Raw genomic sequence first — 60,948 nt, 5'->3', positions numbered from 1 at the left:
GTAGAGAGCTGTGTTTTTAGAGCTGAAAGACCAGGATTCTAGTCCTGGCATCCTGTGGGTGTTGCATAATAATTTTGTCTGTTTGCAGCACACAGATTTATTACAAAAGGGACTACGTGCATCGCACACTTAAGCAGTTGTGAGTCCCACCAGTAGAGTGCATTGATTAAACACACACTCAGCAGGAACTTTGGGGGTCAGTGTTACATCTGTACCAGAATTAACAGAGAATTCACTTTTGCATTTGGTTTGTTGCTCCGACCGCTGGATTGGCAAAAACATCCTGACATGAACTGAAATAGCTTCCTGTTGTTTCCTGGAAAATTGGGCAGTCATTTGCCAAATTGCATGTGCTCAGAAGCACGATACTTTCAAGTAATGAAATGAGTAGCATTCCCCTCAACAAGTAGGATTTATACCTATTGTTGTGTGTGCCTGTTTTTTCCCCCCAAAAGGAATAGCTGTGTAAAATATTGTCCTTGAGACAAAAAATTACTCTGATGATGAAATAATGCACTCAGCCTTTGGCTGGCAGTGTTATATCACAACCTCAGGCCATTTTTCATTCCCTCAGGCATTATTTTACAGCTATTGACCTCCAAGCCAGACTCCATTCACTACCTGTATTGATAGTGGAAGCACTCTTTTGGAGATTCTCTATAATATATGAAAATGAGGAAACTGCCACAAAATGGCTTTTGGTTGCTTCTGAGGCTTGCAAAGTGGATGTTAAAAGCCAAAGATTTAAAACAACAATTTTATTAAAAACATATTATTGCTCTTTGTAGCTTTCGGATCTGTTCCTCCCCCTCCTGAAGCTAGCCTGAACTTCAGGTTGAAGTGTGGGACTTAGACATTGCACTCTTTTGCTTTTAACTCTTCCTCCTCCCCCACCCTTGAGGCAACAAGCCTGCTGGCCCAGGTCTAAACCAACTTGCAGCATCTGAGACTCTAGCCCAGTATTTTTAGTATTCTTCAGATTTTTTTAAACCTGTAACTTGGAATCCTCGGCACAGGGACTTGATCTTCCTTCGTCCAGCACCAAGCATACTACTGGCATTTAATAAATAATACAACAAAATTGTAATGGCACATCAGCATTTAAGGAAAGTTTTACTGTGCCCTGGCAGGCCCAGCTTCAGCAAAGCACATTAAAGTCTCCTTTGTCAGGAATAAGAACTTGCAGCTGTGCTTGCCCAGGCTCTGGGCAGCTGAGCCACGGCAGGATGGCCTGATTGACCATTCCACCTGAGTGGCTGAGGAAGTCAGACAGTCTGCTCTTATGCCCAACAGCAGGAACTGAGCTCTGGCTGCTTCATGCTTCTGCTGGCTATAGCTGTGATTGCTCCTGGATCTGCTGTGTCTCCAGACTTGCCCTTACTTTCCTGCTGGCTTCCTGGATCTGATTACTGGCTTCCTGGCAGTTGCTCTTGCTCAGACTACTAGGCATGATTGCCTGCATTCCAGTTTGTGATGCTATTGATTTGGGCTTATCCATCTTAAGTACTTATATGGCCCCTATTGCTGTGGTGTGTGAGTACCTCACAATCTTTTAAGGTAACTTCTCACCACGCTCCTGTGAGGTAGGGGCAGTAAGTGGTATTATCCCCATTTTTAAAGATGGGGAAGAGAGACTAAGTGATTGTCCAAGGTTGTTGACTGAGACTGGCACATCAGGGACTTGCCCAGATCCTAGGCTCGTGCTCTAATGCTGGTGCATCCTCCCTGGCTGTGATGGGATGTGAGTATGTGCCCAAGTGGGCTGCTGAACTGGGCCTGTAATGATTTCTATATTGTGGAATGTTTTTCTGGCCTCATGTAGCTGGCTTTTATCTACATATTTTAAATCTTTCAACAGATCTCAAGTTGCATTTGTGTGGCGTACTGATTTTTTTCATTCGGCTCACTTAAGTGAAAGAATCGTATGTTTATGACTCTAAGAAGAGTGATAAACAGAGTAGACCGAACATTCAGAAAACAACCTGAAAGAGGACTCAAAAAAAGAGCCTAAGTGTCCAAAAGAAACAAGAACCTACACAATGCTGCAAGTAAGATAAATGATAAATGTAGAGTGGTATAGATTCAATGAGTAATAGGAAAAGGATATTTATCAGTCTCTCCTCCCTCTCCCCCCCACCCTTTTTCAAGTGTAGAAAATCCAGTAAATAGCTGAATGCTTTGGTAAAGGCACATATTGCAGCTTGGGAAGTCTTAAGATTTTTGCTCAATGGTGCTTTGTGTGGGTGTGTAGAAATGGCTAAATTGTGCCGTTTAGCCACAGTCCTACTATAGATCTTGAGGTGGAGGGTACAGCTGCTCCCAAATTTCCCTATGGAGCAGGGAATCAACAAGGCAGGCGTACGCCCTACATCCTCTGGGGGTACGTGGAGGGAGTTTCACTGGTGCTTGTGCCCCTCAGCACACCTGGGTGAGAAGTAGGCACAGCTGTCCAAGAGTGGTGGTGTGACAAGTTAGTTGAAAGCCCCTTTATGTAATGTCTAGCTTCACGTTGATTGTTGGCTTTGTTGCTCTTTAAGTATTGAGGGACAGGATAAAAGGCAAGTAAAGCCAAGACTATAATCACTGTATTAAGCTGGCATTTAAACTGCTGCCACTGAAGGAAATTCAACTCTGGCAGAGGGCAATGTGTTCACTGCAGACCTTGCTTGGTAAATATGCCTAGACTGAAAGAAACTGGTCTCTCTACCTTTCTCTCAAAAGCATAAAAATAAAAATTCATTGCTGCTAAATTTTTGGCATCAAGAAATAACACCATAAATTGCTATTCTTACGATTTTAATGACAAGCTATTTTTAAACCTAAGCTTCATAAACAACCCATAATAGAGACATTAAAGCAGACTGCATATATCCGAGAAATGTAGGGCTGGAAGGGACCTTGAGGGGTCACCAAGCCCAGCCCACTATGCTGAGGCGTGACCAAGTAAATTTAGACCATCCCTGACAGGTGTTTATCCAATTGGTTCTTAAAAACCCCAATGGTGGGGATGCCACGGCCTCCGTTAGAGCCTGTTCTAGAACTTAACTACCCTTCTAGTTAGAAAGTTTTTCCTAATATCTAACTTAAATCTCCCTGGCTGCAGATTAAGCTTATTACTTCTTGTCCTAGCTTTGGTGGACACAGGGAACAATTGATCATCCTCTTTATAACAGCCCCTTACATAGCTGAAGACTGTTATCAGGTCCACCTTCAGTCTTCTTTTCTTGTGACTAAACATGCCCAGCTTTTTTATTTGAAGATACTGATTAGATCACTTTTTCCTCTCTTCTGTCTTTATTCTTTACTTCTGATGATACCGCTTTCAAAGTAAGATTTAAAAATGGATTGCATACGGTGTTCTTCAATGCCTGTTATAAAGGAAAAGTGCTGCGTGCTATTTCATTGAAAGCCTCTTGTAAGCAGGGCAATTATAACTTTTGCCTATAGCTTGTCTCATGAGTTTGCTGTGCAGACCAATTAAATCTTTCAAGGATTTGATGTAGCCGACAGGCGTGCTTGAGCAAGATTACAGATGTACAGTGTGTGTTGGCTCCTAAAGCTGAATCCCCTGGAGTCTACATTTATATGATAAAGTCTTCTCCTGTCTCTTCAAAATGTATTTTTTTTTTCTTTTTTAAGAAATCCTCTTCATATCAGCAGCTCATCTGCTAGCGTCCTGGCCAGTGGCGTAGTAATACATGTGGAGGTGCTGTGGCTCTAGGCTCTGCTTGCAAAATAGTGTAAATAAGCCAGAGAAGGGGGTGTAGTGTCTGGTCAAGTAGAGATAAAGAGGCCACTGGTAGCTGGGTTGAAGGGTCTCTATAACTGCTGGCATTTTGAAAGGGACTCTTGTCCAGGTATATCAGGAGTTTGGGGTTGAGGGGAATGTGACGGGGGGGGGGGGAAGACTCATGACCTCAGGTACCATGGGACTTATTTGCATTTTGGTATATTTCACCATATTTTTAAAACCATGAATTCCTTAGGTCCTTTCAAAACTTCTATAGAAAACTAGCCCCTGGGCTGCAAAAATGCATGGAAAGGCCAGTGCTGGGTGAAGCTCAGCATTTGGATGCATAGCTGAACCAACGAGTTGTGTGCAAGACCCCATACGAGGTCCTGTGATCCTGTGCCAATCCCTATTGCCTCCCAAGAGGTCCTGCTATTCACATGTAATCTTTGGCCTATTGCCCCTTTCCGAGCAGAAGCTTTTCCATTTTCAGTCTGCTGGGGGTAGCAAGAGGTTTCCCTCAGGTGTCTTTTGGGGGTTTGGATGTCAGAGCTGGCCTCTACTCTGCTGTCTTCAGGTAGTATCTTACCCTTCTGTTTCTCCTCCAATATCCCAAGTCTTCATCCCATTTCAATCTCTCATGATACCCTACTCTTTACTCTGTAAAAAGAAAAGGAGGACTTGTGGCACATTAGACTAACAAATTTATTTGAGCATAAGCTTTCGTGAGCTACAGCTCACTTCATCGGATGTCCATCCTAACTGCCTGTGTTCTGTACCCTGTCCTTTTCCTATAGGTACATGTACAATATGTGAGCTTGGACTCAAACCAGGTGCAAGATTACTTTGCACATCATGCAGAACTCCAGAGGAGATACAGCAAGCAAGGTGAGGAAGCATCTCTTTAGCAGAAATCTGGCTGTCCTTCAGGAATAAATCCTTTGCCCATTTTGCAAAAAGAGAGTGGAGATTTTGTTACATGTTTTATGGGAACACTTGACTATTTTCACCTTCCACAGAACACTAACCTTGATCCACAAATAAAAATTCACCATAAATGTCCTTTGAAGCTATATTTTATTCTCATAGTTATCCCAGTCTTGATTGCTGGAAGTGGTCAGTAAACATTAGGTTTGCAGGGGAACGTGGCCCCTTGAGACTTTTGCCCTCAATTCCTGCTCTCCTGCAAGACTGCTCATATACCAGCTGCTCAGTGCCCATGTGTGTCAACATAGTTTGTGATAGCATACCAGCTTCAGCAGGAAATAGGTGCTAGGAAATGATGGGTTAGATGGACAGCTTGCCTAATGTTGTGTCTGTCTGTAAATTTAGTTTGCAGAGTTGCTTGAGGCCTAAACTCCAGACCCTTCTGGATTTATTTTAGGAGGCAATCAGAAAAATGGGAGGGGAAGCAAATCCTCCAGCATGATGTTATGGAGGGTAATTCACAAGAATTGCATTATTTCCCTTCAGGTGAAATAACCCTAACTCTTTGAGGCCTGCACTCTTGAAAAATAAGTCCTGGACAACCATCTGTTTGTCCTGTGATGCTAACATAATGGACGTATTGTGTGAGCAATAAAGGGAACGGGGACTGATTTACATATAAAAATATTTTTGTGTTGTAACCTGTTTAATGAAAAACACAAAGGAATAAAATGCCTTGGTTTGGCTGCAGAAGTGAGGTTTGAACTTTGCAATGTGGGAGCCAGGGAACCTTGACGCTTGTGGTTTATTAAGGTATTGCTTTACCTGTGCTGAGGGGTGGAACCTCTCTGGGATTTTGATAGCGTATGGAATTTGACAGCTCACTTGTTTGACAGGAGTGACAATTGGAATGAATGTGTCATCTGTGATATAAATGTTGTTTCATGAACTCTGAAGCTGGATTTCTCATTCATCAGTGACTTTTATCTTCTGACTCCCCCCAGAGCATGGTAACTTACTTAATGTATTATGAGGTAGTCCATTTTAATGTTGAAGATGTGAGGGTGGTTAGATGGGGAAGTGTGGACAACAGACCTATCATAAAATGAATTGATATATGAACTAGGGAATATAGTCATTATGATTCAGCATCTGAAGGACGCATGTTTTGTGTAGATTTTTACTGCCAAGGGATGATTGCTAGATTGGCAGAGAATATTGGATACACTTTTTATTAAGGACTGTAGCCACATCATCCTTAAGGTTGCCAGGTGTCCGGTTTTTGACCGGAACACTTGGTCAAAAAGGGACCTGGTCAGCGCCACTGACTGGGCTTTAAAAGTCTGGTTGGTGCAAGGCTGGTGGCTCCCTACCTGGCTCTGTGCGGTGACATATCCCTCCACCTCATAGGCATAAGGGGGATCACGGGGGCTGTGTGCACTGCCGCTGCTCCAAGCACCAGCTCTCGTTGGCCAGGAACTGTGGCCAATGGGAGCTGCGGGGGTAGTGCCTGCAGGCAGGGTAGTGCATGGAGCCATGGTGGCTATGCTTCCTCCTAGGAGCCAGAGGGACATGTTGCTCCTTCCTGGCAGCCACCTGAAGTAAGTGCTGCCTGGAGTCTGCACCCTTGCCCTAGCTTGGAAACCCCCTCCCATACTCTGAACCCCTTGGCCCCAGCCCAGAGCCCTGCACCCAAACCCCTCATCCTCACCCCAGCTGGAGCCTTCACCTCCTCCTGGACCCCAAGCCCCTGCCCCAGCCTGGTAAAAGTGAGTGCTCACTCTTTTCCCCCAACCTCAGTGGAGTGAGTGGGGCCTAGGGGGGCAGGCAGTTTTGTGTGATTAGAAAGTTGGTAACTCTAATCACCCTGTGTTGTGATCTGATTACATTTGGAAAGCTAAGAAGTCAGAATGGGTCAGTATATGGATGGGAGGCCTCAAAGACAGGAGGTATCAAGAATTGTGAACCAACGTCCTAGCATGGTGTTATGTAGCACCGTGCTGCTGGAGGTGGCATCCTTCAGATGGGATTTAAAACAAACATCTTGGTCGCTAAATATTTTTGTAAGAATATGGCTGTGAAGCCTTGTATTCTGAACAAATTCTAGATCAGGCCAAGTCACTTCAAACTCTAACAGCATACAGCAACACAAATCACCTAAAGCAAGTGTGTTGCATAACACTATAATGATTGACCATGGGGGATGCATGAGTTGTATGCTGAATACAGGATTTCCATAAAGTGCCTGCCAGTGTGGGGGGGTGGGAGGGGGGGGAGTGATAAAGATATTGGTGAATTCTGATCCAGCTGATCAGGAAATGAGGCAGGCCTGGAAAACATCAAATGCAGCAGAGAATCTGGTGAGGTCAGAGAAGATTGGGAAAGGCAGAACCCAAGGCAACAGGGAGCTGGGAAGAACAGTTTCTTTCTTGAAGGAAGCGGGTATTGGTGGCTGGATCCTGTACAAATTCTCACCGATATCAGTGGTAATTCAAGGAATGTAGAATAGGGTCTCAATCTACCTTTTGACTCCATATAATAAAACAAAGACTTGAGGACTGTAGAGAAATGGGCATGCTATTGTCTCTTTAAAATGTGTAAAGGTAGCAGATGGAGTATGTGGTTATCATGGCATCAGTTTACTTAAATGGCCTGCATTTAGGCTAAACAACCAATATTGAGAAGTTATTAATGAGCAATGTGAATACGCTAAAAGAATGGCTTTAATAGGCTTCCTCTGTGGTGCTGTTATTACAGAAAGACCAATTATTTTGTAGGCTCTGGATGTGAATATACTGAAGCAAGATTTTAGGGATTAAATCTGCCTCCAAAATGTTTGTGTAGGTGGTCTTCATAGCTTACAATGCTGAAGATGGAGATCATGTAGTCAGTCAATTTATTATTTGATTTAAATTATCAGTTTTGCCTGTTAGGCATGCTTAATTAGCACTTTGACATTTTATTGGGCTGGTCCATTTACTAGCTTCTCCTTACTGGATTTAAAGGAAACATTCCTCTTTAGAATTCCACTAATATCCTCATCTGTCTGGTCTTTTCTGCTGGAGTTTCAGTAGAACAGAAAAAATATAAATTCTGTTTACAAATAAAAGAAGGTAACCTACAGTGTGAAGGCCAAATTGGATTTTCTCTCGTGTGTAGCACTCCATACTTAATAAATACTATTAGGATAACAGTAGGAGCTGAAATAGCCTATTAAGTTTTAATAAACAGATTATCTCTCCACTGGCAAACTATAGTAGTGTGTTTACATTGCTGCTGTTTTAGTTTTAGCTACTTCTGTCACTGGCCTGGCTGAGCTTCCCCCCTCTTGGATGTTTGCCAGACAGCTATGTTGGGACCTATGTGCTTATAAGCTCCCCTGGGTCTGGGCAGGCTTCAGCCGCTGTCTCTGGCTTCTCAGGTATGCTTCCTGGGTACAGACTCTCTGGTAACTCTAGGGAATGCGACCTTGTGGCCCAGCTGCCCTAGATCCCGAGTCCAGTGCTGAACGGTTTCCCCAATAGCTTAGCCCTGCCCTCCTGGGTATTGTGGTTTATAGTTGAACCCTTCATGGACATCTGACAGTTGAAGCAAGTAACAGCAAGCTTTGCAGAGGAGTATCTAAATTAATCCCTCCTTTACTCATGGATCAATCACAAGAGATACTGTGTACAATTTCCTCCCCTACCTCAGCTTTCTCCCCTTCATCATAGAGCCATCTGATTCCTGCCACAAGCTCCCCTTGACATGTTTGGATCCAGCAGACCAAAGACACCCCTCACTCAGAGAGCGTGTCCCCTGAACCCACCGGCATCTGTGTTCTTTAAAAAGCAACTTCTAAAGCCACGTCTCCAAGTTTTGTTGGCGTCGCTATGTGGGTCAGGGGTGTGCACAACCATACCCCTGAGCTGACACAGCTTGCCGGGAAAACCCCAGTGTAGACGCAGCTACGTGGACAGAGGGCTTCGGTCAGCCTGGCTAACTGTTGGAGGAGGTGGTGCTACTAGACTGACAGGAAATACTCCTTCTGTCAGCGTAAGCTGCATCTGCAGGCATGTCTATGCTGCCGCTGCCACTACGCTGCTGGAGGGCTGTAGTGTAGTCACTACAGCGACAGCAGGGAGCTTTGAAACCAAGGAAGGAAGAGTGTAGTGAAAGGAGGCTAACAAGCAGGCAAGCTGTGACACTGAGGGAAAATTTAGCCTGAACAGCCACAGGAGAGACCCCTCCACAGGAAGTGGTGGAAACCCCATTTCTAGGAACATTTGAAACCAAATGGGATGATACACTAGTAAATGCCCAACAGGGAACCATGCTGTTTTTCAGGGAGATGACTAGGAGATCAGAGTTTTCTTAACTGTAGCTCTTTTGGCTACCAGTATAACATAAAACCCATTCCTAGCTTTAGTCTAGGAGGACATCCTGGATAAAAAATGATCATTAATTGTTTGTGGGAAATTTTGAAAAATTTTAATTTTTGTTGAAACTTTCAAATATTTTCATTTTTTTCCCCCCCAGTTCTGATTTTTCCTCAAACTGCTTTTGTTCTAAAAAAAGTTTTGGATACACTTTTTTGTTTTGGTTTTGAAAATCAAACCCAGAAATCTGTTACTAAGAAACTTTGCTGTTATGCCAAGAAACTAGAAACAGTTTTTTGAAAATGAATATTTTTGCAGGAAGTTCTCATTTTTCAACAAAAGAATTTTGACAAATATTTTGACCCCCCCCTCCCCTACTGAAAATAAGTTCCCTCTCCTTTAGCTTTTACTCCTTCTAATGGGAATAACGCAACACATGACATCATTAATGAACCAGGAAGGGATGTAATAACAGGTCTTGGTTTCCTACAAGTGAGTATTTTGATTAAAGCTTTTTAATTGCATCCTTTAACATTAATTTCATTTGTTTCCTTGCAGTCCAGTCATGCAGACTTTATGGTTTTGTAGCGTCACAATTTCATATGCTGCAAGTCCATTGGAATGGATTCAGTAAGGATACAATTTTTGAACTAATGGTGCATGTATCCAACCACTAGCACTCAGTGTCTCATTTCTCTTGTTAGTAAATGATTATGTAAAAAAAAATCCAGGGACTTGCAATCAGCACCATCTTCCTCTCCCCTCTTCTATGTACGTCACTTTCATTCATTTTGTACTGACCTTATTGCTGGACTATGTGGGAGAGAAGCTCTGAAAAACAGCTTTCATTGTGACCAGATACAAGGCATCTGACCAAAAACAAAATAAAAACCTGCATTGTGACTTTTCTCTAAGACCTGCTTTGGCTTAATGTTTGTATTGTAAAAAGAGACCTGAAACCAGCACAATACTCTGAAGAATATCATTTTGACTGAATACACAATATGAAATGTTTGGTTACTTTTTGTAAGAAGCACTGCTTAACTACTAGTGAAAAGTCAGCCAGCCAATGTGCTTGAAACTAGACTATAATCTTAAATGTTAAATTTGTTCTTCTCCTGTGCTCCAGGATTTCACCAGTGACTAGGATTTTACAGACAGGGTTATTTAGATCTTCAGCCCTATCCTTGAGGGAATCTAAGGATGTGCTTGGCTTTCCAGTTTATCTACTATAGTGATGGGCACAGTATAAGAACCTAACCAGACTACAGTGGAACAAAATCTCACCGAAACTATCCTGTCTTCCTACATTTCCTTTACAGTTATCTCAGACCGAATCTGGTAAGGCCATAGGGGTTAACAGCATCAAAAGTGCATCCCAATCACTTACATTTGCTTGCAAATGGAGCTTTATAGTCAGTACACTTTACAGAACCCAAGTTAATAAAAACAGGAGTATCTAGACAACCTGTAGTACTACCACAGGCTGCAGGATTAAGGCATCTAGGAGACAGACATTTCAATGTGGCTTTCTGAAATAAAAAAAACTAGTCTTGATGCTAGCTAACCTAATTGTAGCTGGCTTTGAGGTTACTTTATCTAGTAAGAAAAGTCCAAATTGCTGGAAGATTTCTATTTCTAGGTCTAATCAATGATCATAAAACTGCAATCAAGCACCATTACAGAGCAGCTAGCATTGTATGTGAGAAGAAAAGCTGGCAAGAGTATTTTCTGCTTGCATTAGCCAGGAAATTTAATTCTCTCTCAATTAAGAGATTATGGTAATAACCCTCCTCCCCAAACTACTAGCAAGCAAGAAAAAGTGCTAAAACTAGGGTATGAGAACTGCATTTCTAGTACTAAGAGAAGGAGGACTTGTGGCACCTTAGAGACTAACAAATTTATTTGAGCATAAGCTTTCGTGAGCTACAGCTCACTTCATCGGATGCATTCAGTGGAAAGCTTATACTCAAATAAATTTGTTAGTCTTTAAGGTGCCACAAGTACTCCTTTTCTTTCTGCGAATACAGACTAACACGGCTGCTACTCTGAAACATTTCTAGTACTCTGGGCTTCCTCTAATGAAGTGAGCATTCACAAAGTTTCTGAGCTTCTGAAGTTTGACTTCAATGGACACCTAAAGCTCTAAGCACATCATAGCATCAGGCCTCCAATGACTAGCGGTCTTCATCCTGTTTCTCCATTCTCTCCCCTGCCCCCTTTAGGTGGCCTTTACAGCGGGTTATTAATGCCTAGGCCGACAAATCTGCAGGGGCAGCAAATTTATAAAAGCAGCCAGAGGCTGCTTCCCTTGGTGCTGGTTCACACCCCTGTCCCCGCCCCAACTCCACCCCTTCCCCACCCCCTCCCTGCCCCTATTGGTCCCGTCCCCTTCCCCAAATCCCCACCCCAGCCCCACCTCCTCTCCTGAGTGCGCCATGTTCTCCCCCCCCCACCCCCGTTTGCAAATCTGTTTTGTGCACAAGCACTGGCAGGGAGTGGGGAGAAGCAGGACCCAGCGGCGCGCTCTGAGGTGGAGGTGGAGTCAGAGTCAGAGGTGAGCTGGGGGGCGGCAATTATTTCTGGGCCTAGGGGTGGCAAAATCATTAATCCACCACTGGGCCTTCATGCTTGTGTCTTTGAAGTTTTGACATTGCTTCAAGGTTCTGCAGAGCAGAATTTGCTGTCTGTGATATGAAATGAATCCACTTACACCTGTGGCCATTTTAATTCCCTTCCAAAACTATAACCGTCACTGACAGAGTCTGTTTCTCTACCATGACCAGAACCAGAATGGTTTTTTTTCCTGCTGTACATGGTAGGAATCCCCTCTGGGGAACATTGAAGAGACTGCAGCAATGGGAGTTCCAGATCTCTTTAGGGAAGCAAATCTCTTCATTTTAAATTGTCTTGATCATACTGTCCCTTTAAGGCTGGCTGTGGGAAGAAGTGTGACAGAGCGAATCTCCCAGATAATCCAAACTCATAGTGGGTGGATGCTGTGTGTGTGTGTGTGTGTGTGTGTGTGTGTGTGTGTACATGTACACCCCATCCCCCCTCCCCAAAGTGAGTAGGCAATTGCTGGTATGTAAGACCTGGTTGAGCTTTGGTGCCCTTTCAAGAATTGTAAGTTAACAAGGGTGAATGTCTCTATGATGCATGGATCATCCCAAGTCGTGGACTGAAATGGCAAAATGAAGGGTGGTGAAACGACAGAGGACCTGGTAGTGATGAGGAGACATAGCTGTAGAACAATAATAATAAAAAAAAAAATAGATAAAGGTCTTTGGAGGCCCAGAGAGGGACAGAATGGGCAGACTTGGGTGTGGCCCTAGAAGCCAGTAGAGATTGGTGGCCTCTGAAAGTTCAGGCAAAACTGGCACGTGCAGGGGAACGCAGGTCAATTTTGGAGCTGTTGGTAAAGAACACAATAGATCTAATGCAAAACAGCATAGGCACTGCCTACCCAGGGGTAACTCGTCTACTAGGAAATACTATCTAATGAGAGATGGAGAATGAGTTGTCTCACAGCAGTAGAATGAGATGGATCTTTGGAAGCCGAGAGAGGAGGCTTTGGCTGTAAAAAGGAATCTGAGCAAAACCACAAAGCATTGATCACATATCTAACTTTGAGATGTGCATTTGTATATCTAATTTTTTTAAATGCTACAGGACAATTGCATGAACCTGTAACTGCCATTCAACAGAGCTTGTGGGCAAGATGTGGCTGTATACCATCTGAGTTATTAAGTTTGAACCTTTTTTTTCCCCTCGGTGGTCTCCATTAACAGTATAATAAGCCCTGCTATCAATGGGGAGTAATATGATCTGCAAGGTATTTTCTTTGAATAGCTCTATCAGGGAGCAAACTTCACCTGTAGGAATGGAAGTTCCATTGGTGTTTAAGGATCAGCCCATGCACTTACCTCATTTGGAGTTCTGTGTGTTTGTCACTTATTTCCTAATGAAACAAATGTACTTCAGATAAATCAAAATGTAACTGAGGTAGCAGTACTAATATCTTGAATTATGGATCTCCTCCTGCAGTTAATACTGAATAATAGTTCTAGCAAATATGATAATGGCATAATTCAAATGTCACACCGGAACTTCCATATTTTAAAAAATTTGAATTGGGTACATCTACTTCTGAGTGCAAGTAATGTTCTTGCCGTTCCAAAGGAGAGCTGGGTGCATTGGTCTGCATTCCAGAGAGATTCTTTTTCCCAAGACGTGACTGTAGATGTCAGTGTTTAACTAGCACAGTTTTACTGACTGGGCCCCTGCATTAATTTAAGTCACCATTTGATTCTTTCCTTTCCACAGCAATGGGAGAAGGTGTGTTTCTGAAACAAGGATTCAGCATCTTGACAAGAACACTTCCCTTCCCTTCAGGAAAACCATAGAATGTTTGTTGGATTTTAAAATCCTCCTTTTTTTATTAAAGCAGTCCTTTTCTCTGAGGTTTTCATCCTGCCACAATAGGTTGGTTATATACACTTGTAAATATACGCATTGGATCTGAAGCTCTAACTATTGTTTTTCATCTGAAAAGGATAGCTTTTTCAAAACCGCTTCTATTCTGTGCAATGTAAAGTAGCCCTACATTTATGTCTTAATATTTTGGAGTTCATGCCAGAGATTTTTATTTGCTTTTAGCCAGGATTTGTTCAGTTTAAAGCCTAAATAGTAATATATGTTAATGGACTCCAAGGGGTTTTGGGTCAGGCCCAAAAACATAACTATGAAGCATAGTAATTTTTGCACAAAATGTATAGTTCTGTAGCATTTTAGTTGTATAATATGTCTCTTTAAATAACCTCTGATTTGGGGGAAATAAGCAATTTAGGCTCCAGTTTTCTCTTTGATAACCCCAAATATCTTTTCATCTTCAAAAAAAAAAATTTTGGTTAAACAGGATTCTTATCAAATTTGGGATCAACTACCTAAATGTACAGTTGACATTCCTATTTTGTGAAGGTCTTAGACAAAAGTGAATTAAAGAAGTTTATATTTTTCATATTAAACATGCTGCATGGATTAACAATCTGGAACATGGTTAATTGATGGTTGTGTTTATGGAGTTTTACATAGATATCTTCTATTATAACCGGCTCTGACCTAGACAATTGGATCTCTGTCTAGTTAAACCCTTTAAATGCTTTTTGCATTGTACTGTAGTAACTGAAGTATTTATAGCAGTCAGCATGCTGACTGCATATATTGCTAAAAGTGAGGTTCACAAAATGTACAGTACTCATTTTTAGAGGATTATTGTTTTTGTAAGTGAATAAAATCTCTTCCAGTTGCAATGGCAAAAGATGAGTGCCAGTTGAAAAAAATATGATGCAGGGAAGAGATAAATGAAATATTTCTTTCTGTGTGATAATTCCCTGAATCATTATAGGCAGGGCTGGTAGTGCTGCCTATTAAGGCTGCTCAATATTTCCCCCTCTTAGACTCTATCAGTTGCTTATGATTTTGCCACCCTCTCTATCTGTTCAGGATGAAAATTTTCATGCCAAGTTTGTCTCAGGATGAATTGTTTGGGAAAATTTCTGCCAAAATGGTTCAGCCCATGTGAAAACAATGGGTAGGGGAAAAATACATTGTTTTGCCCATATTAAAGTCTGGCCATCTTTTATCTGAAAAGCTTTCCTGTCCCCCACCGTTGGGAGCAAATGCTTGAAATGTGGAAGGATGAACTATGGATGTGCCATCAAATTCCACCCACATTTGGGCAAGTTATGAGCCTTGTAGCTCATATGAGATTGTAGCTTGCATGTGCTGTGTAGAGAGACTTAAATTTTAGTAGCTAAATTCCCCTTGGGCTGAGCAGGGCTTTCCCCTGCAATTGCTGCTATGGGCTGCTATAAGCCATGCCAGGCTAGGTCCAGGCACTTGAACTGAGACCAGGAAGCCTGAAGTGGATCCCCCTGATGGCTACAGGCAGTCTGGAGGGTTGATTTAAATGCAGAGGGACAAAAGCTGTGCTGGGACCAGGATGGGGGGAGCAGACTGGGATAAGGAACCTGATGGGGAGGCTGGAACTGGGGGTGGGAGAGGAAGGAAGGGGCCTGGGAGTTTGCGGCTACCTGAGTAAGGAGGCTGGAACTAGAAGGAACTATTAGGTATTGGGGGCAGGCCTGACTGGCTGGGCAAAGAGACTGGGAGGAGAAGCCTGAGATGTGGAGACTGGCCTGGCGAGGTGAGGAGAATGGATGAAAAGTCAGATTGGAGGAGACAAGACAGAAAGGGTAACACTTGAGGGAAATAGGCAGAAGAATCTGTGCTCAACTAGAGAACACTGACCTCCAGAGCCTGGAATAGAACCCAAGATTCCTGAGTCTCACGTCTCCTCTGTCAGCAAATATCTGTGAAACCACTCATTGGAGGAATCTTTCATATCAAATGAAAGAATAAGAAAAGGTTTCCCTTTGGGGGGTTTTTCCTAGCTCCTATCCAAGCCTGGGATCACTCTACTTTCCTGTAGTGAACACAGTGTACCCATCCAGTTCCTATGCTGCATTGCTGTTTTAGCCTTAATCAGGTTGTGTTGGAAGCTTTTTTGCCTTTCAAAATTGTTGTTAACATATATTTTAATATCCTAGAGCTGTTAAGGGGTTTTCAAATGGGAGTTGTGACCTCTCAGGGGTTCACGAGGTTGTTACATCAGGGGTCACAAGCTGTCAGCATCCATCCCCAAACTCCATTTCACCTCCAGCATTTATAATGTTTTAAAAGTTTTTAATTTATAGGCGGCGGGGGTCGCATTCAGAGGCTTGCTGTGTGAAAGGGGTCCCCAGTACAAAAATTTGAGAACTACTTTTATACAGTATGGTGGCTGCACTGGCTCAGCATCTCTTGGGATTGGGCCCCTTGGCCTGGTTAGGCCTCTCTACTCAAGCAGTCTTCCTGGTTGTCACCCACCCAAGGGGTAATCTCGCCCTGCTGGGGCTGTAGGGAGACGGTTTCCTCTCTTACCTAGGATGTCTCTGACCATCTGATCTGCTGCTCAGGTGGAAGGCAGTCACACACTGTGCCTCTGAGCAAAATTTCAGGTTCAGTAACCATATGGCTAATAAATGCTTATGCTCAAATAAATTTGTTAGTCTCTAAGGTGCCACAACTACTCCTAGTCTGTATCCACAAAAAGAACAACACTGCTGCTATTTTGAAACCCGTCATATGGCTACTAGAGCTTGCCCCCCATCATAATTAAAATTGGGTTCCAAAATTCACCCAGCTAGAGGCTTAATATAGATTGAAATTTGAAAACGTCCTTGATGAACAAGTAGGATGTACATAATGCTTTATACTACACGTAGACATGGTTATTTGCTTAATTCTTTTTTCCAAGGCACCCGCCCACCCGGGCTTAGTCAGATATTTTGTTCATACCACTTTCCTAGCATGACAGAATGCTCCCCCTCCTTAACTACAGTTCTCAGAAACTGATTATATAATACTTGTGCGAGACGTCACACTATACCCTTAGCCTAAATAGTACACTCTCACTCTGGCAGTGGGTGTAGAGCAGAATTTTTGACTCATCAGTGAGTGTCTAAGTGGCAGCTGCAGATTTATGGGTATCTTAACAGTCTTTATAAATGGTTTGGGGTTGCACTGGGCAGAGCATCTTTTGTCTTGATAAAAGGATGTTAAAACCCTAGACTTTGGAGGGTAGAGGATGGATATTCCCCAGCATTTAGAATCCTAAAATAAATGAGCTCAGAATATGAGAACTAAATGACTTTGGAGTGCTGCTGAAACATGGCAGTTTTTCATATCCATACACGATGCAGTTCAAGAATGACCTCTTCGGTTTACAGCTTGCCTCCTCTTAGTTAGCCTAAACTAGGGGTGCTCAGACTTGCTCCAGGGAGCCAGGCGGCTGGTGTTTCCCTGCACTTTTAACACAGCAGCACAGCCCATGCAGACTACAGATCCTAGTGTGCAATCTGTCCTCTTGATCAGAGCTGGTCTGTACAGCTTCTGGCTGCTCAGATCAAGATGCTTGCTAGGACTTGCTTCTCTGAGCTGCAGCTCTGTGTTGGAAATGAGAATGGCCATGTGTTCCATTGTAGAACTGTGGGCTGTGCTGAACACTGGGCATGCTCTTTAGCTACTCTCAGTTGGAACACATTCTGGTTTTGAAGCCTCTTTGTGGCACTGATGTTTTTGTTGCTCGAAGCCTCTCAAATATGTTCTAGGCAGGTTTTCCAGCGTTAGAATTAAAAATTTAGAAATCTAGAGCAAACAGGACTAGGCATTGGGGTTCATAAAGGGAGGGAGTAGTATATTCAGTGCTCTTCCAATGGAAAGGGATGGAGGAAGCATGGTCTACCAGGTGGGGACATTGGATTGGGGGTTAGGAGGCCTGGTTACAATCCCACCTCTGCCACTGACATGCTGTGTGACCTTGGCCAACTTGCATCCCCTCTCTGTGCCTCAGGTTATCCTCTGACCCTTTGTCTATCTTGACTCTTTTAAGACTGTAATCTCTTCTGGAAAGGACTCTCTCTCTCTCTGTCTGTCTGTACAGTGCCTAGCACAATTTTTTGGGGGGCCCATCTAGGTTTGGACCTCTAGGTGCTACTGTAATGTAAATACTGTAAAAGCTTTGTTATCCAGCATGTTGGGGGAATGGAGGATGCCGGTTAGTCGAACATTGCGGTTAACTAAGTTATACTTACCAATGGAGGGAGGGAGTTTAGATGTGGGAGGGGGTGTGGGGCATGAGCTCTGGGAGGGAGCTCAGGGCAGGGGGTTGGGGCACAGATGGGGTTTCGGGGTGCTGGATCTGGGCAGCGCTCACCTCAGGCGGCTTCCTGCAAGCAGCGACGTGTCCCTGCTGCTCCTAGGTGGAGGCATGGCTAGGCAGTTCTGCATGCTGCCTCTGCCCACAGGTGCCATCCCCACAGCTCCCATTGGCTGCCATCCCTGTGGAGCCAGCACTCAGGGTGGGGCAGGGGCAGCGCATGGAGCCCCTGTGGCCATTCCTCCGCCTAGGAGCAGCAGTGACGTGTCGCTGCTTGCGGGAAGCCACCTGAGGTGAGCACCACCTGAATCTGGCACCTCAAAATGCCAGTTTCTAGCGCTTTCTGGTTGGTAAAGTGCCAGATAACACAGCTTTTACTGTAACAGCTCTTACAGAGTAGCGTAATTATTATCTTTCTCAATATCTAGCTAGGGATTCTTATGGTGCATTCAAACCATGCTCCTAAGAGCCTCCAGCAGGGCAGAGATAGGACATTGGCAAGTTTAGGAGAGCACAACAAATGTAAAAGGCAGTAAATTCCTACCCCAGTGAATTGGTGTTGGGAGCTAACCAATGTACAGTCCATTGGGAGTGATAAGAAAACTTAGTCCTTGCAAAGTGAAGGAAATTTCCATTGGCCCTTTCAGTTTAACTGAAGCACAGAGCTGGTGTAAGGAGGTACAACTCCATAAACATGCCTGCAAAAATGCATCCATTTACACCCAGTCTGAATTTGGGTCATAGTGCATGGAGACCAGTAGGTACTGTGTACTGGACAATGTTAGCTTGTAGGACAAACCTTTTTTTGGGGGGCTGCTTGCTTTTCAGCACCAGCTTTGTATGTTAAACACAGCCATGTTCCACGGCAGTGATGAAGGAAGAGATCCCTGCATATCTCCTGGGGGTTGAGAGGAAAAAGTGTTTGCCAGGTGCGTTGAGATCCTTATCTGAAGGACATCTGAGGTGGTCTGAGTGCAATATACAGTCAGGATCACTTCACCCTGGTGGTTCAGATTGTACCACACTATAAAAGAGAGTCCAGGAGTGACAATAGCAGAATGACTGTGAGCAATTCTTTCTTGTTATATACATCTTGAGTTTTTTCCAGTCAGATTCAACCTGTCTCCCTCTACGTTCCCCAGACCTGAAGGAGAGCTCTGTGTAAGCTCGAAAGTGTGTGTCTCGCAGCAACAGAAGTTGGCCCAATAAAAGATATTTCCTCACCCACCTTCTCTCTAACCTGTCCCATTGGCAGCTGGAAGCACCTGTGAACTCCGGTTTATTTCACTATCCAGGTACTTTATGAGGTAACAGACACATTGAAATGTCCCAAGACCCATGGTGCCAGTGCTTAAGTACTGATACTGAGAGAAGATAGCTGCTTATTTAAACCAGTCCTTTCCAGTTACCTCTGTCCTGCAGGTGTGTAAATGGAATATATCTTGAGTTTACTCACTGACAGTGTAGTAGCTAAGGGCCCCATCCTGCTACTCTTGTTGATGTAAGGAGACCTTGCTCATATAAGTAGTCTCTCTGAAACCCACAGGGCTGCTTACATGAGTAAATGTTGCAGGATTGGCCTCTGTTAATGCATGAATCCCTCCCCTAATGGCAAGACTAACTCAGAATCTGAGCAATGTTAAACACCAAGAGAGGAGTGAGTTAATGATACCTGACAAACATCCATTTCAAACATATGCAAAGTCAAAGGTGTGGTGTTAATCACACTGTATTAATGAAGGATTACATGAAGATCATGGAAACATTTGTATGGAGCTTTTGAAGTATTCCCAGGGAATCTCCCCATCATTCTAAAGAATGAAGACAATAAGTGAGAGATGAAAACAATAGCAGATTTTACTGATAACTTTAGGGTTAACATGCTGGTTCCCATAAGATAACCATAAAATGTGGTGTTATTGAAGTAGCACAAATGTGCCTATTCTTAACTAAGAGATATAGTGAGTAAAAGTAGGCTTGGAAGGATTATATTTTTTTATCAGTAAATGTAGGTAAACATTGATTTCACTATACATGCACAAACAATCACAGTATATTTCCATCAATAATTGAAATTTACATGTTTCAGAGTAACAGCCGTGTTAGTCTGTATTCGCAAAAAGAAAAGGAGTACTTGTGGCACCTTAGAGACTAACCGATTTATTTGAGCATAAGCTTTCGTGAGCTACAGCTCACTTCATCGGATGCATACTGTGGAAACTGCAGAAGACATTATATACACAGAGACCATGAAACAATACCTCCTCCCACCACACTCTCCTGCTGGTAATAGCTTATCTAAAGTGATCACTCTCCTTACAATGTGTATGATAATCAAGTTGGGCCATTTAACTTTAGATAAGCTATTACCAGCAGGAGAGTGTGGTGGGAGGAGGTATTGTTTCATGGTCTCTGTGTATATAATGTCTTCTGCAGTTTCCACAGTATGCATCCGATGAAGTGAGCTGTAGCTCACGAAAGCTTATGCTCAAATAAATCGGTTAGTCTCTAAGGTGCCACAAGTACTCCTTTTCTTTTTTTTGAAATTTATATGTAGGCAAAGTAAGAAAAATGCTGCTCGAGAATGTAATAGTCAGAATCCAGTGATTTAGACTTTTGAATTAGGCTTGTTGCAAATGAATAGTAAAAACATGTATAATATGTTGATTTAAGGATATTTACTTTGTGTGTTTTTCTGTCATGTTGATAATTTGTGCTTTAATGGTTTATAAAGCTTTAAGTTTTTGAATTGCAACGTCTGTCATTACATAATTCTGACATTTCCCCCTCCTCCCCATGATGATGATAATGATGCAGTGAGAAAACTGACGGGTTATTCTTTTTCACACTAAATAACTTCAGCTAGTCTTCAGAGGGATTAGCAAATGTTAGTTCTGCTTTGAATACATCTTCTCATTTAAATACATTTGCATACATTTTAGAAAAAAGCTTTTGGTGCTTTGATTTTCTGCACAGCTTGTGTTAATATTTGTCCTTAACCAAAGAGCTGCTTACATTTTTTGTGTGTGCTCAGGGCCCAGATTCTGATTTTTGGGCTGCACCCAGCACTCACTGGGCCAGAGCCTGGCTCCTCCTGCAGATGCTTTACGTTGGCTTGCTGGAGTAAAGCAGCTGCAAAGCTGGTTGAGCTGTCTGCCTGGGAGTTCCTCAAGCATAAGATTATCTGTGAGTGCTATAAGGGCAGCATAACTGAATATATACCATCTCTGCTGGGGCCTGTCCGCCCGCTGCAGCTGTGTCAGGGGCAAGATCAGGGAAAGTGGGCATGACTGGAGTGCTGCTGTGCCCTGGTGACCTCCAGCTGCTGGAATGGTCCCTTGGTGGTCTTTGCAGCTGCCACTTAGAACAGCCTTGAGGGTGCTCTATCTTGCTACCCTTTCTCTAACATCGTGGTTTTTCTCTGTTATACCTTTTTATATAGCTGAACTTGGCTTTTTTCCTCTGAGAAATAGGTTTGGTCCTATTTATCCCCAGTCATAGAATCCAGATTCTGTTAAAAGTTAGACCTAATACTTTTAGCTGTAATAAAGATGAACATTTTTAAGAAGCTAGGCCCATAATGTCTGATAGACTTTGGCTGTGAACAGGCATCAATGATATTTCATCTGCCATATTTCTCCTTCAGCTGGTGACAGGGCAGGTTTCGGGTAGTGTTTGAGCGCTGGCCAGAGCAAAGAGGAAAGAGTCCTGCCCTCATGAGCTTAGCACTGAACAGCCAGATGATACACTTAGCCACTTTCCTTAGCAGGAAGTAGTGTGGAACTGATTGGGTGGGAATGACCTAAAAGAAGGATGCTGCAGCCTGCTGCCTATGATGTACCTGACCTGTTCTTCTGGGGTCTCCTGCCCACCTTTCTCCATCCTCCTTTGGGGCACAGAAGGACTCCAGTTGTAGCTGGCCCTTACATCATCTAATCTTATCTATATTTTCTCTTCTCCATGCATTGGCATAAGAATCAGCTAAATAATTGTGATTCCCAAATAAACAAAGATACATACATGCCATTCTCACTCCCACTAACTAGTACCTTGCTCTTGGAGAACTTCCAGATAGCTCTGTTTCTCCTTGTACCTACATATCTGCTTCCTAGGTATGTGACCTCAAATGTACCCACAAATCATTGCAAGTGCAAACAAGCAGGCCCTACTAGTGGCAAACTAGAGAGTGGGCCCTTAAATGTGAAATGAAGTAACCAACCTAAAACATCTCTAGTAACTTTCACTTTTTATAGTTGTCGCCTTTGTTTACAGTCCCTTTTTCCTTCTGTGCCATCTTGCTGCTTGAGTGTTTAGTAAAATACTAGGCCTGACTGTCTCCATGGAGATAAGGATAGATTCTGTAATGTGCTAGCTATTCCAAGTGACTAACTGGAGCAGACAGTTCATCCAACCCTTCCTTTCTTGTTACAGTTCATATGTCATAAAGACTTCTATGCTGTGAGATCTGTATGCGATTCACTTTATATTTATCTGCAGTTAGAGCCCTCATGAAGGCAGACCATTTTGCTATGGGGGGGGAGGGGTGGAAAGATGTTGAGCAGAGTCACAGCTTACACAAAGTACCCTTTTGCAAGAGACCATAATTAGCTAGTTTTGGACTGGCGCAAAGGGTGATTTACACACGTGCCCAGGCTTTGCAGCATTTCTCTGGGGAGCAGCATTGACTCACTAGAAGATGCGCCATGAACAGAGAGCGCCTGAGGGGGTGAGGCTCTTGAACTGGGTGAGAGCACCTGCGTCGTCTTGCATATGATCATCCCAAAGTGACAGACTGGCGTGGGCTATTGAAGCAAACCCGCAGCTGGGATTTCTCTTTTCAGACCATTTTCAAGAAGAACAAGATGCTGGTGCCCATCAAGTCTTTGGCTTGGAAATATCTATGACTCTTGGCGGGGAGGGGGTTATCGCTGGTCACCGTAGGAGTCTGCTAGCTCTGGGGGAAACCAGGTGTCTTGGTGGCATGCACTGTACAACCTTCCTATGCTGCTTTAAAAAAGCTCAAAATTGAAATGAAATGTTTGACCCCAATACTATTTTTTGAACTTACTGGTTTGCTGAAAAATTGTTTTTGGGTCAACCTGAAACGAATTTCTTTTCTTTTCTTTGGAATTGCCTGTGAACCAAAAAATCAGTTATTTGCACAGCTCTAGCGAACACATTTTTGAACAACCTCTTTGTCTACACTAGGTGCTGAGTGGTGCTTAAAAAATATGCTCGTGTCTTAGCTAACATTTTTTAATGCTGCCCATTTTCCTAGTTTAAGCTCTGTCTCAATTTTCCTCTGTATAACATTGGGATTAAAATATTTACTGAATGGGGTTGTAGTGAGAGTTAATATTTGAAGTGCACTGAAATCATTTAATTGTAAACATTTGTAGTTTACTAGTTATTAAAGTATGGGATGGGGTATATAAACTGCACTAGCATGGAAGGGGTTAAGGAGCTGCTCTGGACTGTAGTGGCCCCGACCTGCCACATCTGGGAATCATGCCAAGACTGAAGGAGGAGTTCAAAAGAGGGAACGCCACTCAGATAGGGGCAACCCTGGTAAGGGAACAGGCTGCCGAGCTTCTCCAGCCCTGATGAGAGCACTGACAGAGCCCCTGCCCTCACAGAAGGAGGGTGCAGAACCCCTGAGTTGAATGGGGAAAAGAACTGAGACTTGTACTTGAACCCCAGTGGACTCTGAAGTGGGCAGAGATACTCTCAGAGCCCCTCTGAAGTAAGATAGGCCCACATCCTGAAAGGAGCTGCTTACAGCCTTTTCTTTACCTTGCTTTTGTTCAACCCTTTTTGCTGACTATGGGCTGTTTGGTGGCATAACCAGGAGTAGGGAGAGAGATGAGACAGCCAAGAGTGTAAATGCTGGCCTGGTAGTCAGAGGCCCCACAGTACCCACTGGTGTGGGGGTGGAGTGATGGACTCGCATGCATGCACTCCCCATGTAGCCTAAAGAGGGCATTCTACCACAGACAGCTTTGTGACACAGTATTAATAACAATTTACTCTTTAATGGAAGTAAATATAGAAATATGGCCCTTGGAATATTTCCAGCTGCATGTCTTGACCTCTGAATATCTTTGACCTTTTGGTTTGTTAAGTTTAGATATCATGTGTCTCCTGCATTGTCTGAAATGGCCACTCTCACATTAGCTAAGACTCCTAGAACTTCACTTGTTAAGGAAACTGACGGAACTCTTCCAGTGACATTAATCACAGCCTGCAGCTTCTTGGAAAGGGCAGAGAGGAACTGGCATGTCACTGAAACATCATTGTTGCAGATCAATTTCTGTGAAACGAACAAAAGGGGAAATATTTTTGCATTTTTACTATAGGATTGACCTGACCAATCTTAATTAAACCCAGTTTGGAAGGTTCCTGCTAAACAAGTTTATTTGCAGTTAAATTATCTATTTTAATTTTTTTAATTCTTAAATGGTTTTAACTTTCCTGTGATTTTTTTTTTCCCCATATCCATTTTAAATTTGACATGCTCATTCCAAATGGAAATAATGCAGCACTGGTATATGCTAGTGTTTTTATATTGGTGGAATGAAACTTGTGGCAATATTCTGCAAGCCAAGCTAGTCTTTTGGATGAGTCTTTTAGAACCCCACAGTCTTCCAGGCCCCTTTACATTTTATAGTAGGAGGATTTTTATCCAGGGGTGCTGTGGCTACAATTTCTTCTCCCCTGCCACAGTGTGCTGATTGACTATGCCCCACCAATCTGGTGCCAGCATTGAACTTAACAGCATTGCTCACATCTTTAAAGAAAGTACATATTTAAGTGTCTGAAGGATCAGGGCCTAACACTTACATTGGAGATGATCCTTCCAAAGTATGTAGCTCTTAAAATATACTGTTTCTCTTTATTTTTAATCGACATAATATAGCATATTTGGGGCACAAATGCCCTACTGTCCAGTTAAATCTAATGAGGTTGACATACATGTTACGTTCCAGGATAATGGAGGGTTGAAAGCTTTCTGCTGGTTTCCAGCACTCTGGTGAAGTCCTTTGGCAGCTCCTCACTGAGTGAAGGAAATCCACAGCTTTGTTCCAAGATCCCCAGGTAGCAATTCAGGAACGCAGAAGCTAAGCTTCTGAAAATACAGTATTATTCCTTGGCCCTTTTGTGCGTTTGATAGTGTTGTATTTTGGCAACCTTTGACTTGTTTGGTTGATTATCAGAGGATCTGTTCGGCAGAAATATTAGCCAGGCCCTGTGCCTGACCAGGTACGCAGAATGGAATCTTTTTTGCTCTTTGCTGTACTGTACTCAGTAGATATAGGTCCTATATGTGCTCACACGCTTCGCTGGTGGTTTCACACAAAGAGCCCAAAAGAGAGGAAGAACTTGTTTTATTTCCTCTTCACCCCCTGTTACATTATTCCTGATTGAATGAAGTCCTAAACTCCTCTTCAGCAATTATTGTGATAGTTAATCTGTGCTGAGGCAGCAATATTGAGGGCCTGACTTTCAAAACCTCGTAAACCCAGGTCTGCTGGCAAAAGAGCCAGTGCCATTGATGTCTAATTTGCATTAATAAGTTTAATAAGTAACTACATCTCTGCACAAATTTCTGGCCCTGATCCTGCAAAATCATCATACTTGATGTATAAGATGAAGACACCTGATGTGGAGGACTCTTGATTAAGGAGGTTTGAATGAGGACTTGAGGAAGTTTGCAGGGTTACCCAATGTTTTATACGTCTACACTGCAGTTAGGCACCTGGGGCTGGCCCATGCCAGCTAACTTGGACTCATGTTGCAGGGCTGTTTAACTGTGGTGTGGATGTAACCCACACATCTCCTTGGTGTGGTGTTCGGTCTCCTCTAGTGGCACCGAGACCACTTAAAAAGAGAGATTAATGAGTCTGTGCTACAGCCTTAACTAATAGCCATATGGCTTTTAGCTCATGCAGTAGAAGCTCATGCATTTAGCTCCAGAGGTTCCCAGGTTCGATCCTGCCTGCTGACGAACTGGGTCTGTCAGTGTTACAGGACATCTGGGCTTGTGTGGGAGGCCAGGCTCTAGGACCCTGCAAGGTGGGAGGGTCCCAGAGCAGGGGCTGCAGCCCAAACCTGAATGTCTACACTGCACATAAACAGCCCTGCCCCATGAGCCCAAGTCAACTGGCAGCGTCCAGCCACGAGTGTCTAATTGCAGTGTAGACATACCCTTTGTAGTGTGTGATGGTTTTTTGGCCTGATCTTCAGCTACACTGTAGCTTGTACTGTTGCTTCCCTCATGGAGCTGCACTAGCAGTGAATTACAGACCCTGGTTCTCCTGCTGCAATCCAAGCCTAGCAGTGAAATAGTGATTTGATGAATTCCTGTATATGTTTTCAGTACATCCGGCAGCGTAAATGTGGAAGTGTGGGTGACCTGTCTAAGGAGATAGATTCTCTTATAAAACTAACAATAGGTGAAACACTAACCATATAAATATCTTTTATTAACCACAATCAAGCCGCATATGCAACTAAAATGACAATGTGTGTAAAGCACTAACAATTAAGACATAAAACATACTCTGAGGACTACTGGTAGGACAGTTACTCTACACCTGAAATAAACCTCTCCATGGAGATTCCAAATCACTAAATTTGGCACAGTGATGATGATACTTTTCATGTTTGAAGTGCAAAACAAACATTAACTAATTAATCCTCACAACAGCCCAGCAAGGGAAATAAGTACTATTACCTATTACAGTGATAGCCCTGGCAAATAATGTAATACCCAGCCAATGTTAGTCAGCTTGCCATTTTTAAGCATAGAACCAACCACGTAGAACCAAACTGCCATTTTATTCTCACCAGAACGTCAGGACTGTATTTAATATCTCCTGTTAAATCCCCCAGTCACGTGTTTTATCACAGGGCGATTTGTGTGTGGATGACTTCAGGACTGTAAACTAGATAATATCCCTCTTCTGCTAGTGCTGTCTTGACAGGTGCAGCCAGATATAACCCTATTCCCCTCCCTCCCACAAAAAAAAAAAAATCTAAAGAGAAAATAAAACTAATTCTGCTATAAAGCTACAGCTGGCTCCTCAGCAATGAAGTTCAGATTTTGAGATTCTGCTTTGGGCCCGCCTCTAGTTTAAAATTAACAGATTATGTGCATCTATGGATTTTGTGAACATTTCCCCTGACCGATGTGTGAATGAATCAGCAATGCCATGGTCCATTGTACCCCACCATATTTCATCAATCTTCGACCAATTCAGTTTTTTTTTCTCAAGAACCCTGTCATATGTCCTTTCTGTGGTATATGTGGTGATGATGACTGGGTGTTTTCTATGTACCAGACCTTTTATATTTCTGAGAACTCTCCCCGTGAGCAGAATTCAACAGCCAATTTGTTAGCAGTGCTACTGGTTTGTTTGTACTAGATGTCCACACTGCACCGTCTCATGGATACTTTACTTTTGTTCTTTCTTATTGTTTTCCTTACTCTAATCCAGGGGTTACCATCTGTGCAGCATGTACAACTGGCGATATGCAACCTTGACCGTCCATCAATTCATTTTACAACAATTTTTTTAAGAAGATGGTACATGAACCAATACAACTTGGGAATTGCTTGCTCTAAAGTCAGTCCTCTTATACTGGGAGTATCCAGGGTTGCCAACTTTTATCATGAGTCTCATGCTACTTAGTATTTTATTTAAATCCTCTGTTCTTGGGGTATTGGATTAGGTGAGAATCTGTTTCCATTAAATAAAAGGACATTCTAGCACTTGTGGTTGCAGAGAATCTTGAAAATGTGACTTGAGTGCAGTCTAAAATCTCAGAAAGCAAATAAAAAGAACCACAATGCATTATTTTGTTTTAGCCTCATGATTTTTAAGCTAGTTTCATGATTTTCTGGAAGGCTGACTTATGATTTTCACTGCTTGGGGTTGGTAGTTTTGAGTACCTGTAGTGCTCTTAACCTAGGGAAGCATAACATTACTGTGTTCCACATGTGAGAATGTGGCTGGTTTCCATTATGAGGAGCATCCTGTCATTAGGGAACTTGATTCCATAATACCTGGCTCTCATGTGGGAGTGTGGGCCATTGTTTCTCATTTGCTTTTGACAGGGACACCAGGATGCTTATAGCATATTTACAGACACAGCACTCTGGTCTACGTCACAAGACAGTTTAGAGGCATATTTGGAGCTGGGAGAAGGCTCTATCCCCTGCATTCCCCAAAGACTTCAGTGGGAATTTCTGCTGCACAGCAGCACGGGATCAGATTCTTGGTGTGTACTTTATACTTGGAACTGTCAAACAGACAATAGGAAAAATCTCACGATATGGCTATTTTACTATGACAGGAGCTCCCCCATTATCAATTGTGTTGATTTACATACGTGGACACATTGGGCCATATTATCTCACTGAGGAATGTGCAAAATGCCCCTTAGTTCCAGTTTGCATGTGGTAGTGTAACCCACACATCTCCTGAGTGTGGTGTTCTGTCCCCTCAAGTGGAACCGAGACCATTTAGGGTATGTCTATACTACCCGCTGGATCGGTGGGCAGCGATCAATCCAGCGGTGGTCGATTTATTGCGTTTAGTCTAGATGTGATAAATCGACCCCCAAGCACACTCCCGTTGACCCTGGTACTCCACCAGGGTGAGAGGTGCAGGCGGAGTCGACGGGGGAGCGTCAACGGTTGACTCACCGCAGTGAAGACACCGCGGTGAGTAGCTCTAAGTACGTCGACTTCAGCTACATTATTCATGTAGCTGAAGTTGCATAACTTAGATTGATTTCCCCCCTCCAGTGTAGACCAGGCCTTAGAGATTAATGAGTCTGCTCTACAGCCTTAGCTAAGGGCCAGTTGGCTTTTAGCTCATGCACTAAGCTCCAGAGTTCCCAGGTTTGATCCCTCCTGGCGACGACCGGGTCTGTTAGCATTACAAGTGGGAGCTTGGCCAAGATTTCAGCTGGTAAGTGTCTGGAGCGCAGGACACGCTTCCTCAGATAGGGGAAGTATGTAACCCACACATCACCTGAGTATGGTGTTCTGTCCCCTCTAGTGGCACTGAGACCACTTAGAGATTAATGAGTCTGCTCTACAGCCTTAGCTAAGGGCCAGTTGGCTTTTGGCTCATGCACTAAGCTCCAGAGCTCTCAGGTTTGATCCCACCTGCTAATGATCAGGGTCTATCAACGTTACAGTAGGATATGATTTAAGACAATGCTAAGTCCAACTGAACATTGTTTCTATTGATACACCCTGCGGTAAGGTATTCTTAGAACGTTCGTGGCTTTAATCTTGTCTTTGTAGCAGCTCCTTGGCTAGCTGCTTACATCCTGGAAATTGGATTTTAAAGTGCCACATAAGGAACATTTTAAAAGACAGAAACCGATCGCAAGTGCAAGAAAGTTCATACCATTAGTACAGGTTTATTCCAATGTTCAGACTGGACAGTTCCATGCTGAAAAGGGTGTTTAGATCCTTAACTATTTGCATGTGCAGTTGTTGTAGAAATGTATACATTTTTGCACATCTGCCTTCCATTTTTCAAAATACAGACTTTGAAGGTTGAGATTTTCAGTCACCAAGGGGGCTGGATACTCACTTTTCATTGATTTGGGTGGGAATTGGAATAGGTCCCCTAGGCAGCTTTGGAAATCTCAGCCTAAATTAGGAGGAAATGCCAGCCAGTGGGACCAGGGCCTGGGAAGTTGTTTGGAAGGATCCTTTTCTTTTCTCAAGTACAGTAAATGAGAGAGTTGAACTGGAAAAAAAAATGGCTAGAGGTAGAAGGAAAAACATTTGCCCAAGTAAAGAAGAGTAAAACTAACTAAAATATTTATTTCTACTTGCTTGGAAAACAGCCAGGTGTTAGGCAGACTTTTGACTTTTTCCAAGCATAAACTTTACTATGTCATGCGCTGCTACACACGGTGACAGATAATCCCTACAGCAGAACATCAGCTGGCGCATTCTGTGTGTGCAGGGTTATGGACGTGGAGTGCTGTTTGTTTAAGGGGACGTTGGCATTTGTGAAAAGCAATGGAAAATATGCCATTTTTATTTTCTACACAACTTGTGAGGTATCAGACATGCTCTAATGAGATTCCGAAACACTAGGCTTATAAATATTAATAGGCAAAGCTTTTTCTCTCCTGCACAGAGAGAGATTTCATTTTGCAATTACAAAGTTTCAGTCATGTGAACTGTACTGCAATTTGTTCTTCTGTCTCTTTCACAGGAGAAACAAAATTCAAAGTTATGGTGGAATCTCTGTTCTCGTCAGCCTTGTTCTGCCACCTGTATATTGTACCTGATAAGGTATTTAAAATCACCCCATATTCAGAAAAATAAAAGGAGTACTTTGTGGTACCTTAGACTAACCAATTTATTTGAGCATAAGCTTTTGTGAGCTACAGCTCACTTCATCGGATGCATAAAGTGGAAAATGCAGTGAGGATGTTTTATACACACAGACCATGAAAAAATGGGTGTTATCACTTCAAAAGGTTTTCTCTCCCCCCACCCCACTTTCCTGCTGGTAATAGCTTATCTAAGATGGCTGCTACTCTGAAACCCATGTTCAGAGGCTGCCAAACAGTGAGAGAGTTTACAAAGTCTTACAAATGCACAGCATGAGGAAACTGTAGCCCGTTTCTGTCAAAAAGAGAGAAGAATGTTAGGGCTAGTCAAAAGATTTCTGTCGAAACTGTCTTTCTGACAAAATGGTGTGTGTATGTCTGTGTGCGTGCGTGCAAGAGAGAAGTCTGTTTTCCACAGAAAATTTTGACTTTTCATAAAAGACTGATTGGGGGAGGGGGGGAAAATCAGTTTTTTTTGTTTTTTGTTTTTATGAAAAGCCAGTTTTCTTCAGGAAAACAATGAACCAGCTTTCTGACCAGCTCTTGAGTCTTCACTGGCGTGAAATGCTGCAGTTTCCAGACATTTTATGCTCCCATGCAACTCACTGAAGTCCTTAACCAGACAGCATTGGTGATTTTAATTTTCACAAACTACAATGGTTGTGTAGTAGTTTGCCACCAAACTATGCCACACCAGTCTTCATTAAACCTGTCAGAATAAAAGCAGTTTGGAGTTTCCGGGCCCAACCCTTTTCAGATATGACGGAACAGAAAACTGTAGAAAATTTCCCAAGAAGGGAATCAGTTATTTCTTTTTCTGGAATGCTCCTATTTTATGATTGCCTTGTCCAGTTGCCTCATACTTAAAAAACAAAAACAAAAAACACTACCCTGGCAGGACCCTGCTTGTGGATTTTCAGGCAGATTATCTTAATTTTTTGAAGAAGTTGTTTCAATATGGGTGTCAAAATTGGGCTTTCTGGGGAAAGTAGCTACAGCCGTTTCTTGTGGAGATAGGAGCCTCTCTCCATACATCTGAACAGTGAATTGTTCTGAGGGCAGCCTATAACCAGACTGATTCACCTGGAACCTTCTTTCCTGTCTTTCAGCCTGGGATAAGAAGTTCTCCTTATTTGTACAGAAGATAATGTTCACTGAGGATGGCAGATTGGTGGTTAAAATAGTAACTGTCTCAAATTGCAGAAGTGTATTGCAATGTGACCAGGTGCTGTTTAGTTACAGTATCTCCCAAGCCCAAGATAAGATACATGATTTGGGAGCTTAAAATCAGAGGTATTTAAACCAAAGGCTTTCCTTACTTTCCATCTGTTACAGAACTTGGATGGAACTGAGAATTAAAGAAATGGTAGAAGGCAGAATAAAATGCAGTCAGTAAATGGTGGTGATTGAACAGCTCACAGACCTTGGATACTGGGACAGGGCGGACTGGCCCCACACTGGGAATGAGAGGGTCAACCCTTCCCTGCTGGCAGAGGAAGCCACACCCCTGAGGCTCTGCTGGGCATGCTCCAACAGAGAGTCAAGTATAAAAGCCTGCAGAGCTGCTCAGTCAGGGTGGGCAGCTGAGGAAGGAGGACACTCAGCGGAGGCTCCAGCCGAGGAGCAGTGGCGACTCGTACAGGAGGAAGCAGAGGGGCCAGGAAGTGGGACCAGAGACTGGGAGCTGGGGAACCTGAAGATCCTGATGCCACAGGAACTGCTACGTTTGGTGAACTGGTTGGAAGTGACCCAGGAAAGAGAAGGGAGTGGTATCTCCCACCACTCTGAGGGCAGCGTGTTGCAGTAGGATTCCCTGCTGGGCCGGGGCAGATCACACCATCAATGACAGGGCCCTGGGTTGGAGCCCAGTGAAGGCAGGTGGACCCAGGCTCCCCTACTGGGGGTCTCTAAACCACCACCCCTTTTTTTTGGTGACGACATAGTTCACCGACCCCTCTCTTACCTCAGAAGAGATAGATGAACTCCGGCTGCTGGGCTGCACTATCCTATGAGGGGAAGAAGACTTAGAGGGACTCTGGCCCTCAGGCCACACTGCTTTAGGAGTGCACTAGAGAGACTCCGGACGCTAGGCCGCGCTATCACACCAGAGGAAGAGAGTTTTGGGAGACTCTGGCCATTGGGCCACGCTGCTTTAGGAGCACACTATAGGGACTCTGACTGCTAGGCCGCACTATCCCATCCGGGGAAGATGATTTGGAGGGACTCTGGCCATTGGGCCATACAGCCCTGACTACCAGGGAGGGTGTAGAAGCCGGGAGGCGGGGTTAACCTTGCCCCCCCGGAATCAAAATCCAGGGTTGAGGAGGTACAAAACCCACCACAGATACCTAGTCAACCCTCATACAATCTGTTAAAGTCAGGGAAACTGTGCCCAGAGATACATTAGGTATCAGATCAGGTCCCTGATCTGGAGGTTCACAGGCTCTCCAAAAATCTGTCACAGTTGACATCAACTACCAATATATAGTCCAGAGAAAGGGAGATGGATCCTCATTGTGTTCTCCGTTTCGAAGGGTGTATAATGAAATGGTGACTCAAGTTTTCAGTGGGCGATGCTGCAAGTTGGCAGTGGCTGAGAGCCATTACCATCGTCTGTTGGTGTTGGTTCTCAGGGAACAGATATCCAGGTGACAAAAAATTGCTATTACTATGAGCACTCCTTGGTGCCTGGAGGCAAAAAGGCTTGAACAGGCCTGGAGAGCAAACAATCCTCTCACCCCTAGACAGGTCTCTCTGGGTGACATCTGAGGCACAGGGCAAAGGGAATAACCTTCCCTGCTGCCGTGCTGTACCTGCTGGAACTTGGCACCTTTCATGGGCTCCTTGGCTGAGCGTTTAATCTTGTGCATGACTCTTCCCTTCTGTTTTCTGCCCCATTTCACTTGGCTGAGTGAAGTAACTTGTTGTTCCTTCTTTCTCCACCTGAAGGTGCTGTTTGTCTGGTAGGGCCCTTGTGAGGGTTGTGCTCTTCCTCTTGTGGTCGGGGGAGTAAATTCATTCTCAAGAAAAAAAACAAATGGAGAATTGAGTGACTGCTGGGAAGCCAGTCTTTCCCTCAGGCTGCCACAGGCATCGGGCCTCACATTTTGAACTCCTGCAGTAATAATTTTCCATGATTACTGTCCATTCCAGTCTGTGTGTCCTGTAAATAGATCAGAGAGAGATGATTTTCAGCTAATGGATCAAAGAGGTTTTAACAATGCTTTTTTGTTCAGTCTCCGGTTCTGCAGCAGTATTGATACAGATTATACAATATTACGCTTTCACTGGTAGCCAGTGAGTACATGTGAATGCATAAAGTGTTGCAGCCAAATTACCTTCAAGACCTGGCCCACAGAAGTATGCAGGCATTGATTTTCAGGATAATCAGCGCTGTAATGCAAAACTCTATTGCACGTACTCTAGCTAGCTATTGAAGGGATATCGGAATTACCTGGCTTTGAGCACGTAAACCCATGTCAACAACAAGAAGAAATCAAACAAGCGAGTAGAGAATGGCTGAAAAGTCTTCAAACATAAAATCCTTTAAGTGCCTGCAGCTGTAGCACTTTGGGCTGTGCTCCTGCCATATACCACCAAGCAGGCAAGGTCAGCCTAGGCTTGTGCTTGGATTAGAGCCATCCTAAGAGCACCTAGTCTTGCGGTGGCATCCTTCCCTCTGATTCACTGTATGGTGTGGTTAGAACATTCATCCCCAGAGATATAATAAACCTTTCTTCCCCTCCTCCATCTCGGGCTGAAACTAAAATCCTTATTCCCTGACCTGCTCTTCTGAAAGGTGGGGCCCTGCAGGCTGCCTGGAGTATTTGAATTTGGTCAACAGGTCTGCTGAAGAATGCATGGAGACAATGGGCCTGAAGGTATCTTGTGCAGTCAACTACACTTGAGCAACATAGAGTTAAATGTTACCAGCTCAGAATTTATCATTTTACATCCACTTTGCATAGGTGTAAATGTATACACAGGGTGCAAGGCAGTGGAAAATCACCCCACAGCATCAAGTCTACTAGAGAGCCTGCCACACGACCAAGTCAAAGCAAAATGAACAGGGAAAAATTTTATGAAAACAAATGCGTATCCATATTCCATCTGTCGTAGATGTTGTCCCAAGCTGTGCCATATCAGCGCAAGAGGTACCCCATGGCACATAGTACATCCAGTATACCCCAGCATGGTGCAAGAGGGTGTTTATTTTGGAAGTGCTATCTTGAGAAAGATAAACTGAGTATATATCCTGCCCACTTGAGCACCTAACCAGAGATTGATCCAGGTGGTACTTGATTTTCAAGGAAGCCATGTTCCTTTGGAATTTGCCATGATGATGATCTTTAGCAAGAGGTCCTAATCACTTGTGTCCATTTAAAGATTGATGACATTTTTCATAGGAGCAGGAGCTTTAACCCTGATGTCTTACTCAAACCTCAATTTGGATAAATGCATTTTGCCTACTGTTCCCCCTGCAGTTCTAACTGGATTCAGTATTCTTTATTTCTTATCCTCAGTTGTGCTGTCAATCGCACGCCACACTTATGCACTAGACATGGCTGCATTTCAGGGGTGGAGGAAGTGATCTTTATGTGTAAATGCAGGTTTCACCTTAAAGGGTATGACAAAGCTCTGTCCTTGCCTCCGTGGGTCCCGCATTTCCTTGCAGATTTCACTAGCCTCAGAGGCTCACTGTGACCCTCCATGTAACCCTTCTCTCTCTAGAGACAAGGGTCACAGTCTACTGAGCCATTTTTATCATACGCCAGCGAGGGAGGTGAGGAGAAGTTATCCTTGCACAGTCTCTGTCTCCCAGTCTCCGTGATTGATCAGGGGGCAAAGAGGGTGGGGGGGGGGGGGGAAGAGGGCTCAGGCCCACCCTCTACTCCGGACTGCAGCCCAGGGACCCTAATAGTATCTGCTATGGTAGCTGACCTTTTAGAAACATGACATATACAATTATCTGGGCTACTTCCCCCCACAGCAGCCCTCACTTCATCAAGCTCCACTTCACCCTTACCTCAGGGCCTCCTTCCTTGTGCCTAATATGGTGTGTACTACTCAATCTCTCCAACAGCACAACTTCTTCCCACAGCTCCTGGCATGCACACCCACCTGACTAACTGGGAGGCTTTTAACTAGTTTCAGCCAGCCCCTGATTGGCTTCAGGTGTTCCAATCAACCTAGTGTTCTCCCTGCCTTCTGGAAAGTTCTGATTGGCCCCAGATGTCTTAATTGACCTGGAGCAGCTGCCATTTCACTTATCCAGGTACCAGGGATTTGTTTACCCTGGAGCTAATATATCTATCTCCCACTATTTTTCTGTAGCCATCGGGCCTTGCCCCGTCACAAGGGATTATAGCCAGTGTGAACGACCCTCCAAGTCAATGGGAGTTCTGTGCACAGAGGGAATGGCTACACAGCAAAACAAGACTCTCAGCTGGGCACAAGACCCACAAGGGAGGCGAGGGGGTTTCCTGGACCCGAGAGGGGCCCGGCCTCTAGGAGCATGTGCGGTGACGGGTGAGTGTGCTGCTGGGGGGGGGGGGGGAGAGGAGACCCCCTCCCCCAGAGCTCGCTGTTGCCAGTGGGGAGAGGGATGGGGGGGACTGTGGAGTCCTCTTCTCTGGCCCCAGCCCTGGGGCAGCCTGCCTGCACCCCAAACTTGTCACCCCCCCACACCCTGAGCCCCATCCTGCACTGTGAACTCCTCATCCCTGGCCCGCCCTCACCCCTGCACCCCAACCCTCTGCCCCACACTGAGCGCCCTCCTGCACCTTGAACCCTTCATCTCCGTGCCCCCCACAGCCCAACTCTTTGCCCTAGCCCTGAGCCGCCTCCCACATTCCAAACCCCTCATCTCCAGCCTCACCCCAGAGCTCTCACCCCCAGCCAGAGCCCTCACATTGTGCAATACAGGGAAACTGTTAAATGCTTACTGTTTCCAGTCCATTTTTACATTACTTAAAAAATATATATATTAGCTTACAAGGGGTGTGTGTGTGTGTGTACGTACACCTGGGACCTGTTCTGGGCACCACCAAATATTATACAAATCTGCTGCCCCTGTAGATAAGTGCCAACTGGGAAGTTCAGCCCAGATGTAACCTCTTCCAAAGCTCGGTCCTGTTCTGAGTTGGGGTTTTGTCTTGGATGTATCTCTGCTTTAGAAATCATTTAGTGCAAATAGATATTAAAACAGCTTCCCCAGGAATGGACTGTAATAATGCTGGCAGTGAACTTCTGATGTCCCAATAACATGTAATAAGCTGCATGAAAGAAACACTTGAATATGTAAAACCTTACTTAAATATTTGTTGAATTCTTTGTCTAAGGCAGAATATGCAATAAAAATGCATTATGCTACTTGACCATGAAAGGTTGAAAAAATAGATTTCTCGTTAGAATATCACTTTGCAGTACACAGCAAGGTCATTGGCAGGCATGTTCTCTAGGTATTTACCTGTGCAGACTTTCACAAGCAGATGTATTGGCTACCTTGAATTGGTTCAAGGACATGTGCCTCACAGAAATAGAAAAATTTGAGCGGCCCCAGGCAGCGCTTTTATTACAATCCAAAATTAGAGTGAACATATTTTTCATAATGGGGGATAAAAGCTGGAGTAGCTGCATGACTCTTTAAAAAATTAAAGAATGGTTGAATATTCCTGGCAGAAATGAACACGAATTGTTCTTTGGGACAGCAAATCTTTCCTCTAAATGTACGTGACAGATTTTTCCTAGGACTGTTTGCTTTCATGCAATGCTGTATTTCAGGACAAGGAAAATTAACCACTCTGCATGCCACTCTGTTTTCTCTCCATATTTCTCTTCCCATATTACCACTTGCAAATTCATAACTTCTGACAGATTTTAATTGGACACAGGTGTGCCATACAGAACATCTGCTTATTTTTGGTACAATTATTAACAGTGGAGCTGATGAAGATGAACACAAAGGAATGGAAAATTTAATGTAACAATGAATCAAACTGCAAATTGGGAACTAAAAATAGCCAGCAAAACAGTTTAAGGGGTGAGGGGAGGGGAAAAAATAGAGAAAAGGAAAAATATTAGCATGTGGGTTAAAATTTCTCCTTAAGGGATTGCATGCAATTTCCCCAGAAATAAATCTCTCCCTCCCTTACTCTAAGGAATTATGCCTATATAGTAAGACCATGATCAAGCTGCCATTATTTGTAATTTAAACAGCAGTAATCCCTAATTCCTAAGTATCTCTGAAATATCATCTCCTAAAAAGATGAGCAGGCACATGTTGGACGCAATGTCAGGTATTGCACTAAGAGATTACAGTTCTAAAAGCTAAACCAGTGGAGTTGTAGGATCACAGGGCTAGATTCAAGAGCGGCTCTAACTTTCTCCGCTGATGTAAAATCAGTCAGGGTGCATACTAGTGGTGTATTGGGCATAGTAAAACTCTGCTCTGACATGGCTCTCCCCAGCAAGCACTTGACATGTCTCTTCCTCCCCCTGCCCTGGGCTGGCTTTGCCCCCTCCAAAGCTTTGTTGTCAACAGAAATATGCCTCGCACAAAGGTAATGCTCCCATGGCCATTTCTGGCCACTTTAAATCCACTTTGCACTACTTGAGTGAGTGCCAGAAAGTGAATTTAGCAGATCAGAGAATCCAGCCTTAGCGATTGCAAAGTTTTATTGGATCATGGGGGCCATCCATCTACCAATGCAGAATTGTTCTGTTGACACTTCTAGGGATTTTTTTTTTTTTGGTCCAGTCTATGTTTAAAAGTCCCAGGTGAAGGTTCTTCTATTACTTCCTTCCAGAAACTGTTCCAGGGTCTAATATCTGTCACTGTGAAGAAACTTTTCCTGATATTCAGCATAAATTTTCCCTTTCTTGAGATCATCTCCTCACAGCTAGTTATGGATCCATGTACCATAAAAGAATAGAATCCTTTAAGAAGACTCCTTGTATAGTAAAAGTTTCCACAGAGTTGAATAGAGCAGTGGTTTTAAAACTAGGGTACGCAAGCTCTCATCAGGGTATACCAGAAAAATCCTGTAATGGTGGACAACACATTTATTTAGTAAGACTTGGCAATCTAATCATAGGTATATTATGACCTTATCTCAGAGGGAGGTAGGCAGTAGATTACATTTTTTGGAAAGGGGTATGCAGTCTAAAAAGTTTGAAAACCACTGGAATAGAGTCTCCACTGCTCAAGTGTCAGTTTCTTAATCGTGAAATTTGGTTTTATCCAGTAGAAGCTGTTGTACAGTAAAACTAGATCTTGATATTTACATTCTTGCGCTTGACTTGAATTGTCTTTTTTTTTTTTTAAAAAGAATGAAATGATAGATGTGATTAAGCATAACAAGTGATCGTATCGCAAATCATTGCATGCAATAGCCCCAAATGTGCGCTATTATTGTATTAAACCCTTCTTGTTGTCTGACCTCTCTATCAAACGACAGCTTTGTAAAAGAATAATACAGGTAAGAAAAGAGCATTGCTGTCATAATGGTTCTTGTGGAAAGCTATGAAGCATAATAGGCTGCATAAAACACTGTTTTAATATGCGGAGGACAGAGCAGGTGAAGTGGAAGAATATATGTAGGTCATGCAGGAGTAATAAGGCTGTAATTGTTAGATCACAAAGTTAATTTTCACTACTGCTTTCTGACTGCTGATACTGACATGTTGGTCAAACATAAATTTTTTTTGTACTTTACTGATTCACTGGCATGCTCTTAACTGTCCATTAATACATGGAGTGTGTAAACACAGAGAGCTTTTTCTTGGTTTATGTATTTGGACAACACTCGCAAGGCTGGGCAGCTTTGTGAAAGGCAAGGACTTTTGTAAGTATGATCACTACTGGGATCAGGTGGGGGGAAAATTAGATATGTGGCTTTTCTCAGGAGCAAGGTGCAAAAAAAAAATCAAGGCGGGAAAGGTCACTTTAAAAGATACTGTGGGGGGCAGATTTGCAGTCTGGATTACAATCACTGGAGGCCTGCGAGTGGCCCACGCTGTTGAAGACACCCTGTAGCAGCAAGTCGGTCTGCAGCAAGAATGCCCTGGCACGAGTCACTTTGTACCCAAAGCCCTGTGATCTCTGCAGCATGGTCAGACCAAATTCCAGAGCAAGCATCCCTTACACTCTGCTACAATGGTAATTGAGTCTGTTGTCATGAAACACTTCTCATTCCCATACGTCTGCCCGTTGCAGCCCTGGCTTGTAGTTGAAATCTATCAATGTAAAAATCTATCAATGATTATATTTGAAAGTGATGACTTTAGAAGATGGGCTTTTTGACTGTGCTGTCCAAGTGGTTGGACTTCTGGGGTGTTGTCCAAATGGCCTGGCACAGAGCCTCCTTCTGAGGGAGAGGAAGGGGTGGGGTGTGGCCTGCTTTAGTGGGTCGCCTCCCAGGCTTCCGTCTGCTGTGTTTTTCTCTATGCGGCCCACCCTGCACTTTTTGTTTCTCTCCATTCCCTGCCTGTAAGCTGGACTCCAGCTCTGGCTCCCCAGCTCCCTGCTGCCTTGAGAGAAGCTTGGAGAAAGAGGCTGAGAAGAGGCGTAAGAGGGGGGTGAGGAACCTCAGGGTACAGAGCATGCAGGCAGATAGCTGGGGAGGAGACCGGTTGTAGGGGCTGTGGGGTGGCGGCTGGTTCTTGGGGTACTCCAAAGAGGGGCAGACAGGGATGCTTTCATCCCCTAGAGGGGAGAAGACTGACAGGCCTTCAAGGGAGTGATACTGGCTGAGGAGGTGCTGCTCCTCAAAGGAGAGGGAAATGCGCAGAGTGAAAGACGGAAAGGACGACTGCTCATTAGGGGCTTCTATTCATTTGGGACCTTCATTGCCCTGGAAGGTATGGAGCTATGGTTTAGCTGAGGAGCTAAACGCATCCACGGTGAGGGGAACTGAAGAAGGGCCGCTAAGCGCTCTATTACAGCTACTAGGAACCCTGGATGGAGTTTAAAGCTGTTGCTCCCTGCAGAACCCTTTGCCTCAGCCCTACTTGGGCTCAGGGCCGAGTGCTAGTGCTGGCACAGCTGCTCCCTGCCCATGTGTGGGGAAACAAGCCCATTACCTGGTTCTCTCTGCTCTTCTGCAAATGGGGTGCTTGATTTTTGAGCCCACAGGGAGCCTGCGTCACTTGCCATTTCACTTGCTTTTCTTTAATAAGGAGAAATACGTCAAAACAAAAGGTTTTGGGGCCTATGCTATGTCAGTACGGCACAGCCAGCAGCTTAAAGTTACTTTGCAGTCCTGAACGGCGGAGGCAAAAATACTGAATAGATGTTTTGTTTTTCTGTACAGACAGTTACTCCTTGTTGTGTTCTGCTTGTTAATTAATATTATTGGTTTCCTCGTAGTACTATATTTTTTTTTTACACTGGAAAAGTCTTTTTTTTTTATCCTCGCTAAAAGTGCCTCCTTTGCTGTCTCTAGAGAGTCGTGTCCCTTTCGTGTAGGAGCTGACAGTCCCTGCTGGCATTTGATCTAGACAGATGCGGAAAAGGTGAGGCTAGTTCAGCAGTCATAGATAAGGACAAGGAGGGAGCTCAGCCAGGGTGAAATGATGATGATGATGCGTGACTGAGAATTTCTCGCGGAAGTGATTATGGGCTATGAAACTGTGCGACTTGACAGGCGCTGTGTGGAGTCTCCTTTAGAAGAGATTTCCCAGAGATCTCTGCACAGGTTTGACACTCTGCACTCCTTTGCTTTTCACTGTGAGAATAGAAAAGGGAATTCCCCTTTTCCCCCTCTTTAAATAAGCTAGAAGAACTACAGTACTAATTTCATTGGAAGGGGGGGAAACAAGAGACAATCACAGTTTGGGTACATTTATAGCTTTAATGCCATTTCTGATACTTGCCTAATTATGTTGAGACAGTTTAATTTAGGATTATACGAACACATGGCAGATCTTCCTTAATTACTATGACTAAAGCCTTGAAAGTATAGAACTCAAACAGGCTCTGAATGGTAAAATAAATCAGGATGCACTGGATCTTAATGGAAACTAACAAAATATTTGCATAGGGTGAGAATTTCCTTTCACTGAACATATTTTGACCCATTGGCAAAGCAGATCTCCCCATCCTGGGCAGCATCAAATCCTCTCAGATATTTTGAGAAACCCGACATACCGAATTTTGCTTTGGTTAACCACTGTGCTCTTACAGTTGAAAACAGGCTATCCAGGCACACTTTAATTCGGAAGCTGGTGTCTGAGGATCAGTATTAGGAGATATGAGGATCTAGAGGCTAATTTGAAAACTTGCGGGGAGTAAACGAGTGTTTTGGAAAGTGGGATAATAGGTCAAGTGTAACTCAGAAACATGATGGGAACTAAGCAACAAAGGTTTTTAAAAGCAAGCTTCAAGGACCTGGGTGGCTCAGGGTATTGGTAATGGACTGTAAGCTTTTAGCTGCTAAACTGCCGGTTCAAATCCAGCACCGGTTAAGAGTAAGAGAGTATTACCATCTGATGGCTGTCTTACTGCCGGTAATGGTGCTGGGCTGCATGTGCTATGGAAAGCCAAGTGCTGAACCCTCATTTATATTTTATATGAATGACTGTTTTTATGAGCATTCTCTCAGGGGTGCTGGAACAATTTGTGTAGTGGGGTGCTGAGAGCCATTGAACCAAACTGTAAACCCTGTCGATGATAACCACTTGAAGCCAGCGGTGGCAGCACCCCTAGTTCCAGCTCCTACGCATTCTCATACACCGTTTATTAGGATAACCAATAGTCTACATTATAAGTGAGACTTGCCAAAGCTGGCCTAGCTCTGTGTCCATTAATCACTGTAAGAGTATGTCTACACTACAATTCAACCCCTGTGTCAGCCACCTTGGGCTTGGGCTGCAGGGCTGTAAAACCGTGGTGTAGATGCTTGGGCTAGAGCCTGGGCTCTGGGACCCACTCTGCACATGAGGTCCCAGAGCTTGGGCTCCAGCCCCCAAGTCCCAATGTCTGTACAGCAATTTCACATCTCCGCAGCCCAAGCCCTGAAAGTCCACGTCAGCTGACATGGGCCAGCTGCAGGTGTTTAATTGTAGTGTACAAATGCCCTAAAAGTCCCCTTGACTTCATGGGGAACAGAGTTAGACCAGCACTGGCATACTTTTGAAAATCTCACCTTCCTAGCACACTACTATACTTGCAGCACATAGGTATATTCTTAGCATCCGCCATGGTGTTGCAAAGTCCTATCGCTGTCCTCTCTTGTGTCAGGTCAGCATATTGCTAGAGTCTTGTTTTGCCAAGGCTACTAGCAAGGGATTTTTGGGTGGGGCATACATGCAAGGTAACCAGCCCTAAACCTTTGTGGTCGCTTGTTGCCAGCGACTTTCACCCTATGAGGACTGGTGTGGTGCAGCTCACCTTTCCTCAGATTTGCTACAGAATGCACATTGCCAAGGTGGTAATGCATGGTTACACCTCAAAGCGTGTAAGGTATTGGTGGTGGTTTGTTCAGTGTTTAATAAATGGCTTCTTTCTGATGCATTAAAAAAAATATTTTCATGCAGCAGAAGTTGATGCTGTGTATTCAGAAGTCATCCCCTTCCTTTTGAAAAGGACACTGTGCATGAGAAGCATGGCAGTGACGCTGGTGTAGCATGAGCAGCAGAACAGGCTGTACAGCTCCGCCTGGGACCCTGGGTATGTCCTTGAACTGCCCCCCCGGTGCTTAACTTCACTGCTATTGTTTGAACTTGCTAGATCAAAGCCAGCTCAGGTACGTCTAGACCTACTGCGGTCTCACCTCTGACCTTGAGCAGTCTTGGGAATTGAGAGTATAAAGTGCTCTGTGGTCTTAGTCCACTTTTGAGTCCGTGGACATCTACATCATAGCAAGAGATGGCCAAGCACCTCAAAGTTAAGGACCTGTATCAGAAATTCCCAAGAGTCAGGTGTTGGGATATGGGGTTCTAATTTGGGAGGTTTAGTTCAGGCCATTATACAGTTGGGCCTCAGCTGTGAAATCAGGGACTGGCTGTGGGTTTAAATTCTGAACATGCTTCAACATCCAGGGTTGTCATGATTTGGGATTTTAGGTTTGGGACCCCAGTGTAGTAAGAACCATTCATTTAGGGAAAATGGATGTAGTTATCTTGTGCTTCACCTACTGCAGTGTATGGTCACACACATTCCTATGGTTGGTATCTCAGGCACTCAAAGACCAAATAAGGAGCTAATTTGGGATTTGCAGTGAGAACCTGTCAGTATTTCCTTCTGCCATTCTGTAAGTGGGATTCCATTTTATGAGTCTGTCTGTAATGATGGCCAAGCTGTTTTGACTCCTCACAGCTGAGACTAAAGCTCCCTGTTTGCTTTCCCTCTCTGTTGAGTCAAGTCTGCTCTAGACTACACCAGTCTGTGAATGCCTTCTGGCTGAGATTGTGCTCCATCAAATATTCCTTTGTGCGGGCATGTCTGCGAAGATTCGAGTGGAGCAGGACTGAAAAGGAAGGCTGATGAACAACTGTCAGCACCTCTCCTTGCTGCATGATGTTGTTGAACAAGATGCTACATAGTTCTGAGCCATTGCACCCAGTCCAGAAGCATATGAATTCTCTCTTTACTGGGATCAAAACGGCTTTCTGCTAACGCATGTGGTGTCAGGTGGTTGGCACAAGTGCTGTGGGTAAAAAGCATTCTTGAAATTTCGAGTGGCTCAGTGGAATGGGTAGGGGACTGCTTCATTAAAAGCTCCTGGAAGCAAAAACATTTGATGTCAGCAGCAATGCTGTTCTCCCTTTTGCTCCCAAGAATTTGGCTCATCCTACAGTTGACTGGGCATCTGATCTTGAGTGACTGAGCCACTGAAAACTGACATCTTAGAGCATACAACGTGAGAGGAAGGAGTTGAGAAAATAACTGGTTTTGTGGGAGGTCAGGTGTACAAAATGTTTAGTTTGGTTCTCCATCAGATATCAGAAGTTTAGGTAGCAATGTACTGTACAAAGAGCAATGAGGTGTGTAACCTTGAGGCTTGATGCTTACAGCTTGGGTATTGCACATTATATAAGTGGCTTTAGAAGGAGGAAATACTCCAAGATATGGAAGAAGCTAGTTCAGTAAAGAACTGAAGGGTTGTATTTCTTGTTTTCTAGCCTTTCATATACCAGTTAGCTGAGAATGGGCAAAGCATATGAATCCCAAAGGAACTGCTTCTGACTGAGCTCCATAATTTCAGCTCATAACAGATTCAAAAAATACATTGCAAAATAAAGCTGTTTTTCTAGTGTTTCCTATTAAAAGAGAATGAGGTTTACTGTGCTATAGAACTGGTTATTGTGCAATGATTTAGTAAGTGTTTTAAGAATCCATTTATTCAAAGCAAAGTTGTACATTTTTGTCTTGAGCAGTATTTTGTTTTGCTGAATCCCAGGCATTGCTGACAGTAGAGAGAGACTTCTTTTATCGCTGGATCACTGATTTATTGGTTGTACGTTAACTTGAAAAGGGTTTGATGCTATATTTTTCATACTTATGGACCTACAACAATCAAAGCTCTAGCAATGATCTTGTTATAGATTAATTCATTGGGTAATGTTAGACCTGTATCCCTAGTTACCCGAGCTTGGAGTGCTTTTACAAATTCATTTTACTGTCATCTTTGAGACCCTTCTGCCCATGGTTTGTTTTCATGTCCTGGTTGCTGTATTCAGTGAAATCAAAATGCTAGAGAGATTGCTCCACACCCTCTGCTTCTTAGCAAATTGCCCTCATGTCCTGACACCCAAAAGCAATTGGTTATGCTTCATTATGTCATTCAGTCGCCAGAGGACTACAATTTGCTTTCCTCATTGTCTGAAAGGCACAGAACTTAACTGCAACCTCCTTGGCCTTTCCTGAAGCTGGGAGGGGCAGAAAGATCCTGGGCTAAAGCAAGTGACAGCAGAAGACATTTTGATAGGCTAGTTTTGTTTTATAACATCGCTCCCCTCCCCGTGTTTAATGTGTTTAAATGCCTGTGAACATAGGATTCTTCACGTGGAAAGAGGCTGTCTAACCTGAGAGAGGAAGGATGGCCTAGAGGTTAGGGCATTAATCTAGGACTTTGGATGCCTTGGTTCAAGTCTTTGCTTCGCCACAGATTTACTGTGTGACCTTAAGTAAGTCATTTAGTCTCTCGGTGCCTCAGTTCCCCATCTGTAAAACGGGAATAATAGCACTACCTCACCTCACAGGGCTGTTGTGAGGACAAATGCATTAAAGATTGCCAGGCCCTCAGATAATGTGGTAATGCGGGCTATATAAGTACTTTACATATACCAGATACATTCCCTGCCCCCACACCCTATACACATCCTTAAAGGCAGAAGTAGGGGGAGAGAAGACATGACTTGGGAATAGAGTTCTAGGACACTGAACAGAAGTTCTTGGTGGGTGGAGCATGTGGAGCTTGGAGAGAGTCTCTTTGCATGTTCCATACTTCAGCACACTTGGCTACCCCTTGCTTTGTCTAACTGGCAGTCCTGTGTCTCGCCTGGGAGTTCCAAGGTGAAGGATGAATTTTCCATCAACATGTTTGGGTGCCATAATGCTATGGCTGCACTTTCCAACAAGCCCATGAAAGCTGTTCTCTTGTGATTCTGAGTCCAGTGTCCATGTCTGTTGCAGACAGTAAAAACTACTTATTTTAAATTGTGAATGCATTTTTGTAAGAAGGGGTCATGAGTTTCTTAAGACTTCTGCTCTACTTTGAGAGTCAGTTAAGTGGTACCTGTGTGTCTTTATATATTAATTTCTGCCTTGGAAATCTGTAGTGATAAAAAGTAATAAAATAACACCTGAAATTCACAGGGGAGGAGGGTGTCCTTTCTGTTACTCTGTGTATAATGATAGGTTATTTGTGATGTCTCTCTGAGCTAGGACTATGTGCTAGGATCTTTTTTATCTCTTTAATAGCTTCACATAAATTAGCAGCTAAATCTTTGGCACTATTTTTATGTATAATTTGTAATTAACAGACTTATAGACTCGATAGTGTTCTGCGTAACACAAATCAGATGCTGGGGTGGAGAGCCTGATAAAAATATCTAGCTTGAAATCAAAGGTCATAGTTCAAAAGTGACCTGTAGTCCTGTTCAGCTGGTTTCTGCATTCCTTTGTGGTCCCTTTACATTGCCATAACCTAGTGGATCTGGAGAGCTGGGACTTCCTCCTGCATAGGCAAGAGGAATTTCTGAGTGGCATAGAGATGGTGCCACACTAACTTCACAATCTGCAGTTAGTGGGTGTGTTCAGACTGTTCCTTATGGCTGGAATGGTCTCTTGAGGTGGTGACCTCTGGGTACACTGTTTTTAACTTACCCTGGTGGGGGTGAGGGTGCAAACTGGTTATTAACCTGGCACCTTTCACAAGCAATAAGTTAACCTTAAAATATATGTTAATATACTGCATGCTTTAGCACCACGCAAGGCTGCGGGAGCCTGAAAATTGGGCTTTCTGGCAGTTTGAGAGGTAGCATCGGTGGGCAGAGCTTTTGAACTGTATCCAAGCTTCAGAAGTAATCAGTCCCTTCTGAATTTAGACCATTTAAGTCAAACACTTCCCTCATCCTAGCCAGTGCCAAAATTTGAGTGTTGAAAATTCAGCCCCAGTCATGAAAACAAACATCGTCTCTGCCACACCAGCTAACACTTCAAGAGAAACAACTGAATTGCCATGTGTCAGTATCAGCAGCTTTCCAAGTACATTTTGTCCCAGGTTAAATACAAGATGGGAGGGGTTGGTAAGCTTTTCAAAATGAGCCAGGGGAGGGGAGTTCAAATCACCTCAGTCCAGAGATCTTCCACTCTAGAAGGAAGTCATTTCATCCCCTGATGAAATAACTTCTTCCCCTCCTCCCTATTGTTTAGCTTCAGTGAAATAAATGGGCATTGGAATCCCGTTGCCCCTACTGCCTAATATCCTTGCAGCAACTCGAGAGGTCTCTCTCTTGTTTCTATCAGAATGTTACTTTGTTAGCGTGGCTGTAGCGACAGGGATTGCTTTTCTGCTCAGTAGGGATAAATTCTAGTCACAGGTTACAAAAGTTGCCGAAGGAGATTATTATTGCCTAATTCTAAACTCAGGTTTAGTTGCATGAAAAAGCAATCACTGTTTTACTGTCCAGAAATCTTGTTTTCGTGTCTGAAGATGAGCTGAATTCCTGGCAAGGCTCTTCTGTGCTTTAATTTCTCATGCCCAAGCCCAAGAGTTGTGTCTAGTCATGGGAAAAGTCGCACAGTAGTAAGAATTTCTGGACAGTCTACTTAAGGGGTGTGTGTGTGTGTGTGTGCGTGTGTGTGCATGCGCGCGCCAGGGAATGAACATCCCTCAGTTCTGTACCTGCTGGGGTTAGCCATGCCCTCATACACATCAAATGCTGTCCTTATGGAAAGTGTAGGTGCCCAAAAGCTAGGCCTGTAAGAGACTCCCAACTGCTCACACCCTCAATCAGCTGCCTCTGCTAGTCCTTTTTCTTGCTCTGTGTTCCGTCTCCATCTCTCTTCTCCAGCCCATTTGCTGCCTGGCTTCCTGAGGTGCTCCCAGGCTGGTTTTGTGGGCCTAGAGCACCTTGTGGTGATGGGGGTCTTTGTTCTCCCCCCCTCTCCATAGCCCAGCCAGGCCACCCTCCAGCAAATCACAGTTCAGCTGTGAACTCTGTCCAGCCACTCTAGGAGCAAGTCACATAATCTCTTCCTTTCTCTGCTTCAGTTCTCATCTGTAAAAGGGATGTAATACTACTCTCTCATCTCACTGCAGGGAGTTTAGGATAAATGAATTAACGTTTGTGCAGTGCCCAGGTACTGTGGTGAAGGGGGTTTTATAAGTACATAATGTGGTTTATTTTCTTTCCAGACACTTCCTAAACTTCATTATCACTTCTCTGCTTTTAAATGTAAGGGTCACCTTTTAAATATGATAATATAAACCCCACAATGCTGTCTACTGAGAGCCTCCAATGCCTCATTATTTTGGCATAGAAAAATAGTTCATTATTCAGAGGGGGGAAAAAAGCAACGTAGGAAAAGATATGCTCACATTAAGTATCATGACACTAGCTTCTGTTAAATGAAGATTGATATTAACTTGTAGCTTTCAGTTATAATAAGACTAAACCTTTCTCCTACATGGGTTTTAATGCAGGAGATTTTAGCAGTGCTAAACCATGCTAATTGGCCTCAGCGCCTTTGAAGGATAAAGCTGGAAAGGAATCAGTACTTCTCTGTGTTCAATGACAGGAAGTAGGTAGAAGTGTCAACCTACGGGAATCTCTTCTACCCCTCATCCCTCCCACTGCTCCATCACATGGCCTCTATCCAGGCATTGTGGGGCTCACTGCCACCACATTCTTCACTTCCTGTGGTGTAGAGTTGCATGCGTTGTTAGATAGCTGCCATTCTCTCTCCCAGAGGTGGCTGCCTCTCAGTGATGGGTGCACAGATGCCTATGTATCTATAACTTTCAACATTTTAGAAGTGTTTGGGGGTCTGTTTTGGAGGAAAGGTGCTGAATAAATATAGGACACTAGTATTAGTAGGACAGTAGGTGTAGTGAGCAGTTGGGACATGTCCTCTTACCCACAGCCTTGGAGAGTGAGCTGTGTGCGAATGATTGTCTAATAAGGCAAACTGTTAGTGGGGAGGGCTGGTGCTGCTGGAAGTTCACATCTAGCCTTGGGTCAGGAAGAGCACAGACAGAGGTAACATTTGATTAGAAGTATGGGCACAATGGTGCCCATTTATTTCCAAAGCACCTGGCTGTGTTCAGTGTTGGGTACAGGGAAAGCCTATGGATCAGGAAGACTTCTAAGTTGTGATGAGACCTATATCTGCTCATTTGCTTTGTTTTTGCCAACATTTAAGGTTTGCTTAGAGTCAGCTAGTCTGTTCCTTAGGTGATTCTGATCTTGTACTGTAAATTACAGCAATATTACCTGACAGGCTTTGTCACTGGTAATCTGTTCTCTCTAGTCTGGGCTCTCACACAGGGTGTATCTACACTGAAGTGTGATTGTAGCTTGCCTGGGCATATCCTCACTAGTTTTGGTTTAGGTAACAGTAGCAATGTAGATGTGGCAGCATGGCTACGGTGCAGGCTAGGTGTCCGAGTAAATACCCAGAGTCTGCGGTCAGCTTGTACTCGGGCAGCTGAAGCCTGTGCTGCCACATTTACGCTGCTGTTGCCTGTCCTAGCTAGAGTAAATCTAGTCCTACAGGCACTACAATCACATATTCACTAACATCACAGACGTATCCAGAGTCTGTTGTAGCCACCTCATGTTATGACATGCCTTTTGGTCCCTGAAAATCAAGTTCAAATGTAATTCCTCCTGCCTTTTCGGCAGTAGTGTCTCCATTATTAGAAGTGTTACATCCCTGAAGCTGTGACAAAGCAGATGATGATTTCTTAATCAAGACATGTTTTTAACTGTTCTGAACAACAAAATCGTCCTTCCTGGCATCTCATGCGGCTTGACATTTAACAAAATGCCTCTCCCATAATTCACTTCCACAGTGACATCCATATTTGTCTATTCCAAGAGGGTTCTTCCATTGTTCCTCTTTAGCCTTCATGCATGTACTTTGACTTGCTTGGCTTCTGTGGCTTTAACAGAACCTTTGATTTCTGAGTGAACCTCTATCTTATGTGCTTTTATGGTGTCTATTACTGTAGTATCCCAGTACCTCACCATCTTTAAGGTTTTTCTTCTCACAACACCCCGTGAGGTAGGGGAGTGTTATCTACATGGGAAACTAAGTAACTTGCCCAAGATCATATAGGAGTTTTGTGGTGGAGCAGGGAATTGAACCAAGTCTCCCGAGTCCCTGTGTAGTGCCTTAGCCCCTGGACCTACCTCTCTCTGTCTGTCTGTCTGTCTCTCTCGAAAAGACCATTAGGTCATCTAGTCCATCTCTAGCAGATTCAGGGTTATTTCCTATCCTACACTTACTGGTGTTTGCAAAGTCTAATTCTACACGTGCAGGGCAATGGAGTTTCCACCACTTCCCATGAGAGGCTCTTCTACACATCTCCTTGTCAGGAAGTATTTCCTGGTATTTAGCTTACATTTTTCTTTTAAACTTTGTCTCACAACTCCTAGCTGCAGCCTGTGGTGTAACTGTAGGATGGTGATTCCGTGGACCACAGGTTTGAAAACCACTGCATTAGAACTACTGAAGTCACTGGAACTATTTGCATGTATAAAGTGAAGTACACATGAGTGTTTGCAGGCATGGAATCCTGGTTTGGTTTAATTTCCTTCTTTTTCTGTAATATATTTGTGTTGTCCCTCCTACCTCCTCCATTTTCTTAGCACCTCTGCTGCCCTCTGTGGCTCTATAAAGATAAATGTCAGTGAGCCAGTGGTCAGCTTCAGTTCATGTGAAGCGCTCATTAGCCTAGGTGATGTGTTCAGGGAAATTGCATCAGTGTCGGTCAAAGATCAGCTGCGAAACACAAAACTAAAAATCACAAATGCCAATGTCAAAAGGATCCAAAATCTTACCTGTCCTAGGGGGTGGGAAATTGTAAAATCCCACTGAGATGTAAAGTGCAGTGTATGCAAGGAATGTTTCTGTTAGCAGCAGAAAATCTGGAGACCAGTAATGCTGACATTATTTTTATTCCCTGCAGCAACCGTAAGCTTTTTTTCTATTTGTCTTATAAAAAGCATTCGACTGAATCTCCCTCCTCAAGACTTCTTAAGTGCTGTATAAACATCTCAGACTGCACTGTCTAATATCTCCTGAAACGATTCTGAGCTGTCTGATGAACACGTTTGCAATCTAGAAATATTTTACTTCTACCAGGAGAAGCATTTTTGTCCCATGAAACGGCCCAATAAATATTGTTGGCCTTATTCTCCATTTCCTTGCCAGATCAGGAGTAATTGTAAATGACTACACAGGGGATGAGGCAGTGGAGAATCAGGCTGTGAACTGCTCCCACCCTGCTCCAAATAAAGGCCCTAATCAATGGGGCTTTAGATGGAGGCAGGGGTCTGTCTGCCTGGAGCTCATTGCAAGATCAGGGCCATGGTCTGCACACACTGGAAAAGATAAAACTCTCCACGTTTCCAAGGTTCAGCTTTTTAACAAAGATGCTAACAAACGTGGATTCTTGCCTAAGTCTTCTCCCCAGACTTGGCTGTTCCTCCTGTAGGACTTCTCTATCCATCATACCCAAGGCGAAGTTAAAGAATTGTACTTGGCACGATGAGTCACCATGAATCAGCACCTCTCAGAGCAGGGGGGACCAAAGGAAGAACTCTAAATCCTATAACAGGAACCCTTTTGTGGACATTCAGGAAAGTTAATGTCAATCAGTTAAGGTGCAATATCCACACATACAAGTTATAGCTTGTTAAATCCTGTATGGATGCTCTCACTCAGGAGTACAATGGTCTGAGTTCCTTTGAATGTAAATCCAGGGTTTGAACTCAGGGTCAAGCCTGAGCCCCCTTCCATCTACTCACAAATCATGCTAACCTAAGGCTCAGACCAAGGGTCCCAGGACCAAATAGGGATGGAGGGTCCAAACCTGAGTCAAGCCAGGACCCAGGGTTCATGCCCTATTGCTTTGTAGCATAGATGCGGCCCCACTGGACTCTTACTTTTGGTGGACTCCCAGAGCATCTCACAATCCCATGGATTGACTTTCTTTGTCCTCTGGACAGTCAAGTTCCCCCCCACTGCACCATGAGCAAGGGGCTAGAGCAGCTACATTTTGGGAGGGCTCTAGGCAGTCTGGAATATAGGTGGTTAGACTCAGGCCTGCATAATGCAGTGTAGATGCTGGAACCCTAGGATGGGACTCAGGGTTCAACAATTCTTAACCTGCATCACAAATGTGTGTAGACGCTTAAACCCTAGGTTAATAAATCCAAGGGCTGCTAACTCAGGTTCTACTAACCCTGGGCTTATGTTGCAGTGTAGACAGATAAGGTCGGGTCTATACTTAAAAATTAGATCTACCTAGCTACATCACTCAGGACTGTGAAAAATTTTGCCAACCTAAACCCCGGTGTAGGCGTGGCTAGGTCAAGGGAAGAATTCTTCTGTCAGCCTAGCTACTGCCTCAGAGCGATGGATTAGCTACATCTACAGAAAAACTCTTTCCATTGATTTAGGAAGCGTCTACACCATGACGCTGTGATGGCACAGCTGCAGCATCCTAGCTGTGCCCCTGTAGTGGCTGTAGTTTAGACATGCCCTAATTTAGGCCAGGTCTACGCTGAAAAGTTTTATTGGCATAGCTGTGCTGGCTAGGGGGTGAAAAACCCACGTCCCTGACTGACATAGCTATACCAGGAAAAGAGTCTGTCATTCGGGGAGGTGGTTTAAATATATTGGCAGAAAAACTCCTTTTAATATAAGCTGCATCTCCACTAGGGGGCTCTGGTGGTTTAGCTAAACTGTTTACAGCTGTATCGACAAAGCTTTTGTAGTGTAAACTAGCCCCGAATACTTCTTGTTATGGTGAACTAAGGCCACTTGACTCCTAAACAAGAGCAGCCGTATAGGGGTTTAATGTGCTTTAACTTGGGAATATTGACTTCACACCTTTAGCTGATTTGCCTTAACTTTTCTGAGTGTCCCCTTGAAGACAAGTCCTCAGAAAAAATATTAGCTTTATTTGAACTCTCCATTATTAATGGTTTAATGTGAGGAAATCCTCCTGATTCCAAATATCAATATAGCTGAAAAAACAATTTTTTAAACAAAAGCCAACGCTAGCTAGCCTTTTTTATGGGGCTCACTAAAATGTCCTTTTGGGCTCCCAAACTGACTCAGAGTTAGTAGCTCTGTGAAGAGTGCTTAGTTATTGCTTACGATGCTGAATCACAAATTACGAGATTGTTTGGCACAGGAGGGGGCTAACGCAGACAGCTAAAAATTGTTGGTGTTGAACAGAGCAGTCACGTTAATTTCAGAATCATTCAAAACTCAGGGAAAAATCAATGTTGGCCAAAGGGAAAGAACAAAGTCAATAGGGAAAGACATTTGCTTTTCAAGCTACCATGAGGGTATTAAAACATGATGAGTATAAAACAAACTAAAATAAAATTAAAAGCAATAAAAAATGTCTTGACGGTGTCCTTCTAAATCTTGAAATTGCTGAACCACACAACTGGATTATAATGTTTTTCAATAATGGAGAAATGATTGATGACATGGATTTGCAGTGACTTTTGATCTACAACATGTAGAACCAGTAAATACATTGTCACGCTTGCTGACAACACATATTGTGAAAAAGGATAAAGAGTAAAAAAAGTAGCTCTGTGGTATATTTTAGCAGAGTGTGTGTGTGTATGTGTGTGTGAGAGAGAGAGAGGCCTACGTAGGCAAAGAGAAAGAGGCCCATCAAGAGAAGAAACGCTAGAGACAAGCAGAGAAAGAGGCCTATGAAAATGGTAGACAGAGATCTATGAAAGAAGAATATAAGAGCATGCCAAGGTCAAAAGAGCCCATGCTGGGATATGTTTTCTGTTCAAGTTGCTGTGGGTGCCCTGTGTGTGTGTGTGTGTGTGTGTAAAATTAGTGTGTGTGGCCTGGAAGGTGGGTTGGAGAGGTTTTCTCACCACTCTGAGCTTCATGGAGTCCACCTTCACTTTTCTCACATAGGGCTTGTCCGCACAAACAATTAGGCCAAGGCAAACTGGGATGTGAATCTACTCAGTGATCTAACTGGCAGGGATGCACACAGACAGACTCTGGCAATGTGCGTTAGCAGTTCATTAAGGTGCTTTGAGTTAGTCCTGTTTCAAAGAAGACTAGCTCAGAGCACTCTAATACTTTTGTGCATCAGCAGGATGCACATGGACAGTTAGTGTGGCAAGCTAGGTTGGGGCAGATTCACACCCCAGATTGCTGTGGTCTAATAGTTTGTGAAGACAAGTCCTTATCCTCCCTGTTTCAAGACCTCACCTCCTTGCAGATGAGGAGAAAAGGTTGAAGTCTCCCTTAAGAGACTTTTCAGATAGTTCCCAAACTGTAGCAGCTCCCTGTGGCTAGAGTGAGGCATCCTTCCTTCCGAAGGGTCTGAACATGCTGCTGCTTCAATATTACTGGCACCTCCTGGCCCATGCATGAAGTGCCTAACTCAGGGCTAGGGCATGAGCCTAGGACTGGGGAGACACTCGCTTAATTCCTTTCTCTGCCACAGACTTCATGTATGATCTTGGGCATACACTTAGTCCCTTAGCCTCTCTGTGACTCAGTTCCCTGTAAGGTAACTGCCAAGATTCAATATATTTAGGCTTGGTCTACACTTAACAGTGATATTCTCATAGGAACATTGGTAAGGAGTGTGAAAAAAACCACACCCCTGACCAATGTGGTTATGGCTTTTGTGAGGTGTTTGATTTAGGGTATGGCCACACTACAGAGACTATACGAGCGTAATGGTGTTGCTATATCCCTGCTGGCATAGCCCCTAAGTGTAGATGCAGCTGATGCTGACATAAGGAGTTTTTTTTTTTGTTGGTGTAGGAACATTGCCTCTCCAAATGAGGTTAGCCATGTTGACGGAAGCCCTCTTCCACTGACATAACTGTGTCTACGCTGTGGGTTCAGTTGGCAAAGCTACGTTGGCCAGAGGTGTGATTTTTTATTTTATTTTTTTTCACTCCCTTGACTGAAGTACTATGCTGAGAACTTTTTAGGGCAGACCAAGTCTTAGTACTGCATGACGTTGTGCACTATCCAATATTAATAAAGTACCCATTAAACGGATTAAGAACTGGCTAACTGACCGATCTCAAATAATTGTCCAAAGGGAATCATGATTGAATGGGTTGTTTCTAGCAGGGTTCCACAGTGATCAGCACTAGGCCCGATGCTATTCAATATTTTGATCAGTGATTTAGAAGTAATTATAAAATCACTGCTGATTAAATTTGCAGAAGACCAAAAGATTGGCAGAGTGGTAAATAATGATAAGGGCAGAGCAGTCCTATAGAGCAATTTGCATTGCTTGGTAACCTGGACTCATTCAAACAAAGTTTGTGTTTAGTATGGCCCTCTGCAAAAGTTATGCATCTAGGGAAAAGGAATGCAGGCATTCCTACAGAATAGGATCTGTATTGTGGAAAGCAACCGAACATGAGTTCTCAGACTGATGCCATGGCTAATGCAACCCTTGGATGTAGAAACAGGAGTAGTGAGTAAGAGTAGGGAGGTGACTCATACTCTGTATATGACGTTGTTAAGATGAATACCGTGTACAGGTCCAGTGCTCACATTTGGAAAAACATTGAAAATCTGAAAGGGTGCAGAAAATAGCCACCCAAATTATTCAAATAGGGAAAATGCCTTACAATGAGAGGACAGAGCTTAGGGTTAGGGTTCTCTATTTATTTAGCTTATCAAAAAAGATAAAGAGGTGACTTGATTATGGTGTATAAATACCTTCTTGGGGACAGAATACAACCTACTAAAGGGCTCTTTCATATAGTGGGGAAAGGCAGAACAAGAACTAATGGTTGGAAGCTGAAGCCTGACAAATGCATACTGGAAATAAGGTACACGTTTTTATCAGTGAGGGTGATTAAACACTGGAACAAACTACCAATGGAAGAGGTGGATTTTCCATCTTTTTACGTCTTCAAATCAAGACTGGATGCCTTTCCAGAAGATCTGCTTGAGCCAAACGCAAGTTGTATTTTATCAAATGCAAACCACTGGGCACAACACAGGCAAGTGGGTGAAATTTAAGAGCCTGTGATACACAGGGGGTCAGACTAGATGGCCTAATGGTCCTTTTGGTCTTAAACTATGAAAGTGTGTGTGTGGGGGTGGGGGGGTGGGTAGGCAGTGCCCTATGGGCTGTAGAGATGCTGTATACTCATCTGCAGATTGGAGATATAAATTCCCTCCTCCAACTTAAGTACCACAAAACTCCCTACACCTTGCAGGCCTGATTATGCACTCTGTTATACTGGGTTTGCATCAGTGTATGTCCATTGAACTCAACTGGTACAAGCTGGTGTATTGGAACAGAGAGACAGACCCCAGATGAGTTTGCAGAGCATTATGCATGTGCACAGTGCTGCATAGATACTAAAAGTTGTATGAAGGAATGAGCTTTTCCCCCTTCTCAGAGCACCTGGCGCAGATCAACACGGTTTTTGACATCACCTTTGATGGTAGGAATTAGACGGTGTAAATTGGCTACAGTGGAACTTGGTCAGTTTCTACCAGCTGGGGATCAAGCCTATTGTGCCTCTGCGCTAACTGCTCACATGGAAATACTAGATGAAATGACACATTGCATCCCCCCTTATTCCACATACTGTGATTCACGAACTGTGGGGGATAGTCAGTGAAATTAGGGGACTAGGTAAATCAAGAGGATCAGTGAGAAGCATGTGGCTAAAGTGCAAATAGAAAAAACACGGATCTGCGCCATTTTATGCTGTTCTATTGCTGATAGTCAAGAGACCTTTAACACAGCCGCAGGGATTAAAATAGCTTTTAATAATTTTAATCAACTTCATTCCTAAGGAATGGCCTAGTCCTGAATAAGCCTGTGCAAAGGAAGGGAACGGCTCAGTCAGTTTTGTCATCCTTTAATTAGTCTTGATAATGAGACCTCATTTTAGAGGAAAACTTAATTTAATGGCCTTGATATTGAATGACCTTGATGTGGTTAAGACATTTATCTGTATGTATGTAGAGAAATGCAAATAATGGAGACAGTTTTGGCCTGCAGCCAACAAGCCTCAATAAGGAACTGAATGCTACTTTAAATTTGCTTGCTTTGCAGGTCAGATTGAAGGATGCCTGAAATGAGCAATAAATTTTTCCCTGCCATTGGGAGCTTGAACCTGCTGATTAATGCACCTCTCTCTCGTTCTCTCTTCCCCCACCCCTCAAATGCTTGAATGCATCTTTCCTTTGAATTTTCTTTGTGGAGCTAGAGGCTTCCTAGATTTTTTTTTTTTTTTTTGTTTTGTTTAGATAAATGCAGAAATATCACTATGACTCATCAGGGTTTGATAATTAAATCCCAACATGTAACTTATTTTAACTAGGAGTAGTATTGATGTCACTGCACAAAATTGCTGTAACCCATTGCAAGCTAGATTTCCCTTAAAATGGTATGAGTCTTTTAAAAAAAAAAAAAATCTGATTTCTAACTTCATTGAGAGATGCACATATTGGGGTATAGTTTCACATTGGTACACTTTTCCTTAATCTTGAGTCACTCACTGAATTTTGTGCTTTTTTTTTTTTCCCCTTAAAGGTACAGCTGAGATCTAAGGTTTATTTCAACATTTGCTCAATAGCTTACATCATCTGTTTAGTTCTCAGTCCCAAATGAGATCTTAAACTTTGTATGTCAGTTTTTTTGTTTTTAAATTAATGGAAGCCTAAGCTGGAACACACAAGTGGCTACTGAAACCTATTTTAAATAATTGCAGGGTAAAATCTTTGTTGCTTTGTTATATCTCAGATGTGCATGTAATTTATATAACTGGAACACAAACTGGCATTGCACAGTGTGATCTAGTGGATAGGGTACTGGGTTGGGACTCAGGAGACTTGGGTACAATTCCCAGCTCTGTGACCATAGGTAAGTCAGTTCACTGCCCTCTGCCTCAGTTGCCCCGTCTGTAAAATGAGGTTGATGATACTGACCTCCTTTGAAAAGTGCTTTGAGCTGTACAGATAAAAAGTGCTGTGTAACAGTTAGGTATTATTATTTGTTTTACTACAGTCCAAGAAACGTTGATAATTATGGAGAAGATGTGAATTATTCTAGGAAGACGTGATTTATTTCCTACAAATTGTTCAAGAAAATGGGGGAAAAAACCACAGTTGGAAATATCCAGAACTCCCATTATATTTTCCTCTACTCACAGATCCTCAGCTGGTGTAAATTGGCATAACTATATTGAAGTCCATGGGGTTAGTAGAGTCAATGGAGCCTTGCTAGTTTCCACCAGCTGAGGATTTGGCCCATTTTTCTCTCCTATAAAGCAGCAAAGTGAAACAATTCTGCTGTATTTTAACTGACTCTGATGACCTTTTGTTTTATGATGGTTGTGGCGACTGAGGTTAGAGTAGGGGGCTGGGAGTCAGGACTTCTGGACTCCACTGAGATCTACGGCCATGGGAAAGTCACATGATCTTTGTGCCCCACTTTACTCATATACAAAATGGGTAGAACACCTGTTTGCAAGGGTGTTATGTGGTTTAATGAATATTTGTGGAGCTCTTTGAAATCCTTGAATGGAAGATGCAATATGGGTCTGATCCAAATTAAGAGTCTTTCCATTGATTTCAGTAGGCTTTGGATCAGAGTCCCAAAAGATTAAAGTACTAGTACATAGCATGCTATAGATATGCAGTGCAACAGGCTATTGCTCTGCTGCCACCAAACGGTGAAGTGCTTTGAGAGACAGTTGAATGAAGATGGCTGAACTGAAGCGTTCTGTACCTAAAATAGTATGGCACCTTTTCCGCATTGTAAAATGATAGCACAATATCACTGCGCTGTAGCCATGGTGGCTGGAGTTTTGGAGAGTCAGGGTGGGCGTGTGGTTAAGGCACAGGTGCGGATCGCTTGGAATCTCTTCCTTGCTCTGCCACAGACATCCCATGAGGGCTTGGCAAGTCACGTTGCCTCTCAATTTCCCATCTGTAAAATAGGGATAATGATCCCAGGTAGCATTTAGGCCCCAGAGCAGCAAGGTTCTTAAGCATGTGCTTAACTTTAAGCACTTGAGTAGTCTGTCTGACTTCAGTGAGACCATTCCATCTGTTTAAAGTTAGGCATCTGCTTAAACAATGAGGAGTCTGGTGGCACCTTAAAGGCTAACAGATTTATTTGGGCATAAGCTTTCTTGGGTAAAAAACCCACTTCTTCAGATGGTATAACCATTTTGGTATGGTTATAACCGGTATAACCATGGTATAACCGTGCTCCTTGTTGTTTTTGTGGATGCAGACTAACATGGCTACCCTTCTGATACTTGGCATCTGCTTAAGTAGCTTACTGAATTGAGACTAATTCACTGACATTTTCCAAAGTCTTTATAGATCCCAGAAGGAATTATGGAAACGCAATTTTTCATCCTATATATATAGTCCCAGAAATCAGTGGACATCTTACATTTTGCCTATTAATATAATTCTGTCCTGTTTCCTTAAAGAGAAGGTTATTTTGCTGCCACGTTGAAGCATGGCTGACATAGCCTTCAACTATTGGCCTGTAGAAATGCTGCATTGATTAAACCCTCTGCTCTTACGCATTAGCACATCTTCCATGTTGATAAAATCAGTGGCAAAACGCACAGCCTTCCAATCAGGAAGTTTATACATGCCATACACAAGTAATATTTCGCCAATGAAAAGAGTCACAATAAGTTCCTGATTCTTGTACATTAATCATTTTATAGGTGTTTTTTCAAAAAATAAATCACCCAGACTGAAAGAAATGAAATCGATATAACGACCCATCAAACTAGAGGGCATGTTACACACTGTTCAGACAATGCATGTCTCTTTTCACTTATATGCGTATATCACTGATACGCACTGTTTGTGTTTATAACAATGCCTTTGAACTTGTTCAATAGAGCAACACTAATGAAATATTTTTAGTTTGTGCTCTTTTTATGCATGCCATATATTTGCCTGTGCTGCTGTGTGTTTTGCTCATAGTCCAAACGTTCTGTGGTTAAAATTAATCCTTAGTGCCCAGGAATTATGGTGCTTAAAGATTCATACTTTGATCCCAGCCTATCCACAATGGTAGATTTATGAACTCATAAAATATGAAGTGCATTTCCTTGTGATTTGTGTCTGACCCTGTTTTTTCAAACATAGTGCATGGATGGAGTATGCTGTTCCCAGATGACATCAGCTCTCCCGAATTCTATAAAATTCCTCTTTTGTACAACTGACTCTATACTCAGTGCTGTGTAAAATTAGCATTTACTGAAGGTGAACAGGAAGCACATAGATTACATAAGGCCATTTAAGGCCCCCGCTTTTATAGCTACTGTTTTTGGGCTGCAGCAAGGCAGGCTACAGAAACAGTCATAGAAATGCAAATATATTGAGAAAATCTTCACCCTTTTAATTTGCTCTTCACTTCTTGGACTATTGTGATGGTTCGCTCAGCTTTCTTTTGAGATTCTTGCCTACCTTTCTTACATAGAGTAATGTGCTGCAGCCTAGATATTTAAGAATGTGGTTTGAACGACGATAACAATAGCATTGTATTTATAAAAGTTGCCCCTCGGGGGCAGAGCTCGGCTGCAGATGAGCAAAACCCAATTTCTCCTTTGCAATCCATTCCTGCTAATTTGTTGGTGTCTTTTGGAGCTTTCAGCTGAGTGTGAGGAGAGGAATTCTTCTTTTTGACTGTATATTGCCCTGTGAACTCGGAAATGTCAAAGGGGATAATAAAAATGGAAGGCAACAAAAAAAAAAAAAAAAGAAAATACTTTTTCCTCTCAGCCTTGCAGCTCAGCTTGACCTGCAGCTTTTTGAACCCTACAGCTTAGCATCGACATGGGCATCTTGAAGCCAATTCTACTTCCTGCCTGCCTTGACTAAGGAAAAATAACCTGTTTTTAAATTGAAAGTGCAACAAGATGTATGAAATTTGTCTAACCTCATGAAACAGCAAGGGGAGGGAATACTGATGATGTTGATCATAACGGAAGGCTTAATTGACAGGTCAGATAGCTCAGTCTGGAGGATATAGGACAAAGAATCTAGAGGAATATGCCATGCAGCTGGCTGGTATAACAAAAGGCTGGTGGTAGTCAACTGCAAT

The 60,948-nt window shown here is 43.4% G+C and overlaps 1 long non-coding RNA gene across 4 annotated transcripts; it reads left to right on the top strand.

Moving 5' to 3' along the window:
• Positions 1 to 1,283: 1,283 nt before the first annotated feature.
• Positions 1,284 to 30,140, top strand: LOC122461672. 4 transcript variants are annotated; one of them, XR_006283756.1, is made up of 5 exons: positions 1,284 to 1,557; positions 1,859 to 2,048; positions 4,528 to 4,618; positions 27,274 to 27,402; positions 30,025 to 30,140. It is a non-coding gene; the product is annotated as an uncharacterized LOC122461672 (long non-coding RNA). The 4 variants fall into 4 exon arrangements; XR_006283759.1 differs by lacking the exon at positions 30,025 to 30,140 and adding an exon at positions 28,435 to 28,467; XR_006283757.1 differs by lacking the exons at positions 27,274 to 27,402; positions 30,025 to 30,140 and adding an exon at positions 13,342 to 14,246.
• Positions 30,141 to 60,948: the final 30,808 nt, after the last annotated feature.

This window comes from Chelonia mydas, chromosome 9, assembly GCF_015237465.2.
Source record: "Chelonia mydas isolate rCheMyd1 chromosome 9, rCheMyd1.pri.v2, whole genome shotgun sequence".
Lineage (NCBI taxonomy): Eukaryota > Metazoa > Chordata > Testudines > Cheloniidae > Chelonia > Chelonia mydas.
Note: the sequence above shows the minus strand (reverse complement) of the source record. Positions and strands in the feature narration are given on the sequence as shown.